Source organism: Salmo salar, chromosome 04, assembly GCF_965601325.2.
Source record: "Salmo salar chromosome 04, fSalSal1, whole genome shotgun sequence".
NCBI lineage: Eukaryota > Metazoa > Chordata > Actinopteri > Salmoniformes > Salmonidae > Salmo > Salmo salar.
The window spans coordinates 30,832,116-30,904,204 of record NC_138294.1 but is presented as its reverse complement, the minus strand read 5'-3'; the positions used below and the strand labels follow the sequence as shown (position 1 = coordinate 30,904,204).

General features: G+C 41.4%; 1 protein-coding gene across 6 annotated transcripts; it reads right to left on the bottom strand.

Moving 5' to 3' along the window:
* Positions 1-26,909: 26,909 nt before the first annotated feature.
* On the bottom strand, positions 26,910-57,206 carry LOC145878628 (SLAM family member 5). 6 transcript variants are annotated; one of them, XM_082974333.1, is made up of 6 exons: positions 57,012-57,206; positions 29,682-29,999; positions 29,311-29,592; positions 29,070-29,190; positions 28,394-28,464; positions 26,910-27,419 (listed from the first exon to the last, which is right to left on the bottom strand). In XM_082974333.1, exons 1-5 carry the CDS (start codon positions 57,079-57,081, stop codon positions 28,440-28,442), a joined length of 816 nt encoding a protein of 271 aa, XP_082830459.1. In that variant the 5' UTR covers positions 57,082-57,206; the 3' UTR covers positions 26,910-27,419; positions 28,394-28,439. The 6 variants fall into 6 exon arrangements, with proteins under 6 accessions (XP_082830459.1, XP_082830462.1, XP_082830457.1 ...); XM_082974336.1 differs by having other exon boundaries at positions 29,070-29,127; XM_082974331.1 differs by lacking the exon at positions 28,394-28,464.
* Between the last annotated feature and the right edge of the window lie 14,883 nt (positions 57,207-72,089).

The window sequence follows — 72,089 nt, the reverse complement described above, 5'->3', positions numbered from 1 at the left end:
TCGAGGGGTCACTCAGACTACCTCGCCTCTCACATTGAGAGTCATGCTGAAACTACACTTCCAGGACGTATCGCTCGTTCACCCTGTGTATGTTACCAGCCTCGAAACTGTAACCCTGCTACTTGGAGCAGACTTGATGGATCGGTTACTCCCATTGATGGATTGGAAAACCAACCAGGTATGGTCACAGGCCACAGTGCCTTCTCCACTGACCACACCGTCTCCCCCTAACGCTAGCTGCAACGCAGTCATTCTCGAGGGGTATCTGTCGAAAGCACCCCTTGGGAAAAAGACATTTAGAAACCTCTTGGTACAGAATCTGATCCATGGAGATAGTACGATATCTCGACACATTCCATCAGCCAACCTGATTGACCATTCTTTTCATGATTTCGAGCCAGCTGTCTCTGTGAATAAGCTACTTCCCTCCTCCTTTCAGTCGTGCAATACAATAGTTGAGATGAACTTCTCTTGCCCTTTGGACACTTCCGCAAGCACTGCGGCCGTCTCAGCAAGAAAAACAGTGATGCGCAGAGTATACTCTGTTTCCGATGAAACACCTTCCGCTTTGTTGGGGACTGTCACCCCTTACAATGACACTAATGGCGTCAATCCAGCAACTGACCCGATGACTCCCACTGGTGAAACACTTTGCGATATCACAGACCGATATCCTCGTCTCAGTTCGCAGGTAATGAAGAGGTTGCCACACGCGGACGCGGTGGTGACTGACATGCCTCGACAGCCACTGAGCGTTTTGAAGCACAAACACCAGGAGATTTGGTTGAAAGGTTACAGCCATTCTCATAACAACGCGGCCGCTGAAAACTCGTACGTAGGGTCCAATCTTCTCGTTTGCGCATCGGACACCAACACCACCCACTGGTGGGGGGGATCCCGAGGCACAAAGGTGGGGAATAGTAGCCCAGACCCATGATGAGCCTCATCGAGGCCGGTGGGGGGGTCAAGACTACGGACAACACCGTACAAGGCCGCCAGAGCATAAATCAAATCTAGTTGTAAACTAGTGAGGAGCAGACAGGCCCCTAGACGGGGATTATCTTAGAAGACATCTAAGATAGTACTGAGGTGTACCACACTGGTCGTAAAGGAAGTCCAGTGGACTTGTCCACCTCCAAAACAAATGGCATCAATAATCATTCTTTGCCATGTGTAGGTTCAACTACAATACAACTAGTAAAATGCTCCAATCATGTGTTCCGGTAGATAATATTTCAGAATAAATCGGTAGGATAACTGGTCCCCTTGAGTACCAGTACCAATACTAGCAACAGTCAGTCCAGCTACAATCAGTAAGAACGTTAGAGACTTAACCAATCAAATTACCATTGAAAACAGCGACATAGGAGTCACTCAGAGTGCAACACGTGGAGGGGAATCTCCAGTGCACTCTTCCAATGGTTAACACACATGTCACTAATAAATAGGACCCTCCATTCAGGAGTAAAATTATTAGAAGTCATGAACCATGATCACACCACGTATGACTGGTCCAATACTTAAAGAGTACTTCCGTCGTGAGGTTAGCTCCTCCGTGGATAACATAGCTATGAAATGGACTTCATACCTATCGCCACTACAAAAGTGGAAGAAACAGTGTCTTGTAGAAAAACTACTACAGACTCCCTTGACACCAATTCTGGCATTGACCTGAAAATTACCTGACTATGTCAGACTCATTCTGAACAAGTTGTAATCTGCCCGGATACTTGGTTTTCTTCCCTTGACATGAGCGCTTGTGTAAGCATAAACGCACATGCACAACGGAACATCCAATTAGGATTTATGCTAGGAGCACTTAAGGGCCCAAGCAATATACCAGCCTTAGTAAAGTTGAACATTTACTTCTAGGCCTTTGACTCTACAGCACTCACCAGTTTTCTTCCCAGAAGTCCGTAGGTCATACCTGTAGACTGCCCAAAACTAGTGCATTACAGCTGTAGACTTATCATATAGTTATCAACTTAGGATAGCGCCTAAGCAACACACCAAGTAGGAAAACCCTAGATATGGCATTAGAGACAATGCCATGATAATCATTTTGCCAGAACATTGGACGTATATAGAATACAGTCCAATTAGATGATTTTTTTTGTGTGAGAACTATATTTTGTATATTTTTGTTTTGTTTATGCTTTCATTCCTTTTCGGTTCAGTTCCTTTGACACTTAGGAAGTGATAGAGCCATAAACAAAGTCCCCATACAACCATCACTTAGTGCCACAACGCCGCTCATTGGGAAATGAATGTAATTATATATATTTCATGAGTGTGTGTGCGTTGTTAACATCTGCCTAAGTTACTGCCCAGATCTTCCAGTCTGGACGACGGGTCCGGAAAGGCGACCCCAAATCCGGACACCCACAGCCTATCCTTGTGGCGGCATGCCCGCTGTCAGAGAGACTACCAAGGTAAACCACCAGGGGGGGGGGAACTGCAACGGCGATCACCAACCAGGACATCCCCTGGCCCTTCCTGGGGTACTTTACAGCTTCCAGGGAACCTACCAAGGTACACCACTAGAGGAGACCACAACGGCGATCACCAACCGGACATCAACTGCCCATCCTTCTGGTGGATGGCTCCGCTTTCAGAGAGCCTACCAAGTTCAACCACCAGAGAAGACTGCAATGATGATCTACCAATGGGACATGACGTGGTCATGATTTTATGTTGATTTGTAACTTGCAGGATAAACAAGATCCAAACCACCAGGGGGGGTATGTCATGACGTTGGCCTCTTTTGGTACAGGGAGGACAGTTGACCCACTCCCTTTTGCACCACCACCCAACCTACCTTCCCCCCAATCCACCCTGTGTGTAAAGGGTTGTAAAAACTCTACAATTCCAGGAGAGTCTCTGGCCACATGGCCCATAGAGAGACACAGGAAATTCTTCCAACTCATAGAATTGGAGAGCCAAGCGACATTTTGTGTTCTGGAGAAGGTATGGAAGATTGGTGAAGAATCCAGCTACGAACTGATCCGCTTGGTACAATTTTGTGATACTCAGAAGAGACAATATAGTCATATTACCATAAAACTGTTTATATAATAGCCTCCGCTTGAGACTTGCAACATAATGGTTGTATAGAATGTATTAATAAGGATAAAGCTTTTATAATACACATGAGATGCTATTGTACTGATGTAATGTGATAGAATTGTATTTCTGTAACCAAATCTAACTCAGTCATAGGCACGCCCCCAGGGACCCATACAGGACCAGGCGTCATTTGACAAGCCTGTTCTATGGGCACTATAAAACACCCCCTGATTTACATTTAAACAGACCAGGCCTACACTCCGTGGCCTATAGGTTACCATCCAATTCCTCTACTGAAAGTGAACCATACCACGTGGTTAACTTTTAGACTATTGATACCGACAGAATAAGAACAAGTCTTTGATATTAATTATTAGTCTGCAGCTAAGTAAATTATATCATTGAACGCGAAGACCAACGAAACAACCATTCGATGACGACATTAATGAATGTCGCTTTGAAAGATCCATTCTAACCGAGAGAGAGACTCTCCATCAGAACTACTCTCCAACAAGAATCAGAACGACACACTGAGCGTAAATATATATTGATTGCAATTGTTCCCGAATGAGTGAGCCTTCAATTGTTAATATTAATGAACTCTGTGTGCCACAGCTGACCTTTTATGATCCATTGTTCAACAGGCCGACCTGCCTGTTTAGCCCACAAGGGCACATTCCTCTACCAATCCTTTGTGACGATAATCACTGTTTGTATGTTTTCTGTTAATTACTTAGTGTAGTAAATAAATGATTTTAAGACAATTGATGTATGGATGATTTTAGTAAAGACTGGGTTCGTGCAGATACAACAATTTACGACGTTTGGAATGAGACTGGACTCGAGGTAAAATACACCATTTAAACCAGAAGATAATCGGCCTATACTATAATAGGATATAATATTATAGTACAGGAAAGTTATATTAGGAAAATTATAGCTTTGTAATCTGAATATTCTCCTTGGTGCCCCGATCTCCTAGTTAATTACAATTAAACGATTAATCAGTTTAATCGCGTGATAATAATTACAGGGAGCTAATTGATAAACATATCTTCAGTTTAATGGTACCCCCAAAGACACGACACAATGAGGTAGGGTTAAATAGTGGAATGGGGGGTGTTTTTGTTAGAGTGCTAATAGTTGTCAGGGCAATTTCCTTTACTTTTTTCCAAATGTTGTATTATCGTATCAAATAACAGTATCAAGAATGCAATGTAGATAGGTGGTGAATGGCCTCACACACCAGTCCGGTGGCGCTGTATGCAACTAAAAGTTGGATGCGATCCACCAACCAAATCCCGAAGAAGAAATAGGATTTTCAATGAAAGAGGCAAGTGCAAAATCCTAAATTCTTTCAGGTCAATCTCCCAGTGGAGGCTCCTTAGAGGAGGAAGGGGAGAACCGTCCTCAGTGAATTTCATAAAAATAAAAATAGTGAAACATTAAAGTAATATTTTTTAAATAAAACTATACTCAAATATTCACGTCACCAAATAATTTATGAAAACACACTGTTTTGCAATTAAGGTCCACAGTGGCCTCAATTGCACTCCGTAGGGAAGCACCATGGTGTAGCCAGAGGACAGCTAGTTTCTGTCCTCTGGGTACAATGACTTCAATACAATACATAGGAGACTTGTGGTTCTCACCACCTTCCATAGACTTACAATAATTATGACAACTTCCGGAGGACTAACACTATGTTGACTTGACACTAGCTAATATGGTGACAACAATGAGGCTGTGTGTAGCGGTTATGATATGAAGGTTTGGCTTGGAAAGGTTTTTTCGCCTGGTCACAGACAGCTGATGCGTTGTGCACTCAAGTTCACAAGCCAGGGGAAAAGGAATTATCCAACGATCAAAGGGATCCTGTTGTTTATATATGGCTGTTATGAATGTGAACTGGGTTTGCGTGTGATCAGGGGTGTATTTATTCCTCCGATTCTGTTGAAAAAAAAATCTTAAATGGAAGCAAACGGAATGGAACAAAACTGAGATAAATATACCTAGATTTGTCCAATAGAAACTCTGGTTTGACAATGTTGGACTAATGACTACATTAGATCAGCTAGATGAAGGCAAGATTGTGCAAGGCATTATTGAACGTGTCAATGTCTGTCATGTCGATTACTCACATTTCTCTCGACCTGTGCACTTACGTTTGAATATGAATGACAGTCATCCAATATGCTGTAATAGAAATAAGGCCATGCTCATAAAAAAATGTAAAGTCTTAAACGGCACCGACCACCACTGAACACTGTGCTTGACAATGCCTAACAAAACGGTATAAATGGCAAAGGATTAAATACATAAAACAATGTTAAACATTGAGACACTTCAGACAAAGGGATGTAATTCTGCACTATACCGGTTTTAAAAAAATCTATTGTGTTTATAAGCTTAAGAGAGGGGAAACAACACTGAAACAGAAGAAGGTATCTAATTCTGCTCGAAACAGGCCTCAAAACAACAAAATTGTGTTTTCAATCTTGTCTGTTTGTGCTCCGAGTTTCTGGCAAGGTGTTGCACAACACTTGATTTAGTGGTGGTACAACACACCATGTAACGTTTCAAAACATTTCAGGATGATGTGTTTCAATACTCCCGCAAATTGAAGGTTTACTTTACGAAAATTGCATTGGCCAATATGGCCGTTTATGTAACAGACACTTTTATCCTAAGTGATAACAGTTCCCACATTTTGGTATGTGACCCTAATGGGAATCGAACCCACAACTCTGGTGTGGCTCTTATAAACTGAGCCACGTAAAGGATCACTACAGTACACAATTACAATACAGGTGGAAGATGTATGATTGCCATGCACATGCTTAACACCCTCCTTCAGGCCATGGATGAGGCAATCAAAGATTTCAATCAATACCTATCTGTGTGTCAGGCTAGGATTCGCCATGCCGAAAGGTTTTTCCCCAGGTGCATGAGGAATGAGGATATTTACTGCAATTTCAATAAGAACCTACGGCCAAATGCTCAAGACAGGCTTGATGCATACTAGTGCCTGCTAAACAGTATGTTTCTTTCCTTTCTTTCATTTGATTACTTTGTCAAATATGACTTCAATGATCACACCTTTGATCACACATAGGATAGAAATTATGGAAATTGGATGCTCAGTCAATTTTAAATGGGCAGTGCAAGTGTATTGCCTAATGTGAAAACAGTGTAATGTACTGGAATGTACACTACATTCAAAGGGCAATTTTGAAATGTGTATCTTACATGTTTTGCTATTAGATGAATTGCTAAAATAACTAAACACAATATCTGCCAATTCATTTCCAGCAATATTGTGCCTGTCTGTCTGTGTGATGCCCGCGTTTGTCTATCACTCCGTGTGTAGCCAGTTGATGTGCTAACCATCTTTTGGCTTGACAGAAAAACTTTATTTCCCCAAAACCTTCGCATGTTAAAGATGCTCCATTTCCTGGTTCCTTACATTCTAATTTTAGTTTGTGACAAAAACAACCAAGTATAATGTAGATAGATAATCATTGTACCATCTAAACCACTGTGGAATATCTTTTCCATAACCAAAAGTATTGTATTTTCAGCTGTTTGAAGCTGGTGTACAAAACCGAAAGTAAAATTTCAAATTGAAACCTAAACACGAGAAGCATAGAAATAGTGCACATAGAACAGATACCGCTTCTTAGACTTGCTTTCATTGAGAATGACAGATCTATAACTCAAATTTCTATGTGAATTTGGTGAAGTCATCCAAAAAGTTACATGTTTCAGCTTTAACTGCAAGGTAGGCTTACCTGGCAGAAGTACAGTATATCATGAGTACATGTATTTGTATCTATTATTTGTTATTGGCAAACTTTGCCATGAAATGAGCAGCAGCAGTATAGAACCATTGCTAGACTGGCACATAAACACGCACATTCCTCACTGGCTAGACAAGATGCACAATTAAAGGGCCAGATTCGCAATCATAGGGGAATTACACAAAACAATCGGCTCAATTCAGAATTTAATTGAGAATGCCTCAAAATGGAATTAAATTCTTCAATTTGAATTAAATTCAAAGTACTGTAGTAAAAAGGAAACAGAATGTAATTACAGGAAATAGATTTGACTTCAGGGAAATTCTATTAAATGAAAATGCCTCTTCTATATTAGATGTAGTAGTCTGTACAAATATAATTGTACATAAACATCAAAATGTCATTATATACATGCATATAAAATGTTGAAACAATAGATTTTCAGTACAAACTCTTAAAATGAATGGCCTTCAAAAAGAAGACAAACAATTGTGGTGGAAATATAATTGGCTATAGACCCCTTTCTGTGTTTGCAAACATTGCTTACTAATGAAGGCAAAGCACACAAGTTGGTGGCAGACCAAGGGGGAGTTCTTATAGAACACCAGCAAGAAAAGGCTTTATTTACATGTTGCTTATGTGTGCATTTCACACTACTTTTGGATTATAATAGGATTTTAATGCTGGTATGGATGTCCTGCTTAATATAATGTTTTTGTTTGTATATACACTACCATTCAAAAGTTTAGGGTCACTTAGAAATGTCTTTGTTTTTGAAAGAAAAGCACATTTTTTGTCCATGAAAATAACATCAAATTGATCAGAAATACAGTGTAGACATTGTTAATGTTGTAAATGACTATCAGCATTTGTGGGTTCGATTACAGGCTCAAAATGGCCAGAAACAAATAACTTTCTTCTGAAACTCGTCAGTCTATTCTTGTTCTGAGAAATGAAGGCTATTCCATGTGAGAAATTGCCAAGCGACTGAAGATCTAGTACAATGTTGAGTACTACTCCCTTCACAGAACAGCGCAAACTGGCTCTAACCAGAATAGAAAGAGGAGTGGGAGGCCCCGGTGCACAACTGAGCAAGAAGACAAGTACATTAGAGAGTCTAGTTGGAGAAACAGACGCTTCACAAGTCCCTAACTGCTAGCTTCATTAAAAGTACCAGCAAAACACCAGTCTCAACGTCAACAGTGAAGAGGCGACTCTTAGATGCTGGCCTTCTAGGCAGACTGTGTCATGCTCAGCGGGTTGGCGCGTTTTTTGAGGGTGACAGTACTTTCTCCCCGTCTTCTTTGGTTCGGGTGTAGCTGGTCTCCTGGGCGGTGGGGATTATCGGGGGTTCAACCTAGTTGTTGATCCGGGTGTAGCTCGTCTCCTGCGTGGTGGTGGTGGTGAGTGACGAGAGAGAGAGAGAGAGAGAGAGAGAGAGAGAGAGAGCGAGAGAGAGAAGAGACTAGAGAGAGAGAGACAGAGAGAGAGACGAGAGAGAGAGACGAGAGAGAGAGACGAGAGAGAGAGACAGTCAGAGAGAGACTAGAGAGAGACTAGAGAGTCAGAGACTAGAGAGAGAGAGTCAGAGAGAGTCAGAGAGAGAGTCAGAGAGAGAGTCAGAGAGAGACTAGAGTCAGAGAGAGACTAGAGTCAGAGAGAGACTAGAGAGACGAGAGAGAGAGTCAGGGAGAGACTAGAGAGAGAGAGTCAGAGAGAGACTAGAGAGAGAGTCAGAGAGAGACGAGAGAGAGAGAGTCAGAGAGAGACGAGAGAGAGAGTCAGAGAGAGACTAGAGAGAGACGAGAGAGAGAGAGTCCGAGAGAGAATCAGAGAGAGACGAGAGAGAGAGACGAGAGAGAGAGAGAGTCAGAGAGAGACGAGAGAGAGACAGAGAGAGAGACGAGAGAGAGAGACGAGAGAGAGAGACGAGAGAGAGACAGTCAGAGAGAGACTAGAGAGTCAGACTAGAGAGAGACTAGAGAGTCAGAGACTAGAGAGAGAGAGTCAGAGAGAGTCAGAGAGAGAGTCAGAGAGAGAGTCAGAGAGAGACTAGAGTCAGAGAGAGACTAGAGAGAGAGTCCGAGAGAGACGAGAGAAAGAGTCAGAGAGAGACTAGAGAGAGAGAGTCAGAGAGAGACTAGAGAGAGTCAGAGAGAGACGAGAGAGAGAGAGTCAGAGAGAGACGAGAGAGAGAGAGAGAGAGAGAGTCAGAGAGAGACTAGAGAGAGAGAGAGTCAGAGAGAGACGAGAGAGAGAGAGAGTCAGAGAGAGAGAGAGTCGGAGAGAGAGACTAGAGTCAGAGAGAGACTAGAGAGTCAGAGACTAGAGAGTCAGAGACTAGAGACTAGAGAGACTTGAGAGTCAGAGAGAGACTAGAGAGAGAGAGTCAGAGAGAGACTAGAGAGAGAGAGAGTCAGAGAGAGACTAGAGAGAGAGAGAGACTAGAGAGAGACGAGAGAGAGAGTCAGAGAGAGAGAGAGTCAGAGAGAGACGAGAGAGAGAGTTGGAGAGAGACTAGAAGAGACTAGAGAGAGTGAGAGTCAGAGAGAGACTAGAGAGAGAAAGAGTCAGAGAGAGACTAGAGAGAGAGAGTCAGAGAGAGTCAGAGAGAGAGAGTCAGAGAGAGACTAGAGAGTCAGAGAGAGACTAGAGAGTCAGAGACGAGAGAGACTAGAGAGTCAGAGAGAGACTAGAGAGAGAGTCAGAGAGAGAGACTAGAGAGAGACGAGAGAGAGAGAGTCAGAGAGAGATGAGAGAGATGAGAGAGAGAGAGTCAGAGAGAGATGAGAGAGAGAGAGAGTCAGAGAGAGAGAGAGAGTCAGAGAGAGACTAGAGAGTCAGAGAGAGACTAGAGAGAGAGAGTCAGAGAGAGACTAGAGAGTCAGAGAGAGACTAGAGAGAGAGAGTCAGAGAGAGACGAGAGAGAGAGAGTCAGAGAGAGACGAGAGAGAGAGTCGTAGAGAGACTAGAAGAGACTAGAGAGAGAGAGTCAGAGAGAGACTAGAGAGAGAGAGTCAGAGAGAGACTAGAGAGAGACTAGAGAGTCAGAGAGAGTAGAGAGAGAGAGTCAGAGAGAGACTATAGAGAGAGAGAGTCAGAGAGAGACTAGAGAGAGAGAGACTAGAGAGAGACGAGAGAGAGAGTCAGAGAGAGACGAGAGAGAGTCAGAGAGAGACGAGAGAGAGAGTCGTAGAGAGACTAGAAGAGACTAGAGAGAGAGATTCAGAGAGGAGAGTCAGAGAGAGACTAGAGAGAGACTAGAGAGAGAGAGTCAGAGAGAGACTAGAGAGAGAGAGTCAGAGAGAGACTAGAGAGAGAGTCAGAGAGAGACTAGAGAGAGAGAGTCAGAGAGAGACTAGAGAGAGAGAGTCAGAGAGAGACTAGAGAGAGAGAGAGACTAGAGAGAGACGAGAGAGAGAGAGAGTCAGAGAGAGACGAGAGAGAGAGACGAGAGAGAGAGAGTCAGAGAGAGACTAGAGAGAGAGTCAGAGAGAGACTAGAGAGAGAGAGTCAGAGAGAGACTAGAGAGAGAGAGTCAGAGAGAGACTAGAGTCAGAGAGAGACTAGAGTCAGAGAGAGACTAGAGAGAGTCCGAGAGAGACGAGAGAGAGAGTCAGAGAGAGACTAGAGAGAGAGAGTCAGAGAGAGACTAGAGAGAGAGTCAGAGAGAGACGAGAGAGAGAGAGTCAGAGAGAGACGAGAGAGAGAGAGAGAGAGAGAGAGAGAGTCAGAGAGAGACTAGAGAGAGAGAGTCAGAGAGAGACGAGAGAGAGAGAGAGTCAGAGAGAGAGAGAGTCAGAGAGAGAGAGAGAGACTAGAGTCAGAGAGAGACTAGAGAGTCAGAGAGAGACTAGAGAGTCAGAGACTAGAGAGTCAGAGACTAGAGACTAGAGAGACTTGAGAGTCAGAGAGAGACTAGAGAGAGAGAGTCAGAGAGAGACTAGAGAGAGTCAGAGAGAGACTAGAGAGAGAGAGAGAGACTAGAGAGAGACGAGAGAGAGAGTCAGAGAGAGAGAGAGTCAGAGAGAGAGAGTCAGAGAGAGACGAGAGAGAGAGTTGGAGAGAGACTAGAAGAGACTAGAGAGAGTGAGAGTCAGAGAGAGACTAGAGAGAGAAAGAGTCAGAGAGAGACTAGAGAGAGAGAGTCAGAGAGAGTCAGAGAGAGAGAGTCAGAGAGAGACTAGAGAGTCACGAGAGAGACTAGAGAGTCAGAGAGAGACTAGAGAGTCAGAGACGAGAGAGACTAGAGAGTCAGAGAGAGACAAGAGAGAGAGTCAGAGAGAGAGACTAGAGAGAGACGAGAGAGAGAGAGACTGAGAGAGATGAGAGAGACGAGAGAGAGACGAGAGTCAGAGAGAGACTAGAGAGTCAGAGAGAGACTAGAGAGAGACCGAGTCAGAGACGAGACTAGAGAGTCAGAGAGAGACTAGAGAGAGAGAGTCAGAGAGAGACGAGAGAGAGAGAGTCAGAGAGAGACGAGAGAGAGAGTCGTAGAGAGACTAGAAGAGACTAGAGAGAGAGAGTCGTAGAGAGACTAGAAGAGACTAGAGAGAGAGAGTCAGAGAGAGACTAGAGAGAGAGAGTCAGAGAGAGACTAGAGAGAGACTAGAGAGTCAGAGAGAGTAGAGAGAGAGAGTCAGAGAGAGACTATAGAGAGAGAGAGTCAGAGATAGACTAGAGAGAGAGAGAGACTAGAGAGAGACGAGAGAGAGAGTCAGAGAGAGACGAGAGAGAGAGAGAGTCAGAGAGAGACGAGAGAGAGAGTCGTAGAGAGACTAGAAGAGACTAGAGAGAGAGAGTCAGAGAGAGACTAGAGAGAGACTAGAGAGAGAGAGTCAGAGAGAGAGAGAGAGTCAGAGAGAGACTAGAGAGAGAGAGTCAGAGAGAGACTAGAGAGAGAGAGAGAGACTAGAGAGAGAGAGAGACTAGAGAGAGACGAGAGAGAGAGAGAGTCAGAGAGAGACGAGAGAGAGAGAGTCAGAGAGAGACTAGAGAGAGAGTCAGAGAGAGACTAGAGAGAGAGAGTCAGAGAGAGTCAGAGAGAGACTAGAGAGAGAGAGTCAGAGAGAGACTAGAGAGAGAGAGTCAGAGAGACTAGAGAGAGTGAGAGTCAGAGAGAGAATAGAGACTAGAGAGAGAGAGTCAGAGAGAGACTAGAGAGAGAGAGACAGAGTCAGAGAGAGACTAGAGAGTAGAGAGTCAGAGACTAGAGAGTAGAGAGTCAGAGAGAGACTAGAGAGTCAGAGACTAGAGAGTCAGAGAGAGACTAGAGAGAGAGAGTCAGAGAGAGACTAGAGAGAGAGACTAGAGAGACTAGAGAGTCAGAGAGAGAGACTAGAGAGTCAGAGAGAGAGAGACTAGAGAGTCAGAGAGAGAGACTAGAGAGTCAGAGAGAGAGACTAGAGAGAGACTAGAGAGAGAGAGAGTCAGAGAGACGAGAGAGAGAGGAGAGAGAGAGAGTTAGAGAGACTAGTGAGAGTCAGAGAGTCAGAGAGAGACTAGAGAGAGAAAGAGAGAGTCAGAGAGAGACTAGTGAGAGTCAGAGAGAAAGAGAGAGTCAGAGAGAGACTAGAGAGAGTCAGAGAGACTAGAGAGAGACTAGAGAGAGTCAGAGTCAGAGAGAGACTAGAGAGAGTGAGAGTCAGAGACTAGAGAGAGACTAGAGAGAGAGAGAGACTAGAGAGAGAGAGACCAGAGAGAGAGAGACTAGAGAGTCAGAGATCAGCCTTAGGCCTGAATAGAAGTGTCTTTATTTGGAGCGGCAAAGTAAACAGAACAAGTTCAGAATTGTATTTCACCGCCGTATATGTAGGATACTTATTTTAATAAACATTTTTAACTGAGCATTAAAGATGTACTTAATTTGTGGAGACAAAAACAAAAACTACAGGTGATGTATAAAAATGTAAAGAATGTGAATGATGGATAATAAGATGACCATTGGATAGAAACATATTCATTGTGGATTGGAGCATTGTTGTCTTGTTGTCCCAATTCATCCATTGTTTGCTCCACAAGATCTAAAACTGTTACGTACCTCCTAGTAGGAGGGAGGTGCAGGAATCAGGAGCAGGAGAGCAAGGAAGTCCCAGTGGCACAATCGTTTATTCAAGGAGTCCCAAACAAACAACAACATGTGGGAAAAACACGCTAAAACGAAGTCGTCACACACAGGGAAGAAACGCAACACACGGAGGAGAAATTTCTACTCCTAGACGAGTAAATCAAAACGGTAACATACCGTGAGCAAAGAAAACCCCATGGTGCATACACGCACCCCTAACAAAGTAACACTGAACAATCCCGCACAAAGACTAGCAGGCAGCGGGGTGTAAATAAACCCATCAAAATCAACAAAATGAACACAGGTGTGATAAAACAGACAGACACAAACGAAAAGGAAAAATGGATCGGTGGCAGGTAGTAGGCCGGCGACGACGACCGCTGAGCGCCGCCCGAACAGGGAGAGGAGCCACCTTCGGTGGAAGTCGTGACAAAAACTGTATATAGAAAGACTTGCAAAGACAAGTTGAACTAGCTCTATTAGGCAGGGGTGTCAAACTCATTCCACAGAGTGCCGAGTGTCTGCGGGTTTTTGGTTTTTCATTTCAATTAACACCTAGACAACCTAACCAGGTAAGGGGAGGTCCTTAGTAATTTGGGACCTTCATTTACAAATCAAGGGTGGAGCAAAAACCTGCAGACACTCAGATCTCCCATGGTAGGATTTTGACACATATGGATTAAAGTAATAACCACTCAAACTAGTTTAATCAGGTGTGTAGATGTTGCCCAGAACCAAACCCTGCGCCCACCAATGAAACTCCATAGACCGTAGCCTAGCTCTAGCTAGCTGAAACTGTTGAGTAGCCCTATAGCTAAGATTATCATTGAAAACCTTGATAGATCAGTGAAAATGCATAGTGGTTTGAGAAATGTCGTAAAAAGCTAGAAATCAATCTCCACAACATAACATACTAGCGATTACAACCACATTGTTTTATTGCATACTTCACTTACAGGGAAAGAGGATGATCGCATGGGAGGATCGGGTACGTTCCAAGTTCCCTTCTTTGTTCAAGTCATTATGCGCATTTGTGTTGTAGGTCAACATATACACATATTCTGCACAGAATAAGAATATACATTCAAACTGCCTGGAAAAGCGTTTCTTAGATTCATTTAATTTTATATTCATAAATAAACCGAACAACGCAGAAAGTAACCTCCCCTGCAGCCGATTGTGTTGACGAGCTGGAACTCGCTCCACATTACAGTACTGATCTTGGGTCAGTTTTCCGTTATTTTCTCATATGACTTCGGGAGAGAAAGCAACATCACCCGCAAGGGTTTTGATCGGCCAACATATGTTTCTGACTGCAATGAGCGCAACAACACCCAAAAATATTAAGTGAAATCAAGCATAGAAAACAGTATTTGCCATTGATAATGTATTTAAATGTTCCCTGGCAAAGAACCCAAAGACTGCCTTTTATTTTTTGCATTTATTTCATTATTACTTAATTTACATTAGTTTCTTAATTCTATAGTTATATTGTTTTTTGTAATAGCCCGTATCTCAGACGACCAGAACCTGAATAATAATCACCATACTTACTTCACAAACAATAATTATACTAGTACTGCACGGACACATAGTAGGATACTGACACTCACTCCGTTGGTTGTCGTGAATGGGTATGAGGGCTGAACACGCCACGACCCAGACCCTACTGTTGTCTATTACACATACCAATGCCTCATTCAGGTGCTATCGGAGTTCTCGGAAATTCCTGGTTCCAACTGGGAAGTTTCACTTGAATTACACAACATATCCAAGATGGCGTAGCAGTGCGGACGTGTTTGTCGTTGTCCCGTGTAAATTTAGCTTTTTGTCTTTTTTGTATATATTTCAATCTCTTTTTCCATTTTCCATTTTATTTGTTTATTTTATGAATGTGAAATGTCAGAATATTAGTAGAGAATGATTTATTTCAGCTTTTATTTCTTTCATCACATTCCCAGTGGGTCAGAAGTTTACATACACTCAATTATAATTTGATAGCATTGCCTTTAAATTGTTTATCTTGGGTCAAACGCTTCAGGTAGCTTTCCACAAGCTTCCCACAATAAGTTGGGTGAATTTTGGCCTATTTCTCCAGACAGAGCTGGTGTAACTGAATCAGGCTTGTAGGCCTCCTTGCTTGCAGATGCTTTTTCAGTTCTGCCTACACATTTTCTTTAGGATTGAGGTCAGAGCTTTGTGATGGCCACACCAATAGCTTGACTTTGTTGTCCTTAAGCCATTTTGCCACAACTTTGGAAGTATGCTTGGGGTCATTCTCCATTTGGAAGACCCATTTGTGACCAAGCTTTAACTTCCTGACTGATGTCTTGAGATGTTGCTTCAATATATCCACATCATTTTCCTGCCTCATGATGCCATCTATTTTGTGAAGTGCAACAATCCCTCCTGCAGCAAAGCACCCCCACAACATGATGCTGCCACCCCCGTGCTTCACAGTTGGGATTGTGTTCTTTAGCTTGCAAGCCTCCCCCTTTTTCCTCCAAACATAACGATGTTCATTATGGCCAAACAGTTCTATTTTTGTTGGAGCAGGATTGGAAAGGCTGCCTGCTGGTGTATGCTGACAGCGGGCGTGGGGACAACTTGCGAGGGGAGATGGGGGATCAGGTGCGCACCGGGCACTTTGTCCTGGCGTCCACGCGGCGGTACAGCTCCAGCTTTGATCTGACCAACCGGACGTGCCACAGGCACCTGCTGCCCTGCTCGCACTCGCGCCACTGCCGCTCCTCTTCAGTCCTTAATGTGCTGGTGCCACCCTACGAGCTGTTCAGAGTGGTGGCGGTAAAGAAGGTACCTAACAAATGGAGAGGTGCTCTGACATGGCACTTCTACCTGGAGTCTATCGGCACTATGACCAACCTCAACTGCGCTATGACTTCTGCCATGTAAACAGCAAGTCAGTTTGTATAAAGCTCTAAGCCAGGGCTGTCCAACCCTGTTCCTGGAGAGCTACCCTCCTGTAGGTTTTCACTCCAACCCCAGTTGTAACCAACCTGATTCAGCTTTTCAAGCAGCTAATTATTAGAATCAGGTGCACTAGATGAGGGTTGGAGTGAAAACCTACAGGATGGTAGCACTCCAGGAACAGGGTTGGACAGCCCTGCTCTAAGCAAATAAAGTTTGTTTGAGGAATCGATGAATTGATTGATTTTAAGATTTTTCAGTAGACGCTACTACCCACTACTCAGAGCCATAAACATGGATTGCAATCATCAGTCTTTCTCTCTCTATGTATAAAACACTCAAATCTACCTACCTAATGTACCTATACATCTCTCTAAACTCGAAATCCCTCAACAGTCTCTGCAGTGGCAATTTGGTAGATGTGGCAGTACAGTCTGTGGTGATGTCTCCCTAGTAGAACATTCATACAGCAATGATGTTTTTCTAGTAGACCTGCCAGTGTCTGTCTCCAATTACGGTCTGCATCCTCCAAAAGCCCCACATGCTCATTCGGTGCATCCAACTCAAATGTTCCTTCTCCATAAACACTTCCCTCTCCATCTCCCTGCCTGCCCAAAGCATGTCCGCCAGCTCCCAGCATTGGTCGGGCTCCAGCAGGAACCACCACTGGGAATCGGAGGTTAGGTAGCGTCGGACCTCCCTGCCCAGCGAGGCATCCCCTAGCTCTCGCAGACGGTGGAAAAGTGCCAGTGTGGTCTGAGGGTAAGGCTCAGCCTTGATCGCCTGCTTAATGTATTCTGCCGTGATCTCTGTGATCCCCTTCGAGCCTGTGACCTTTAAACCTTTCCCTAGACATACTAGATCTAAGAGAGTATGTTAGGGTGTTGTTGAGAGGCCAAAGAGGAAGCAGAGGAAGAGGTCATAAGTTCTGTGCATATTCCGTAAAACCCTGTCCACCGGGCATCAGTGGAGGTCTAAAAGAGTTGCTCTCCTGAACGTCCCTTTCAATTGATCAAAGAGTGTAGTAGGTTTCTCCTTTTATTTGTGTAGGTGAGAAACATGTGCAGAGCAGCTAGGTAGTCTTGAATGCCTGTGTACTAAACGCGGTACATTTCCTCCAGGTACATCTCACAACCTGCGATGAGCGGCCTACACAACCTGTGGAATGTGGAACTTTTGGAGACATCGATTCCGCGTTCCTTCACATCACTATCGCTGAATATGAGGCTTCCTCTTCCCAGTTGTAGAAAAGCCAGCTTCCCAAGCTTACGAACAACCTCTCTGGTTGATTCTGTGTTCACCATTTTGATCGTTCTTCAAACCGATCCAAACAAGCAAAAAGTGAGTGTATAGTTACGTCAGAGTGTCTATCTCGACACTCTCCCTCCTCAGCATTTTCTAAAATGGCCGCCAACATCTCCCAGCACAACGGTGTTTGACACAGGACGCAGTGGTTCCGTGATGACTCTAGGGCAATAGCTTTCATGACTATGGAGATAGCTTTGTGCACCAGACTCTGATCACCAAACCTCTTTCTAAAGAACTCCCTCTTCTGGGTGTCGTCAAAGCCCCGTATCTCCGTCAAGCACTGTTGTTGGGGGAGGAAGTCGATGGGGATCGTCAAGCTTGATCGTTGCTTCCTCATTAGCAGTGGGCATATCTGATGGTGGCCTTACGGTTCGCGTGGCAGCATGCCTATCGTTGTGCCATTGGACGTTGCCCTTGGTGATGAGGAGCTCCACATAGGAGTGTGTGAGGCAGTGGCTCCGCACCTCTTGTCCTGCTGGGGTTCCATCACACAATGATGCGCACCTCCCTCTCAGATCTGATTGGAGCTTCTCTCTGACTCCTCCTACTGCTGGGACACACAGAGAGAGAGAGATCGTGAATTGTTTAGATTGTTTAGGAATTTTTGCAGGTGAACAATTTATGTATGCATGCCTACAAGAGAGAAACATTCTGATTGAAACTAAATCTATTATTGTCTCTAGTGAACTTAGCTCTAAATGTTGTGTGCACAGTGAGATGAGCTACAGAAGAAATGTCAATAGGAAGTAGATTCAGTATATAATTCCAGGCTTATGAAAATCATGAAGAGATACAATACTTACACTTGCTCCTCTGAGTAAGGGCTGTTCGTTCTCCCTCGGTGTGTGGCAAGGTCACCCCCTGTTGGCCAGAATCCTCCATCGCAGTCTGATGTCACAATCTGTGGGGTTGGACTGGGATAGACTTGTGATTTCCTCCCGGAAGAGATTCACAGCAGGGTTGGGCTCAATTGAGCATGCTCTTGAATACAGGGTTTGAGTCAAGTTTTGTCTGTTAAATGTACTAAAATGAGAACACAATAGAAATGTCAACTTTCAAATGGTACATCAAAGAGGAGGGTCACATCAGAGAATGCTGACCCGAATGGGAATATCAGTTGTTTTAAATGGTACTGTCAATCTTCCATATGAAACAGGGTTGGGCTCAATTCAGAATTGAATTGAGAATGTCTGATAAATTCCAATTAAATTATTGAATTTGAATTGAATTCCAATCGAAGTAGTAAACAGGATATGGAATTGAATTAAAAGAAATGAAATTGAATTCAGTGAAATGAAAATGTCTCTTCTATTCTATATTACCTGTATACTTGTACACAAAACCTCAAACGTGTCATTATATACACGCACATAAAATATTGTTGAACCAATAAAATTAATGATCAAGGTTAACAAAACCTGCATGCGACTATTCCAAGTTATTATACTTAACTAATCACTTACATTTCGTTCACTATGGGGAAAATATTACATTTCCCAGAATACATTAGATTAACCCACAAGTTGATCCTGGCTTGAGGTCTTCAAAAAGAAGAGATCAAATTTGGTGGAAATATAATTGGCTATTCTAAGCACTAAGGTTAAAAGAGTATATGAACATTGTTTCCAGAGAAAAGTTACATTTTTTTTGGTATCTGGAAGTGTGGCCTGTCAGATTCAATGAAACTCATGTTTTAAAACTGAGTGGAATTTATTTTAATTCCACCAGAGGAAGAGGTTTTACTCCGCCCGCAAAATCTGTCCACAAAAATAAGCCCACGAAGTGAGAACATTTTGTATTGAGGTCCATGAGGGTGTCGAATTTGGTCAACAAAAAACGTAATTGCTTATTGGCTATGTGAGACTTATTTGATTGAACAGAAGTTTCGTAATGGTTAGGTTGTTATGAATGCACATAAGTGGACACACGTGGCATTTCGGCAACTTTGAAAAAAAATGCTTTATCTGAGTTGTGCCTGTTGTCATAGAGATAGATAGAGGACTCATCATTGTAACCTATTTTAGCATGGATATTGCCAATGATGGCTTCAAACACTTTAAAGTAGTCAACAGGGTGAGGATTCCTATGAGATGAAAGCACTCAGCCAATGAAGAAAAAAAGGGGTCATTTGACCATCTTGTCCATCAAATCAAATCAAATGTTATTGCTCACATACACATGGTTAGAAGATGTTAATGCGAGTGTAGCGAAATGCTTGTGCTTCTAGTTCCAACCGTGCAGTAATATCTAACAAGTAATTAACAATTTCACAACTACCTTATACATACATATGTAAAGGAATGAATAAGAATATGTACATATAAATATATGGATGAGCGATGGCCAAACGGCATAGGCAGTAGATGGTATAGAGTACAGTATGTACATATGAGATCAGTAATGTAGGGTATGTAAACATTATATAAAGTGGCATTGTTTAAAGTGACTAATGATACATTTATTACATCAAATTTTTTATTATTAAAGTGGTTAGAGATTTGAGTCAGTATGTTGGCAGCAGCCACTCAATACTAGTGATGGCTGTTTAACAGTCTGATGGCCTTGAGATAGAAGCTTTTTTTCAGTCTCTCGGTCCCAGCTTTGATGCACCTGTACTAACCTCGCCTTCTGGATGATAGCGGGGTGAACAGGCAGTGGCTCAGGTGGTTGTTGTCCTTGATGATCTTTTTGGCCTTCCTGTGACATCGGGTGGTGTAGGTGTCCTGGAGGGCAGGTAGTTTGCCCCTGGTGATGCGTTGTGCAGACCTCACTACCCTGTGGAGAGCCTTACAGTTGTGGGTGGAGCAGTTGCCATACCAGGCAGTGATACAGCCCGGCAGGATGCTCTCGATTATGCATCTGTAAAAGTTTGTGAGTGGTTTTGGTGACAAGCCAAAATTCTTCAGCCTCCTGAGGTTGAAGAGGTGCTGTTGCGCCTTCTTCACCACACTGTCTGTGTGGGTGGACCATTTCAGTTTGTCCGTGATGTGTATGCCGAGGAACTTAAAACTTTCCACCTTCTCCACTACTGTCCCGTCGATGTGGATAGGGGGTACTCCCTCTGCTGTTTCCTGAAGTCCACGATCATCTCCTTTGTTTTGTTGACGTTGAGTGTGAGGTTATTTTCCTGACACCACACTCCGAGGGCCCTCATCGTTGTTGGTAATCAAGCCTACCACTGTAGTGTTGTCTGCAAACTTGATGATTGAGTTGGAGGCCTGCATGGCCATGCAGTCATGGTGAACAAGGAGTACAGGAGAGGGCTCAGCTCTTGTCGGGCCCCAGTGTTGAGGATCAGCGGGGTGGGGATGTTGTTTCCTACCCTCACAACCTGTCAAAGTCCAGGACCCAGTTGCACAGGGCGGGGTCGAGACCCAGGGTCTCGAGCTTAATGACGAGTTTGGAGGGTATTATGTTGTTAAATGCTGAGCTGTAATCGATGAACAGCATTCTTAAATAGGTATTCCTCTTGTCCAGATGGGTTAGGGCAGGGCAGAGATTGCGAGCGTCGCGGGCCTCTGGGCGGAGCGGGTGGGTCAGGGGCAGTAGGGTGGAGGTAATATGATCCTTGACTAGTCTCTCAAAGCACTTCATGATGACGGAAGTGAGTGCTACGGGGTGATAGTTCTTTAGCTCAGTTACCTTCGCTTTCTTGGGAACAGGAACAATGGTGGCCCTCTTGAAGCATGTGGGAACAGCAGAATGGGATAGGGATTGATTGAATTGAATGTCCGGAAACACACCAGCCAGCTGGTCTGCGCATGCTCTGAGGATGCGGCTAGGGATGTCATCTGGGCCGGGAGCCTTGCGAGGGTTAACACGTTTAAATGTTTTACTCATGTTGGCTGCGGTGAAGGAGAGCCCGCAGGTTTTGGTAGTGGGCCGTGTCAGTGGCACTGTATTGTCCTCAAAGCGAGCAAAGAAGTTGTTTAGTTTTTCTGGGAGCAAGTGGTCGGTGTCCGTGACGGGGCTGGTTTTCTTTTTATATTTAGGGAGCCTTGTTTTCAGATTATCCTTGTTAAAATCCCCAGCTCCAATAAATGCAGCCTCAGGATATGTGGTTTCCAGTTTACACAGAGTCCAATGAAGTTCTTTCAGGGCCGTCGAGGTGTCTGCTTGGGGGGGATATACACGGCTGTGATTATAATTGAAGAGAATTCTCTTGGTAGATAATGCGGTCGGCATTTGATTGTGAGGAATTCTAGGTCAGGTGAACAAAAGGACTTGAGTTCCTGTATGTTGTTATGATCACACCATGACTCGTTAATCATAAGGCATACACCCCCACCCTTCTTAGGGATGTTTGTTTCTGTCGGCGCAATGCGTGAAGAAACCGGGTGGCTGTACCAACTCTGATAAGGTATCCCGAGTGAACCATGTTTCCGTAAAACAGAGACTGTTACAATCTCTGATGTCTCTCTGGAAGGCAACCATTGCTCGAATTTCGTCTACCTTGTTGTCAAGAGACTGGACATTGGCGAGTAGTATACTCAGGAGTGGTGAGCGATGTGCCCGTCTACGGAGCCTGACCAGAAGACCGCTCTGTCTGCCCCTTCTGCGGCACCGTTGTTTTGGGTTGCCTACTGGGATCTGCTCCATTGTCTTCGGTGGTGGTCCAAACAGTCGTATTCCTGGTCGTAATGTTGGTAGGTTGAAGTTGCTCTTACATCCAATAGTTCTTCCCGGCTGTATGTAATAATACTTATGATTTCCTGGGGTAACAGTGTAAGAAATAATACATAAAAAAACAAAATACTGCATAGTTTCCTAAGAACGCGAAGCGAGGCGACCATCTCTGTCGCGCCATCATCAATATAATAGACAATCTTCGATTGCAATGAATTAAATTATACTTCCTGTTACTCCAACTCATATTCAAATTCTACATCCTTTAGAGGTTGTAGGAGTGTGGTGAATTTCAACTTGAGTCAATTCCAAAAATCTTAATTGAGCCCAACCCTGATTCACAGCTAATAGGACAAACCTGAGAAACAGAGGATCAGATAAATTCCATGACCTTGTTTGCACCCTTTTCATTGTAAACCTGACTCTAAGACTTGGGGGGTAGTTTTCAGCTCAAATCGGTCAGACTAGACAGACGATTTCTTGAGAAGTAACTTGTCGGTATCCTCTCATGTCTGACAAATAAAGGCGCTGACAAGTGCCTATCCACCACATATGCGAATGGCCGATACAGGCGGATTCAGTGGAATGTGACGCAGCCCATGCAAATAAACAGAAAGTCTCTAGCGTAAACACAAGGGGGCCTTTTCTCAATTGGATTTGCTAAACTCCCGCGTCCTCTTTCCACAGTCATCTGTGGGCTTTTGAAAAAGGTCAAAGGTAATCAAGGAGTGGCGGCGAGGAGAGGGAAAGTGGACGAAAATGCGCTTGTATGAAATGAGACTTCTTCAATCACGCGTCATCACGTACATGGAATCCCAAAATAAATGTATAAAGTGATAAAAATGAATCTAGCATTTATACATAAAAGGATATGTAGCATATCGTTTTTAAATGTTTGCATGGTTTTCTCCTTTGAGAAAATAACAGCTGATTCAAATGGGGTGTGGCAGATTTCAAAACTCTTCAGAGAACTGGTAGGATTCTCTTGTGCATCCTCGCCAAAAGGAGGATATCAAGGAGGGGAGGACAGTGTTCCGTTTGCCTACTAACGAATTGAGACTCTCCTTGACCACTTACCGGTTTTCCGGGTCACGGAGGACAGATTTTTTACCAAATCAGAAAAGTCAGGGGTTTTATTTAATAAAACGTGGTGACATCACCAACGTCCGGGCCTCTGTTAGTTCCCCATGGAATAACGATTCACAGCAGCCACACCTCTCTACTGCGTTGCACACAGTCAAATTAGCTCCAAGATTAACTTGTTAAATCTTGTTCATGCTTTTAAATTAAATACCAGGACTGTTTTCTCATTAGCTGGGATTGTCGTTTGAAATGTCTGATAGAACATACTTTGGTGATATCGTTATCAACCTACCGCAGACCCCTTAAAAATAAATGTGAATGCAGGATGTGCTATTAGCTTGCTAACACTCTACAAGAGAGACTGGTAGAATAGCTAGCATAGCTAAACATCGCTAGCATTCACTGGTTGAAGTTGAAGTAACTTTTGAGTGTAATGGATGTCATTAGGGTGTCCAATCAAAAACACATATTTTGACCAATGGGTAAAATAGTATGTTAATTGTGCAGATACTCCTCTATGAAAACCAATGGTCCAAACCCATATCTCTATCATAATCTGTTGTAAAGTGTTTACCCTTAGGGATGGCCAAAATTAAGGCGACTAATTCAATGGAGGCCAGAGAATAAAACTGGTCAAAAATCTGGAAAATAGCATTGTGTCAGCTAGGCAGGATGCTGTGCGAGAATTAGGCTAATTGACAGACTCACTGTTAACATCATAATTTTTCTTCTCGAATCTGGAGGACATAAAATAGATATTGATTTTGAGACATGCCATGTAGTATTTTCATATTTTAGTATACTGTACGCTTTTCATATTAATACAAAGATTCCTGTTCTTTTTCAAAGATTTCTCACAAACAACTTTGCAGAGGACCAACACATGTAAAACCCTCAAATGTTACTGCGAGAAAGCGCCACCGCTCTGTCAACAGAGTTCGGTGCTTATTATCAGATGCATGAAGTTACGAAATCAGATTTTTTTTATATGTTAATGATATGTTAGAGAAAGACCCCACTGAATGACTCAGAACATGAAGAATCATATTTTACTTTTACTTTTTTTAAACTTTATTTTATAAGATAAGGAAGTTACATTTCATCACCAAAGCGCGTTTTCATCCATTTAGAGTTGGTGGATGGGAGCCATAATCCAGGTATAACTGGAGCTATAATCCAGTGACGTTATTGCTTGGATTAACTGCTTTCCACTGAGAAAGATTACTTCCGTACCCCACTTCCGTGATTGTAGTTGAAAACGTAACTTTGTGGAGTTATGCTATAGATCAGGAATCAAATTAAAAGTGTAAAGCTAGGTTACTCCCCAATTCATCCATGCTGCTACAGACAGAAAGATCATGTGTGTTTTATATACGAAGGTTACTCATTTCCTTTAACAAAACATGGGAGTTAAACAAATTACAACATTGCGCAATCTGATTTTCTTGGAAAATTACATAACATTTGTATTTATTCCAGACCGTCATTAGCTACTCTTCCTGGGGTCCAGTCACCATTACGCAATTACATACAAAATAAAACAGTACATAACACAACATATTATTACGCTCTACTCTACCACAACATATCTATAATACATAATCAATAACACAGCAATATAACAATATTAAAATGAACATAAATACACAAACTGATAAATGAGGCTCTCATGTTTTGCTACCAAATGGGATTTAAAAAATAAAAATAACATCAACATGGCATATTTCAAAAATGTTTTAATTGTTACTCACAATAATGTTATAATAATGGCACATTGGCACAAAAATGCGTGACCAAAGTCTAAAGCACAGAAAGGTTAGAGAACATTTTGGTTCCACATGATTTAAGATACACTTACACAATTTACAGTACACTGTCTCATAGCGAAACACTGTGCATTATGTACAGTATACAGTACACTGTCTCATAGCGAAACACTGTGCATTATGTACAGTATACAGTACACTGTCTCATAGCGAAACACTGTGCATTATGTACAGTATACAGTACACTGTCTCAGAGCGAAACACTGTGCATTATGTACAGTATACAGTACACTGTCTCAGAGCGAAACACTGTGCATTATGTACAGTATACAGTACACTGTCTCATAGCGAAACACTGTGCATTATGTACAGTATACAGTACACTGTCTCAGAGTGAAACACTGTGCATTATGTACAGTATACAGTACACTGTCTCAGAGTGAAACACTGTGCATTATGTACAGTATACAGTATACTGTCTCAGAGTGAAACACTGTGCATTATGTACAGTATACAGTACACTGTCTCAGAGTGAAACACTGCATTATGTACAGTATACTGTCTCAGAGTGAAACACTGCATTATGTACAGTATACAGTACACTGTCTCAGAGCAAAACACTGCATTATGTACAGTATACAGTACACTGTCTCAGAGTGAAACACTGCATTATGTACAGTATACTGTCTCAGAGTGAAACACTGCATTATGTACAGTATACAGTACACTGTCTCAGAGTGAAACACTGCATTATGTACAGTATACTGTCTCAGAGTGAAACACTGTGCATTATGTACAGTATACAGTACACCGTCTCAGAGCGAAACACTGCATTATGTACAGTATACTGTCTCAGAGTGAAACACTGCATTATGTACAGTATACAGTATACTGAAATATAAAAACATTAAACCACTAGATGGAGGAAATGGATTGGAAGAAAAGGCCAACGTTTTCTCTAAACAATGCTGGAAATTTATAGGATTTTTAAATAAAAAGTTAGTAATTCACTATTTGCAGTCATTATTGTAAATATATATTCTTTAAATGTACAGCTGCCTGGCATGCAAAGTGACAGGAAAAAAGGTCACACAAACTCACAAAATGGAGAATCCACCAACCAATTACAGTGGTCCCTCCTATTGACCCTAGAAGTAGGTTACATTAAAACTACAATCTGGAGTTGTGTTTCTCGAGAAATGTCTCTGGAGAAATGTTTCCACTCGTAAACTTATAGAAGCAGCCATGGATTCAAGGAGTGACAGTTTACCCAGGTATTCTGAAGCAATACATTATTTGTTTACAAAGATTTAAATGACAACAAAAACAAACAGGGAATGGAGTAATCTACCATAATATTTTGGGTTGTGATATGGTATGTAAAACATTAATATATTTCAAGCATGGGTATTTATATATTGATGATCAGGAAATATACACATTTTATGACTTTAAATTAAATGTATGGGTAAGTCTTTGATTTAATATATTGAAGCTCAGTACAAAATGTTTATTTTTATCAGTTTGAATAAGTCAAGAGATTATTTTAAAATAGTGAAAAGTGAGTTATATCTTCATATTCAGTCTCAGTAACTACTCTAGAGTAGTATAATATGAAATAGCCTACAGTGCAACAACTCACTATGGTATCAACTGTGCTAGCACAGATATATACAAAGGCTGCACTAATGTAGGTGGAGCACAACATGCTCTGATAGAAGGAGAGTGTACAGTGTCGGCAGGAGTCTGCAGGAAAAAGTGATTGTATTCTTAAGGGAGGATGTGCTACATAGATAAGGACAACCAATAAATGGTCCGTCATAATAAACAATACAAGCTAATTAAGAGCTACAATTTAGCCCAGACCTACATTTTGCGAAAAGCGTTAAGAGGAAAATGTCACTCAAGATTAAATGGCAAATCAAGATCTATCCCTCAGAAATGTTTCAATACAACATACATGGTGAAAGGAAAACATTTATTTATGGACCTTTTGTTTCTAAAGGAGCCTAACAGCCATTGGTTCTAAGGAGTAGGAGGCTTTATCTCAAACGCCTGTTTTTTTTATATTATGTACACAGCTGTTATCCACTGGCAAGCTAAACAATGAGCAGCTATAAAACGATACAGGGGAGGCACCTACATTTAAACAACAGAACAGACAATACTGAAAGAGCCGAAGGGGCCCTGGTTGGGGCACCGAGCGCCGGAGGCGTCGCAGCATGAGCAAACGAGGCGGCCCAGCGTAGCTAGAACCTGTGGATTAAAAGATATGTTCCATTTGTTTTAACCTATACATTGGGATTTGGGGTAAAAGGCACTTGAACAGAGAGATGATCATTATCCTGCTATTTACTCAATGCATAGTTATCGCATTGGTCCGTATCAGTGGATGTCATTCGAGTCCTCTATTTGACAGGAATGTGAGAATGACCTACAAAGAATGCCTGAAACTATAACATCAGCGCAACAGTTCCAGGGAATTTTTCTCCCATAACAACTGTGCCTCTAAAAGGTTTCCTGGGTGAATATTTTTTTTACTATAATTTGGTTTCAATGTCCTCTTTATGATATACTGTCATCTACATGATGTGAGTTATCCTATTGACTTTCCGTTTTTCTCTTTCATGCTGTGTCAACATCCCCGCTGGCAGCCATGCGATGTAACAGGAGTGTATCATAAACTGATGTCAGGTTAGGGTTTTCTCTACGGGACTCCAATTCTGGTATATCTGTTCTGTGTGACTCCAATTCCGGTATATCTGTTCGCTCCTCCTAGGCAGGGAGAAGGAGGTAGGGGAGGGAAGGACAGAGAGGGACAGGGAAAGAAGGGGCAGAGAGAGGGGAGATAAGAGGTTAGGAAAGTAACACAATTAAAAAAGGATCTTATGCTTCTTTATTAGAAACTTTGTGCCAGAGGAAGGAAACAGGACACGCCTGACGCTCTCTTGTCTACGCTCATTGTTCTGCAGTAAGGAACTCAACAGTCAACACAACACATCTAGAACCTTTCCTAAAGCTTTTGGGAGGAATCATGAAGCCTAACTTTAAAAGTCCACAGACTTTGCAAATACTGTAAAAGACTGTATAAAAATCAAAGGAATTACTAATCTAATCAAATCAAATGTTATTTGTCACATGCGTCGAATACGGCAGGTGTAGACCTTAGAGTGAAATGCTTACTTACTGTACAAGCCCTTAACACTTATTTTTCTTCAAACTGCATTGTTGGTTAAGTAAAAAATAAATAATAATTAATGAGCAGCAGTAAAATAACAATAGCGAGGCTATATACAGGGGGTACCGGTACAGAGTGAATGTGCGGGGGCACCAGTTAGTCGAGGATTGAGGTAGTATGTACATGTAGGTAGAGTTAAAGTGACTATGCATAGATAATAAAGAGGGAGTAGGAGCAGCGTAAAAGAGTGGAGGAGGGGGCAATGCAAATAGTCTGGGTAGCCATTTGATTAGCTGTTCAGGAGTCTTATGGCTTGGGGGAAGCTGTTAAAAGAAGTCTTTTGGACCTAGACTTGGTGCTCCGGTACACCATATGTGCTGTGTGGATTCTCATTGTGCAACCAAATGGGCAAAACTGGTTGCAATGACATCTGGCCGTGTATCAAACTCAGGTGGTCTGTGCTACTCAAGACCACATTAACCCACTGGCACAGAGCTAAAGCCTACAGTTGTAGCCATGAGGGCTGCTAAAGCTGCTGTATTGTCAATCAGCCTGTAACATTTTTACTAACCTGATTATCTGTTCGTTTTTTAGGAGTTATCTCTGTATACTCAATGTCAACTTGCACTCTTTCGGATGAATCTAAGAAGACAAATAAAGTAAAGTAAATATAGGCCTACGGTGAAGTGTGACTAACTGACAGAGACATACAAACGCTCACCGTTCCAGGACAGGTTCTGTAAAAACCCAGGACTCATTTGTTACTATGAGTACTGGTCTCTGTGCTTGCAGCCATTTTGGTGTCAGATAAGCCAAGCTATTCAAGTGATCATTGTCAGAGAGCGTGTGTGTGCCTTCTGCTTTTTCAACATTTGAGAAGTTGTCTGGGAAACCGACACTGTCTGACCAAGCAGAGGAAGTGTGGAAGATATGACACTTTATTTGACCTGCATGCTGTGTTTAAGCAAACATTTCCTACCTTTTCCAAAACCCTACCCTTGATTGTAAAAAAAAAGGCTAAGCATGTTTTGACTTAGGGGAGTGACCTCACACCTCTCAAAGATAACTGTCTCGTGTGGCTCAGTTGGTAGAGCATGGTGTTTGCAACGCCAGGGTTGTGGGTTTGATTCCCACGGGGGACCAGTACGGAAAACATTTTTTTTATGAAATGTATGCATTCACTACTGTAAGTCGCTCTGGATAAGAGCGTCTGCTAAATGACTAAAATGTAAATGTTAAATAAATACCTGCCTTGTGAGTGTCCATTTCTACTCTTCTTTAGATAGATTGCAAGTCCAACCAGCCCTGAGGCAACCAAAACGCAGATTACAGCAATAATCAACAAACCCAGAGTCATCTCATCACTGTCTGAAATAAAACACAAGGAAATTATTTTTGTAAAGTATGTTTTGAATGAGCTCAACTACACTTCAGTTTGACTTGGTAATTGCTATTTTCTGGATGGATTTAATTAAAAATGTCTCTTACCTGCATCATTAGGATGACCATCTTCGCTGCAACATTTTGGGACATGAACTGTCTCATTGCTGACAGGGTTAGCAGCCACACAGCTGTAGGTGGAGTTGTAGTCCTTTCCCTCTACCTCCAAACGGAGAGATAGATCGGTGGTGAGATCAGGACTGCTGGTCTGGTTTAATATTTCTTCTCCCCTGTACAAGGTTAAGGTCACCTCTTTTTCGTTGTCCACAGAACACACCACACTACAGGAGCTGCTGTCACAGTCTCTCAACTGAGGTTTGGAAACAACATCTGGAAGAAAAAATATGAATAAATTGGAATTGGATCCTATATTAAATATTTTTGTAACGTACAACACACACACACACAAACACACTTACTGTATACAGTGAGCTCAAATGTTATAATTTTTTTTTCTTCATCTGTATTCTCCACAGTATAAACCCCAGCATCGTCTATCTGAAGGTCTGACAGAGTGAAATATCTTGTAACATTGTTCAAGTGGAGGCGGTTTTCAAATCTCTTCTCAAGGGTGATTTTGCCTTCTTTACCAGGGTACACATTTGCAATACTGTCAAGGTCTCCATAAAGTAAATTGCCAGACTTGATCACCCTCTCTGGAAAAGAGAAAGACTGTCCCACGATGCCTTTCACCCGCTGACTCTCAGACTGGTCTGTTTGCTGAGAAGCACAGAGTACTGTGGAAAGAGAGAGAGACTCAATATTAACACAATGACTGCAGTCACACACTAAATCTCACAATACCTGGATAAGTGTTTAACATGTCAGTAACCACATCATATGATATTGTGATCTGATGTCAGACTGCACTGAAGATGACAATGAAATTCAATCATTGTGCAGCAAAATCATAATTTTTGCTGCACGTCTGCAATGTAGTCGTCTGGAATGACACTACTGACTTGAGTATCACAGTCCTTCTTAGTTATCTACAGGCCTAACGTGATGGTTGGGGACAGGAAAAAATTGTTAGGACTAGTATTTGTTCTTCCCCAATTGACTGTTTTTCCCCCCAAATAAAAGTCAAGGATATCACCGAAAAAGCACATGACTTTACAGAGATATTTCATTACCACTGAACATAATTAAATAGCCTAGATCTTATCCTTTGAATTTCAGGGTCAGAGGAACATTTCAGCATGATAGAGGACTATTGTAGGCATTAGCCTATGTGTAATTTGTTGAAACAAGGTTTTGTGTTGAGAACACAGAAACAGGGATCAGGGGCATGATGTTTGTCCTACTAGCAGTAGGAAAGAGACAGGAATTATGTACAAATGGACACTGCAAAAATATTCTGATTATAAGCAGCTGTAGCCTGTAGAAAGGTGTCTGCTAAACTACTCAAATGTAATTATCTGGACAGGCGTAATGTATATCAATAATCAGTGGTGGAAAAAGTATCTAATTGTCATACTTGAATAAAAGATACCTTAATAAAAAATAAAAATGAGTCACCCATTAAAATACTACTTCTGTAAAAGTGTAAATGTGTTTGGTTTTAAATCTACTTAAGTATCAAAAGTAAATGTAATTGTAAAACATACTTAAGTAAAAGTATGAATCATTTCAAATTCCTTATATCAAACAAATCAGAGAGCATTATTAATTATTTATTTTTATTTATGCATAGCCAGGGGCACACTCCAACACTCACACATAATTTACAAACTAAGCAGTTGTGGTTAATGAGTCTGCCAGATCAGAGGCAGTAGGGATGACTAGTCATGTTCTCTTGATAAGTGCGTGCATTTGACTTTGTTTTGTCCTGCTAAGCATTCAAAATGTAATGAGTACTTTTGGGTGTCAGGGAAAATGTATGGAGTAAAACATATATTGTATTCTTTAGGAATTGTTGTCAAAAATATAAATGGTAAAGTACAGATACTCCCAAAAACTACTTAAGTAGTACTTTAAATTATTTGTTTTTTTCCCCCTAAATAGTATCTTTCTTTTTTTTCCTAAATAAAAATGTCCTAACTGCAAAATATTTGAAGGTTTTAGGCATAGCCGCAGGAAGTAGTTTGGGGGTGGGGGTGCTGCTATTTATTTCATTGACGGAGGGTGGATGTTTTTTTTGCCCGCACTACAGACGGCTATATCCGCTAATACAGGACTATTAAAGGCCCAGTGCACTACTTTTGTGAAAAAACAAATAAAACAATTAGCTTCTGATTTTTTTAGGGGGTGCAGCAGCACCCTCAGCATCCCTACTTCCCGTGGCTATGGTTTTAGTTGTTGAGTAAGGTAGAACAAATGTTTCAGTGTCACATCCTCTGAGGAGACATAGGCTTAATGTATGCGGCAGGTTGGCTCAATTAGGCATTAGGTTACCCAGGTCATTAGCTCAATAATCTGGTTATTGGCTCATAGGCCCAACAGCATATTATTGGGCTTGTTCAATAACAACTTTTCAGTATTAGTTCTACAGGTGGATAGAAGAGAACTCATCCACACCCTACCAACATAATGTATTTGTCCTCCAATAGCGAACTGTATACATTGTCTATCTGAATATGTGACTGTGTCTCTGCTTGTGAACACAGACTGGTTTCCTTTCCCATCAGTCTGTCACATCGTGTGGTCGGCATTTTTCTGTCACATTAGTGGTTTGACCACACTGAGAAGCAGCCCCACACAGTCTTCCCTGCGTACAGAGTCCCGTCTCACACACAGGCCTATGTGGTGAAATATGTTTCCACTGCAATGAATATGTTCCACTGCAGCGAACAGAATAGTTCTCAGTAATGCTAAAGGTCTACCCGTGACTCTTATAATTCTTTCAGTTGTCTGATCAATGTAGACCTGCTAGGGGTCTTTGGATTTCTAAAAATAAAAGTGAAATTGCACTGGGAAAAGGAAGGCTATTTTGCATGGGTGGGTAGGCCTAGGAGTGTAACTACATTACTTTTATACAACACTGTTTTCACATTCTGTAAGCAAATTAACTATGCAAATTGGTGATGAGACAATGAATATTGTGGTGATAGCCTCCCTAATGTTGCATGTTCTTCAGCACAAGGAAGCTAGCCTCCAGCTTACATACTCCAGACACTTGATAATAAAGTATGCATACGGTATAAGCCTAATATCTTTCTGAGTTTGTCTCACCCACACATACTCACATACCAAAGTCTTGTTCGTTTAGGATAAACATACTTCCATAGGGATTGTAACAAAGGATAGACAACACACAGACAGCGACTTGTTATAAGAAAAACAGTAAATAAAAATGTGTGCAACAGTTGAGGGGCTATTTCTGCAGCTGGCTACTGTAACAGTAAAACTGACAACAATTAACAACAAAGCATTGGCTATGCCATCAACTTGTAATTCATTTGCAGTATAAATGGTTATTTTGAATACAGCAATTGCAGTATAACTGCAAAATAAACAGAGTTAGGACATAACCACTATACCAGGGAACCATGGTCCTGGAGTGATGCAGGCAATTGATGTTTTTCATTTAACCAACCTGGAAGGACAGGTGTGTTGAATTTAGGTAATAACTGAACTGATCAATTAGCTCAGCTGGTCAGGTGTGGTGCCTAGTTGGAACAAAATCCTGTAGTACCTGCGACACTCCAGGAACAGGGTTTCCTACCCCTGTACTACACAATTACTGAATTGTACAGGATAATATAACATTAACCCTGCAGTTACAAAAGTCACTGTAACTGTGTTATTTTGGACGCAGCTATTGCAGTAGCAATATAATAAAACAACATGTGCAACTGCACAACTGCAATGATTTTTGTAGGGAAATATATTTCTCAATGGAAAATGACAGATAATTTCAAAACATCAGTTATGAGTTACTGAGTTATTGTTCCAAGTTCCAAGAGCACCTGGAAAAATGATATCTAGTATTAGATATCATATTTCAAATGATTTCGAGGAAGAGTACATTTGAGAAAAACAAGTGAGTGAAAGATTAAGAAGGACTAAGAATACAACATCAGAAGACTTTTATCCAGATAACTCAACTGGATAGCTAACAAGCTAACAGTTGATTACAGGTTGGTATGGAGTTGCTAAGAGTTTCTAGCTACTGGTTACCTGGTGTTAGCTAAAAAACCTAGCTAGCTAACAAATAACAAAAAGGACAATCAAAAAGGACAAAGGACAGGACAAAGGACAGGAAAACTAGTACCTAAACTTACACAAGCAAGAGAAAACAATTCAGACAAAACAATCGAGGTAGGCTTTGTTTATATTCAAAAACATATAGCTACAACTAGCCAAGTGCAAACCAGCTGTAACATATACTGTATCCAACTGTAATAAACAAAGACGGATACATTTAAAAGCCCCAAACTCAGCAACCTTGCAATCCAAAATGCAGGTATTGGTATTGCCAGTGAAGCAAGAGAGCACACAGAGGTCCTAAGTGCAGACTTTATGCAACAAAAATACAAATAAATCAAGGTGGATCTTCTCATTTTCAACGAACGTCCAAATTCTTGGCATGCATCCCTGCGCAAGGCAAACAAACATCTTAAAATGTGTGGAAACAAGACCATGAGACAATTGTATGTGGACACAAACCCAACATGTAATATTAATATATATAATAACAGAACAGAAATGATCCAAGGCTCTGAGGTCTTATAGGCAGAAACTCAAACAGGATGTACCAGGGACGAGAAACATTCAACGCTGGTCCAAACAATCGGAAGCCACGCTTCAATATTGTTTTGAACGCACAGACTGGAATATGTTCCTTTCAGCCTTAGAGAACAACATCGACCTATACGCTGACTCGGTGGATGCGTTTATAAAGAAGTGCATTGGAGATGTCGTACCCAATGTGACCATTAAAACCTATCCTAACCAGAAACCGTGGATGGATGGCGGTATTCGATCAAAACTGAAAGTGTGATCCACTGCATTTAACCATGGAAAGAGGTCTGGGTATATGACTGAATATAAACAGTGTAGTTATTCCTTCCGCAAGGCAATCAAACAAGCGAAATGCCGGTACAGGGACAAGGTGGAGTCACAATTCAATGGCTCAGACATGAGACTTATGTGGCAGAGTCTACAGGAAATCACGGACTACAAATAGAAACCAGCCACGTCACAGATACCGAAGTCACGCTTCCAGACAAACTAAACACCTTTTTTGCCCGCTTTGAGGATAATACAGTACCAACGTCGTGGGTCCCTCTAACAAGGACTGAGCCCCCTCTCTCCTTCTCCGTGCCTGACGTGAGTAAAACGTTTAAACATGTTAACCCTCGCAAGGCTGCTGGCCCAGACGGCATCCCTAGCCGTGTCCTTAGAGCATGCACAGACCATCTTGCTGGTGTTTTTACGGACATATTCAATCGCTCCCTATCCCAGTCTGTTGTCCCCACATGCCTCAAGATAGCTACCATTGTTCCTGTACCCAAGAAGGAAAAAAATAACTGAACTAAATGACTACCGCCTCGTAGCACTCACTTCTGTCATCATGAAGTGCTTTGAGAGACTAGTCAAGGATCATATCACCTCCACCTTAGAAGCCACCCTGGTCCCACTTCACTTTGCCAAAAAAAACAAGTCAAATCAAATCGTATTAGTCACATGCGCCGAATACAACAGGTGTAGACCTTACAGTGAAATGCTTACGAGGCCCTAACCAACAATGCATTTTCAAAAAATAAGGATAAGAATTAGAGATACATGTAACAAGTAATTAAAGGGGGTACTATACAGGGGGGTACTGATACAAAGTCAATGTGTAGGGGCACCGGTTAGTTGAGGTAGTATGTACAGGTAGGTAGAGGTATTAAAGTGACCATGCATAGATGATAACAACAGAGAGTAGCAGTGGTGTAAAGAGGCGGAAAGGGATGGGGGGCAATGCAAATAGTCTGGGTAACCATTTAATTAGATGTTCCGGAGTCTTACGACTTGGGGTTTGAAGCTGTTTAGAAGCCTCTTGGACCTAGACTTGATGCTCCGGTTCCACTTGCCGTGTGGTAGCAGAGAGAACAGTCTATGACTAGGGTGGCTGGAGTCTTTGACCATTTTTAGGGCCTTCCTCTGACATCGCCTGGTATTGATGTCCTGGATGGCAGGAAGCTTGGCCTCAGTGATGTACTGGGCCATTCGCACTACCCTCTGTAGTGCCTTGTGGTTGGAGGCAGAGCAGTTGCCATACCAGGCAGTGATGCAACCAGTCAGGATGCTCTCGATGGTGCAGCTGTAGAACCTTTTGAGAATCTGAGGACCCATGCCAAATCTTTTCAGTCTCCTGAATGGGAATAGGTTTTGTCGTGCCTTCTTCACGACTGCTTTGGTGTGCTTGGACCATGTTAGTTTGTTGGTGATTTGGACACCAAAGAACTTGAAGCTCTCAACCTGCTCCACTGCAGCCCCATCGATGAGAATGAGGGCGTGCTCGGTCCTCGTTTTCCTGTAGTCCACAATCATCTCCTTTGTCTTCATCACTTTGAGGGAGAGGTTGTTGTCCTGGCACCACACGGCCAGGTCTCTGACCTCCTCCCTATAGGCTGTCGGTGATCAGGCCTACCACTGTTGTCAAATTTAATGATGGTGTTGGAGTCGTGCCTGGCCGTACAGTCATGAGTGAACAGGGAGTACAAGAAGGGACTGAGCACGCACCCCTGAGGGGGCCCTGTGTTGAGGATCAGCGTGGCGAATGTGTTGTTACCTACCCTTACCACCTGGGTGCGGCCCGTCAGGAAGTCCAGGATCCAGTTGCAGAGGGAGGTGTTTAGTTCCAGGGTCCTTAGCTTATCGATGAGATTTGAGGGCACTATGGTGTTGAATGCTGAGCTGTAGTCAAGGAATAGCATTCTAACATAGGTGTTCCTTTTGTCCAGGTGGAAAAGGGCAGTGTGGAGTGCAGTACTGATTGCATCATCTGTGGCTCTGTTTTGGCGGTATGCAAATTGGAGTGGGTTTAGGGTTTCTGGGATGATGGTGTTGATGTGAGCTATGACCAGCCTTTCAAAGCACTTCAAGGCTACAGATGTGAGTGCTACAGGTTGGTAGTCATTTAGGCAGGTTACCTTCATGTTCTTTGGCACAGGCACTATAGTGGTCTGCTTAAAACATGTTGGTATTACAGACTCGGACAGGGAGAGGTTGAAAATGTCAGTGAAGACACTTGCCAGTTGGTCAGAGCATGCTCGCAGTACACATCCTGGTAATCCATCTGGCCCTGCGGCCTTGTGATTGTAAACCTGTTTAAAGGTCTTACTCACATCGGATGCGGAGAGTGTGATCACACAGTCTTCCGGAACAGCTGGTGCTCTCATACATGTTTCAGTGTTATTTGCCTCGAAGCGATTATAGAAGTAGTTTAGCTCATCAGGTAGGCTCATGTCACTGGGCAGCTCTCAGCTGTGCTTCCCTTTCTAGTCTGTAATGGTTTGCAAGCCCTGCCACATCCGACGAGCGTCAGAGCCGGTGTAGTACAATACGATCATAGACTTGTTTTGATTATTTGCCTGTTTGATGGTTCGTCGGAGGGCATAGCGGGATTTCTTATAAGCTTCCGAGTTAGAGTCCTGCTCCAGGTCCACAGACGACGCAATCGCCATCACACTGCACACTGCCCTATCCCATCTGGACAAAAGGAATACCCATGTAAGAATGCTGTTCATTAACTACAGCTCAGCATTCAACACCATAGTACCCTCCAAGCTCATCATCAAGCTGGAGGCCCTGGGTCTCAACCCTGCCCTGTGCAATTGGGTCCTGGACTTTCTGACGGGCCACCCACAGGTGGTGAAGGTAGGAAACAACATCTCCACTTTGCTGACCCTCAACACTGGGGCCCCACAAGAGTGCGGCTCAGCCCCCTCCTGTACTCCCTGTTCACCCACGACCACGTGGCCATGCAAGCCTCCAACTAAATCATCAAGTTTGCAGATGACAACAGTAGTGGGCTTGATTACCAACAACAACGAGACAGCCTACAGGGAGGAGGTGAGTGCACTCGGAATGTTGTGTCAGTAAAATAACCTCTCACTCAACGTCAGCAAAACAAGGGAGATGATCGTGGACTTCAGGAAACAGCAGAGGGAGCCCCCCTTCCCCTATCGACATCGAATTGACAGCAGTGGAGAAGGTGGAAAGTTCTTCGGCGTACACATCATAGACAAACTGAAATGGTCCACTCAGACAGCGTGGTGAAGAAGGCGCAACAGCGCCTCTTCAACCTCAGGAGGCTGAAGAAATTTGGCTTGTCACCCTAAACCCTGACAAACTTTTACAGATGCACAATCGAGAGCATCCTGTCGGGCTGAATCACAGCCTGGTATGGCAACTGCACCACCCTCAACCGCAAGGCTCTCCAGAGGGTGGTGCGGTCTGCACAACGCATCACCGGTGGCTAACTACCTGCCCTCCATGACACCTACAGCACCTGATGTCACAGGAAGGCCAAAAAGATCATCAAGGACGTCAACCCCCTGAGCCACTGCCTGTTCACACCGCTACCATCCAGGAGGCGAGGTCCGTACAGGTGCATCAAAGCTGGGACCGAGAGACTGAAAAACAGCTTTTATCTCAAGGCCATCAGACTGCTAAACAGCAATCACTAACTCAGAGAGTCTGCTGCCTACATTGAGACCCAATAACTGGCTACTTTAATAAATGGATCACTAGTCACCTTATAAAATGCCACTCTAAGTAATGCCGTTTACCTATCTTACATTACTCATATCACTTGAATAAACTGCATTTTATACCATCTATTGCACCTTGCCTATGCCGCTCATCCATATACTTATATGTACATATTCTCATTCACCCCTATAGATTTGTGTGTATTAGTTAGTTGTTGGCGAATTGTTAGATTACTTGTTAGATATTGCTGCACTGTCGGAACTAGAAGCACAAGCATTTCGCTACACTCGCATTAACATCTGCTAATCATGTGTATGTGCGACAAATACAATTTGATTTGAATACTATTTAAGTGGCTAACGTTAGCTATCTGGATAACATTAGCTAGGCCAGGGGTTAAGGGTTAAGGTTAGGGTTAAGTTTAGGAGTTAGGTTAAAGGGTTAAAGTTAGGGTTAACTAAAAGGGTTGAGGTTAGGGTTATGGGAAGGGTTAGCTAGCATGCTAAGTAGTTGCAAACTAGCTAAAAAGTAGTAAGTCGTTGAAATGTTGCTAATTAGCTAAAATGCTACATTTGTCCGTGATGAGATTGAACTTTTGAACATTGAATTTAAGAATTAATAGTTTGGGGGGGCTTCAGTTTCGAACGATATTGTGTGTATCACTCTCACAGCCATCAAACAACGGTCCGTGCTATACATAATCCTTGGGACGTCCCTATCCCATTGAAGTTGACATTGAAAAATGGTTAAGGTATGGGTTAAGGCAGGGGTGTCAAACTCATTCCATGGAGGGCCTGTCTGCAGGTTTTGTGTTTTTCCTTTCAATTAAGCCCAAGACAACCAGGTGTGTGGACTTCCTTACTAATTAGTGACCTTAATTCATCAATGAAGTACAAGGGAGGAGTGAAAACCCGCAGCCACTCGATCCTCCGTGGATTGAGTTTGGCACCTTTGGGTTAAGGGTAGGGGTTACAGTTTAGGGTATGGAATGTTCCAAGGATCTTAAATAACACGTAATGAACATCACGCAATGCATTCCGCCAAGAGTCGCAATGCATTCCGCCAAGACTCAATCACATCTACACCGGCAAGGCTGCGGGGGGGGGTTACGAGCTCTGGGGGCCCATGCGCCTGTCATCGATGTCTATTTACATTTTTGATATAAATCATTTTGACAGTAACCTTTCAAAAGGTTATTCATAAACCGTTTTATTTTCCATATGTACTAGGAAGCTAAGCGTTTGTGTCTTGGGCTTCAGGAATGTGACTGAAAAAGCGAAAACTAAACTGAATGAAAGTATAAGGGGATTTCAGTGAACAAATGCCATGGTCAAGGCTATGATGGTGACAGTACAATGAGTGGAGCTTACTGACTGTGGTGGTAAAAGTACCCAATATCATACTTGAGTAAAAGTAAAGATACCTAAATAGAAAATTACTAAAGTAAAAGTGAAAGTCACTCAGTAAAATACTACTTGAGGAAAAGTCTAAAAGTATTTGTTTTTAAATATACTTAAGTATCAAAAGGAAATGTAATTGCTAAAATATACATAAGTATCAAAAGTAAATGTATAAATATGGGCTCCTGAGTGGCGAAGCGGTCTAAGGCACTGCATCTCAGTGCTTGAGGTGTCACTACAGACACCCTGGTTTGATTCCAGGCTGTATCATAAACGGCAGTGATTTGGAGTCACATAGGGCGTTGCACAATTGGCCCAGCGTGTCCGAGTTTGGCCGATGTAGGCCGTCATTGTAAATAAGAATTTGTTCTTAACTGACTTGCCTAGTTAAATATATAAAATAATCCTTATATTAAGCAAACCAGACGGCACCATTTCGTTTTTTTATTGACGGATAGCCAGGGGCACACTCCCACACTCAGACATCTTTACAAACTAAGCTTTTGTGTTTAGCGAGTACGCCAGATCAGAAGCAGTAGGGATGACCAGGGATGTTCTCTTGATAAGTGCGTGAATTTGAAAATGTTGCTGTCCTGCGAAGCTCTCAAAATGTAATGAGCACTTTGGGTGTCAAGGAAAATGTATGGAATATAAATAGTAAAGTAAAGTACAGATTCCCCAAAAACTACTTAAGTAGTACTTTAAAGTATTTTTACTTATTACTTTAAGCTACTGCTTACTCGGGTGTTCAAAAGCGCATATCAGACCGAAAGCCTAATGCTTCATACACAAAATAAAAATGCTGCGGTAGGTCACTATAGTACATACCCAGCACTGTTGGGTTATGAGAATGACCCAACGGGTTACTTTACCCCCAAAATTCTGTTATTTTGACCCAGCAGCGGGTTGCTTTTTACGATGTTATTGTTATTCATGTATTTGACCCGGCAGTTCTTACCTTATTGCGCGATTATTTTCTTCTACCTTCTCTATTACAGAAGGTGTTGTTTTTACAAATATTTCGAACAATAAAAATCTGTTACAACGTTATTACACATGTCATTCTTAAAATGACATAAGGCCAATCATGACAAATTGTAGACAAAATACAAACTGTTTAAGATATACATTTTAGCTACAAAATGAAGTAATGCAAAATATAACCAACAAAAAAACAGCACACAAATAAACAACTTTAGAAGCACAATCCATACTTTCAAAAATCACAGCGGCCCTACCATTAAAGCTGAGTAATGGGGCTAAAGAAAAGTAACCACTTTACGCTCTACTCCCCAACAGTTCATTTTCAACATTAATTTATGTAAAACAACAAAACATGATGTCGCCTGCTCATTCATGATGAATTCCAGGGAGTAGAGGTGATTGTCCCCAGAGTCAGAACAAAGCGTTAGGTATCTTGTTCTTTTGGTTGCTTGGCGGAATTATTCAGCCATATTGGTTCCAGCCTGGGAATTTTAGAATAGGATTATAAAATGTTGAACAATAATCAAGACACTCATCACACTCTTGCACAAGCCTGTGTGAAGGATGTTAATCTGCAATGAGTTGAGTCCATCCACTTTGTGCATGGTTTACAGCAGGTGTGGGTACTGTATAAGTACTGTTACTTCAATTAAATTTGACTCAAGTAAAAGTAAAACTACTTGTGTAAAACAAATATTCAAGTAAAAGTCCAAAGTAGCTCACTGAAAATGTACTCAGAGTAAAAAAAGTTGTAACTTTTAAAATATAAACACTGACCTTGACAATTAGCTAATGTTGCTAAGGTTACCTAAACATTGTTACGCATCTTGTTACAGATCATTCCATGCATGAAATTGAAAAAGTATGAGGAAATTAATGTACAGTAGGATCTAGGTTCATTTATTTTGAGTTGCAACAAGGCAGATCTGTATGTAAAATATACTACTAATGTTTGAAAAGAAATGAATCATTCTAAGACATTTTAATCAGTGGTGGAAAGGCTACTGAAATATCTTAATCAAGTAGAAGTATTGTTACTTTAATTACATTTTCCTCAATTATAAGTAAAATTACTGAATGAAAAATACTGAAAAAAAATACTGAAAAATACTAGAAATACTATATGGTAGCCTAGAATATTGTAGCCTATTTGTGTAAGGTATTATCCAGACAATAACTGCTAAGTTCAACAATAAATAGTGGGTGAATTTATCCTCAAGCTGACTACTTTTTCCCCCCCTCATTTCCTATTTGATGTTTAAAGTTGATAAAAAGTTAGCAGCTAAACACAGTACATAGCTATAGATAATACACTGCATAATGAAACAATAACTAGTAAGCTAGTGTGTTGAGGGTGGACTGACCGTATTATTTGGCAATACTAGACTGGTTTTCCGCTCAACTTTCTATCCAAGCTGGGAGAGAGCATGAGGACGGCTCATGTCATGCAGGTTCAGGTAGCTTATACAGGATAGCAGTAGGGGTGCATGGGTAAAAAAGCGGGGAAGCCAACCAAGGATAAAAAAACATATTACAACTTATGTGTTGGGATAATTGCATTGTTTGCTCTATAACCTGTTAGTTCATATGCCTTGACACCGTGATATGTGACCCGTTTCAAGAAGCTAGGCATAGCTCTTCGATGAGGTTTAACAGCGTTTGGCATCCAATAAAAGTTGCATTACCACCACCAACTAGACTGGACAATAACTCCCTTATACTTTGCTTGAAAATAAATCAACAAATACCATACCATCTAACCCCACTCAACACACCCTGTAACTCTTCTAACTTCAAATCCGTACACCCAAATATTTCTCTGCAGCTGCCACAACAACCTCTATTTTGTGCGACTTACGTTCCATCCCTGCAGGACAGATGATTACCATTGCTATGAATGCTAAAAGTCAATCTTACTGAAGCATATATCGTACTCACACGACTACTCTCAGTATCCCGCCCCCATGACCCATCTTCCAAAACTTTCTTTACTGCCTCAGCATACAACACCCTCTGCTCTACCCTAACCCTGGTAACCTCAACCTTCCTCTCTCGCACCGGACACTTCTGATGCCCAGACTCATTTTATTTTTATTTTTTTATTTTTTTATTTCACCTTTATTTAATCAGGTAGGCAAATTGAGAACAAGTTCTCATTTACAATTGCGACCTGGCCAAGATAAAGCAAAGCAGTTCGACAACATACAAAAACACAGAGTTACACATGGAGTAAAACAACATACAATCAATGATGCAGTAGGAAAAAAATGAAAAAAAATGAAAAAAAATGGAAAAAAATGAAAAAAAATAAGACTATATACAATGTGAGCAAATGATGTGAGATAAGGGAGGTAAAGGCAAAAAAATGCCATGGTGGCAAAGTAAATAAAGTATAGCAAGAAAAACACTGGAATGGTAGATTTGTAGTTTGAAGAAAGTTCAAAGATAAAATATAAATAATATGGTGCAAAGGAGCAAAATAAATAAAATAAATAAATACAGTAGGGGAAGAGGTAGTAGTTTGGGCTAAATTATAGATGGGCTATGTACAGGTGCAGTGATCTGTGAGCTGCTCTGACAGCTGGTGCTTAAAGCTAGTGAGGGAGATAAGTGTTTCCAGTTTCAGAGATTTTTGTAGTTCGTTCCAGTCATTGGCAGCAGAGAACTGGAAGGAGAGACGACCAAAGGAGGAGTTGGCTTTAGGGGTGACCAGAGAGATATACCTGCTGGAGCGCGTGCTACAGGTGGGTGCTGCTATGGTGACCAGTGAGTGGAGATAAGGGGGGACTTTACCTAGCAGAGTCTTGTAGATGACCTGGAGCCAATGTGTTTGGCGACGATTATGAAGCGAAGGCCAGCCAACGAGAGCGTACAGGTTGCAGTGGTGGGTAGTATATGGGGCTTTGGTGACAAAACGGATGGCACTGTGATAGACTGCATCCAGCTTGTTGAGTAGGGTAATGGAAGCTATTTTGTAAATGACATCGCCGAAGTCGAGGATTGGTAGGATGGTCAGTTTTACGAGGGTATGTTTGGCAGCATGAGTGAAGGATGCTTTGTTGCGAAATAGGAAGCCAATTCGAGATTTCACTTTGGATTGGAGATGATTGATGTGAGTCTGGAAGGAGAGTTTACAGTCTAACCAGACACCTAGGTATTTGTAGTTGTCCACAAATTCTAAGTTAGAACCGTCCAGAGAAGTGATGCTGGACAGGCGGGCAGGTGCAGGCAGCGATCGGTTGAAGAGCATGCATTTAGTTTTACTTGTGTTTAGGAGCAGTTGGAGACCACGGAAGGAGAGTTGAATGGCATTGAAGCTCGTCTGGAGGGTTGTTAACACAGTGTCCAAAGAAGGGCCAGAAGTGTACAGAATGGTGTCGTCTGCGTAGAGGTGGATCAGAGATTCACCAGCAGCAAGAGCGACATCATTTATGTATACAGAGAAAAGAGTTGGCCCAAGAATTGAACCCTGTGGTACCCCCATAGAGACTGCCAGAGGTCCAGACAGTAGGCCCTCCGATTTGACACACTGAACTCTGTCAGAGAAGTAATTGGTGAACCAGGCGACGCAATCGTTTGAGAAACCAAGGCTACTGAGTCTGCCGATGAGGATGTGGTGATTAACAGAGTCAAAAGCTTTGGCCAGGTCAATGAATACGGCAGCACAGTATTGTTTCTTATCGATGGCGGTTACGATGTCGTTTAGGACCTTGAGCGTGGCTGAGGTGCACCCATGACCAGCTCTGAAACCAGATTGCATAGCGGAGAGGGTGCGGTGGGATTCGAAATGGTCGGTAATCTGTTTGTTGACTTGGCTTTCGAAGACCTTAGAAAGGCAGGGTAGGATGGATATAGGTCTGTAGCAATTAGGGTCAAGAGTGTCACCTGCTTTGAAGAGGGGGATGACAGCAGCTGCTTTCCAATCTATGGGAATCTCAGATGACACGAAAGAGAGGTTGAACAGGCTAGTAATAGGGGTTGCAATAATTTCGGCAGATCATTTTAGAAAGAAAGGGTCCAGATTGTCACGCCCAGCTGATTTGTAGGGGTCCAGATTTTGCAGCTCTTTCAGAACATCAGCTGAATGGATTTGGGAGAAGGAGAAATGGGGGAGGCTTGGGCGAGTAGCTGTGGGGGGTGCAGTGCTGTTGAATGCAGTAGGGGTAGTTAGGTGGAAAGCATGGCCAGCCGTAGAAAAATGCTTATTGAAATTCTCAATTATAGTGGGCTTATCGGTGGTGACAGAGTTTCCTATCCTCAGTGCAGTGGGCAGTTGGGAGGAGGTGTTCTTATTCTCCATGGACTTTACAATGTCCCAGAACTTTTTAGAGTTGGAGTTGCACGAAGCGAATTTCTGTTTGAAAAAGCTAGCCTTGGCGTTTCTAACTGCCTGTGTGTATTGGTTTCTAACTTCCCTAAAAAGTTGCATATCGCGGGGGCAGTTCGATGCTAATGCAGAACGCCACAGGATATTTTTGTGTTGGTTAAGTGCAGTCAGGTCTGGGGAGAACCAAGGGCTATATCTGTTCCTGGTTCTAAATTTCTTGAAAGGGGCATGCTTATTTAAGATGGAGAGGAAGGCATTTAAAAAAAATAACCAGGCATCCTCTACTGACGGGATGAGGTCAATATCCTTCCAGGATACCAGGGCCAGGTCGATTAGAAAGGCTTGCTCGTTGAAATGTTTCAGGGAGCGTTTGACAGTGATGAGTGGAGGTCGTTTGACCGCTGACCCATTACGGGTGCAGGCAATGAGGAAGTGATCGCTGAGATCTTGGTTGAAAACAGCAGAGGTGTATTTAGAGGGCACGTTGGTTAGGATGATATGAGGGTGCCAGTGTTTGCGGCTTTGGGGTTGTACCTGGTGGGTTCATTAATAATTTGTGTGAGATTGAGGGCATCAAGCTTGGATTGTAGGATGGCTGGGGTGTTAAGCATGTCCCAGTTTAGGTCACCTAGTAGCACGAGCTCTGAAGATAGATGGGGGGCAATCAGTTCACATATGGTGTCCAGAGCACAACTAGGGGCCGAGGGGGGTCTATAGCAGGCGGCAACGGTGAGAGACTTGTTTTTGGAGAGGTGGATTTTTAAAAGTAGAAGTTCAAATTGTTTGGGTACAGACCTGGATAGCAGGACAGAACTCTGCAGGCTATCTCTGCAGTAGATTGCAACACCGCCCCCTTTGGTTGTTCTATCTTGTCTGAAAACGTTGTAGTTAGGGATGAAGATTTCAGAGTTTTTGGTGGACTTCCTAAGCCAAGATTCAGACACATCAGGGTTGGCGGAGTGTGCTAAAGCAGTGAATAAAACAAACTTAGGGAGGAGGCTTCTAATGTTAACATGCATGAAACCAAGGTTATTACGGTTACAGAAGTCATCAAAAGAGAGCGCCTGGGGAGTAGGAGTGGAGCCAGGCCCTGCAGGGCCTGGATTCACCTCTACATCCCCAGAGGAGCAGAGAAGAATAAGTATGAGGGGTACGGCTAAAAGCTATAAGAATTGGTCGTCTGTGACGTCCAGAATAGAGAGAAAAAGGAGCAGGTTTCTGGGGGCGATAAAATAGCTTCAAGGTATAATGTACAGACAAAGGTATGGTGGGATGTGAGTACAGAGGAGGTAAACCTAGGCATTTAGTGATAGTGAGAGAGATATTGTCTCTAGAAACATCATTGAAACCAGAAGATGTCATAGCATGTGTGGGTGGAGGAACTGAGAGGTTGGATAAGGTATAATGAGCAGGGCTAGAGGCTCTACAGTGAAATAAGCCAATAAACACTAACCAGAACAGCAATGGAGAAGGCATATTGACATTAAGGAGAGGCATGCTTAGCCGAGTGATCAAAGGGTCCAGTGAGATTCAGACAGCTAGCCGGGCCATAGGTAGCAAGCTGGTGGAAGATGGGAGGGAGGTCTGTTTTTAGCCAGATCGTGCGTTTCCGTCTGTGGGTTAGTGGGGTTCCGTGTGGAAGGGGGGACCTGTCCAAGTTGGCAAAATAGTTAGTTATAGTGGCCCAAGAAAAGTGTCCGATAGACCTATTCAGATCGCAGCCGAAAAGACAGCTAACGATTAGCGGGCCGCAGATGGGCGATCAGGTTACGTCGCGACGGAGGGGCCAGTTGGATAACTCCCTCGGGCAGATAACGTCGGTGGTCCAGTCGTGAAGACCCGATGGGGCTCCGGATCGGCAGTAAAACGGGTCAGGATAGGTGAGTTGTAGCCCAGGAGACACTTCAGCTGGCTAGCTCAGGAATAGCCCAGGAGTGGCTGACGGAACTCTTCAGCTGGCTAGCTGGCTAGCTCCGTAATAATGTGTGTTAATTCCGTGACCGACGTTGCCAATAGTCACTCAGGTAGCAGCTAGTTAGCTGCAAGATCCAGGTGTAAATGTCCAGAGCCTGCGGTAGAAATCGGGGAAAGGAGAGAGAATAGGTCCGGTATGCTCTGGTCTGAGTCGCGCTGTACAAAAACTGGCGATAGCTTTTCGAGCTAATGGATAGCTGAGGACAGCTAACCGTGGCTAGCTGAACTTCAACGTTAGCCAGTGAAAATGGCTAACCTCTTGCTAGCTTCTGTTGTGGAATTCAGATGAGGTAAATAATACTTTCTTTTTTAAATTGGTGAGGCGGGTTGCAGGAGAGTGCTTTGAGGTTGAGTTTTTAGAATTAAAAAAGAATATATATATACAAAAAGATAAATGAAGAAAAAAAAATATGTAAATATATATATACACAGGACACGACAAGAGGAGGGTAGAGGACGTCTGAACTGCTACGCCATCTTGGGAAAAAAAAAAGACACGGACACCCCTACAATTAAAACATACCGCTTTTTTCCCCAATGCTACACATTCCTTTGTCTCATGCGCTTCTGCACACTTCTCATACCTAGGAACCTCCCTCCTACACACTGCTGCCACATGCCCATAAGTTTGACACCTGTAACAGCATAATGTATTCGGCACATAAGCTTCTGCATGATAAATGAAATATCCTAACATCACTTTGTCGGGCAGAGACTTATCATCAAAATTCAAAAGAACAGACAATGACTCTGTTTCGCCACTCACGCCACCCTGTCTGTGTAACGGGGTGCGTACTGGCGGCAGAGAAGTCAGGCGCAGGAGAGCGAAAACTGATTACAACAGTGCCGTTTAATAAACATGAAAACCACCGTAAAGAGAACAATCAAAGAATGGGTCAAACAAAACCCGGTATCCACCAGCATAACGTATACAAGCACTACAAGAAACAATTCCGGACAAGGACATGGGGGGAACAGAGGGTTAAATACACAACATGTAATTGATGGAATTGAAACCAGGTGTGAGGGAAGACAAGACAAAACCAATGGAAAATGAAAGGTGGATCGGCGATGGCTAGAAGGCCGGTGACGTCGACCGCCGAACGCCGCCCGAACTAGGAGAGGGACCGACTTCGGCGGAAGTCGTGACAGTCTGCATCGCACCAAATGACGAGTATCACAAACACTGAGAATCTTTCACTTCAGTTGGTCAACTTTCACATTCAGTGCTACCAGAATTTTTTTTAACTATCCAGACTTTCCGCATTTCTGAGTTGTCTCCTTTTGAAAGATGTTGCTAATGCTACAGCTTAGCTCATTAGCTACATACATAAACAACAACACTGAATGGCTCAGAGTGGGAGTGAGAGGTTACGTGATTGACTGCCTGCATGTGCCATTTGTATCAATAAATCACTATCAGAAAATGTTTTGTGTGGTATTATTGATATATTTAGTATTTTATTCACGTTTTTCAATTACTGGTGATAAATCATGCATTTCGATTTTTGCATAGATTGTAATGGGCACATAGTATGTGTGTAATTTGTTTAAGGTTGTACTGATTATGATGAGCTAAGCTAATTCCAGCTGTGTGTGTGGAGCCATGTTTGTTGACATACAATGCATTCTGGGTTTCACTTGATCGTCTGTCGGACCAAAGATGCTATAACAAAATTAGGTGAGTAAGGGTTCACTCATTTTTTGAGAACTTCAGGAAGTGACTGTGGGATGTGAATGACGGTAGACAACACACCCCTTCAAAATGCATACTATAAACAGACCAAACTCATCTTTGGTTTCTGTGAGGGAAAAAAAGCCTGGCTGCGCGCTGAAACTAATCGTCGGATTACTTTCGATTTCTAGAAAGTGTTTTACTCAATAATTTTGATCAACGGTGAGCTCACCCGTGATGTGATTAATTATACATAGTAATTGCTATTTGCTAATTCATATTGTAGTTTATGTCAGCCGAGAGTTAGAAAATATGACTGCTTGTGTTGCGTCAGTCTTTCCTCAGTTAGCGCTAGGACAAATGTAGCCTACATTTTTCCGGTTAGGATGATTGTGTTATGCTATAGATACTTCTGTGAATATCTGAACATTGCATCCAAAAATAAACTGCTCACATTCTGGACATTAACTTTGTAAGGACTGTATTTGTGTAAATAGTTTCTGAAAAAAGTGTGGTCAGCTCAAATGCTGATTGTTGCGTCATTCAAAACTGGCCGTTCTAAATGAGCATTCTAAATGAGTGATCTAATCACACGGGTGTGATCGTACGCTTCAGGGATCACTGTTACTGACAACTTTTACTACTTCACTACATTCCTAAAGAAAATATTGTACTTTTTACTCCGTACATTTTCCCTGACAACCAAAAGCACCCATTACATTTTTAATGCTTAACAGGACAGGAAAATTGTCAAATTCATACACTTATCAAGAAAAAACTTGGTCATCAAATCAAGTTATATTGGTCACATGCACGTTTAGCAGATGTTTTTGCAGGTGTAGCGAAATGCTTGTGCTTCTAGTTCCCGACAGTGCAGCAATATCTAACAAGTAATATCCAACAACTTCACAACAAATAACTAATATACACAAATCTAAGTAAAGGAATGGAAATATATGGATAAGCAATGTCAGAGCAATGTCAAAGCGGCATAGGCTACAATACAGTAGATAGTATAGAATACAGTATATACATATGAGATGAGTAATGCAAGATATGTAAACACTAAAGTGACATTATTAAAGTGACCAATGATTTCAAATATGTGTATGTATGCAGCAGCCTATCTGTGCTAGTGATGGCTATTTAACAGTCAGATGGCCTTGAAATAGAAGGGGTTTTTCAGTCTCTTGATCCCAGCTTTGATGCATCTGTACTGACCTCGTCTTCTGGGTGATAGTGGGGTGAAGTAGTGGGGTCAGTGGCTTGGGTGGTTGTTGTCCTACTGACTCTGGGCTGGTGGACTCACTATTGTTGGAGTGTGCCCCTGGCTATCCGTACATTTTTAAAACAAGAAAATTGGGCTGTCTGCTTTGCTTAATATAAGGAATTTTAAATTATTTATACTTTTACATTTGATACTTAAGTATATTTTAGCAATTACATTTACTTTTGATACTTAAGTATATTTAAAACCAAATACTTTAACATTTTTACTCAAGTAGTTTTTTACTGGCTGACTTTCACTTTTACTTGAGTAACTTTCTATTAAGGTATCTATACTTTTACTCAAGTATGAGAATTGGGCACTTTTTCCACCATTGACCTCTCCTTCTTTACAACCATTGAATCTATATGCTTTGTCCATGACAGTTTACAATCTAAGGTAACACCAAGTAATTTAGTCTCCTCAACTTGTTCAACTGCCACACCATCATTACCAGATTCAGTTGATGTCTAGAACTTATGGAATTATTTGTACCAAATACAATGCTCTTAGTTTTAGAGATGGTCAGGACTAAAAAAGACTGCAACTCTTTGTTAAGGGTTTCAGTGACTTCATTAGCTATGGTTGCTGATGTGTATATGGTTGAATCATAGGATACATGGACACACATGCTTTGTTTAATGCCAATGGCAGGTCATTGGTAAACCAAAAAAAATAGTAGAGGGCCATGTTTGACATTAAAGAAATGTCCATGAAAGAAAACCCTCTTGAGTTCTATTAGAAATATAGCTCTGAATCCTAGATATGGCTGAGGTTGCTACTGCTCTCAAAGATTGGGGCGGCAGGTAGCCTAGTGGTTAGAGCTTTGGACTTGTAACTGAAAGGTTGCAAGGTCAAATCCCTGAGCTGACAAGGTAAAAAATATGTTGTTCTGCCCCTGAACAAGGCAGTTAAGGCACTGTTCCTAGGCTGTTGTTAACTGACTTGCCTGGTTAAAAAAAAAAAAAAAAAAACATCAGTGTGAACAAGTTGTGATGGACTAACATTACTTTCACACGGTTGACCGGAGTGACTTGACACAACAACGGGCCAAAGAAGGTGTAGCTAGCTACAATGCCGTGAAGAGTACATCCATGCATATGATGTTATGCGTTTCAAATTTTCTCAGAAAGTCATTTTCATTGCAAGTTAACGTGTACTGTCAGCTAGTAAGCAAATATTAGCTTGCTGGCTCGCTAGCTAGTGTTACGTGGATGGATGATCTGTGTAGTAATATTATTAGTATCTCAGAAAGCCATTTGCATTGCTAGTTATAGCCATACGTTGGCTAGGTAGCTAACATTGAACCTAGTTGGTTAGCTTTAGCTACCTGCAGAATCAAACTTCATGGATGGTGGCTAGCTATGCCAATCTCTATGTACTGTAGCTATGGGTTGGTGTTATGGTTCATTGTTTAGCTAGCTAGCTATTTCATGAACATGTCTAGACAATAGTGACCCAACCACAGCCAGCATAGTTATAGCATTGATTTCCCCATCAATTTAGACAAGTGTCTGGGTAAGCATCATCTAATAATTATTACATATTTTTATCTGGACACTTTCAAAGTCAGATTAAGATATAGACCAAGGAGTATATGAAGTATATTTTGACGTGGAGTTTTTCCTTATTGTAGGCTACTACTTTCACCAGTTTTAGTCTTGAAATCATTGGTTGGGTGTGGCTAAGGCTTAAGAGTGTGTGCACGATGCTGAATAGGTGTACAAAGAAGAGCTAGTAGGTGTACCAAAACATTCAATGGCCATTTTCTCAAAAGTGGGGTCACAAGTTTATCAACTTTCAAAGCAGAATTACCTTCACATTGTTCCTCAATTGCAGTGTATGATACTTTTGTCCAATGTAAAAACACAATTTAAAATGTTGCTATATCAGACCGAATCCAGGCCTATAGGCCTAGGGCTGAGACATTAAGAAGACAATGAAAGAATAAATTCAACCACAACTTTAATAAAAAATCGGAGAGCAACATCTGTCAGGTGAAGTTCACAAAACATATTGCATGTAACAAACAGGTACATGACCTACAGCATGGTCAAGCAAGTTAATGTTTCCGACATTGTCGGACTACTAAACAACTATTGATTTAGAACCACCAAGTCACAAAGAAAACAGGCACTGCCTCCACTATTTCAGCACCATTTCAACTTCAGCATTCCAACATCTAATCCCCTATACTTAGACTCAAACAGTGACAACTAAAATATATAAAAAACAATTTAGTCCAATCAATGTAAGCTAAATATAATGTGGTTGTCCATGGTACTGATTTCTGTGTGTGTGCGTGCTTGCATGCATGTAGAAAAAACATGTTGACACCAATGGCATCCTCCTCTTTTATGTTGGAAATGGTCATACAGTATGCTACACACTTTTAGTTTTTGTTGTTCTAGGCTGCCTGGATAAAATGCTTGCTAGCTAGCCTAACTTCCTTTCATTGGCAATGATGTGCCAGGCCAGCTAGTTGACGTTAGCCTATAGTAGGCCTATAGCGTGTAAAAATTGTCTGTCCTTGGTTGCAACACTCACTTCCGAGTTCCAAACTGCCTCTGGAAGCAACGTCAGCGCAAGAACTGTTCGTCAGGAGCTTCATGAAATGGGATTCCATGGCCGAGCAGCCACACATAAGCCTAAAATCACCATGCGCAATGCGAAGCGTCAGCTGGATTAATGTAAAGCTCGCCGCCATTGGACTCTTGAGCATTGGATATCACGCTTCACCATCTGGCAGTCTGATGAATGAGTCTGGGTTTGGCGGATGCCAGCAGAACGCTACCTGCTCTAATTAATAAGGCCAACGGTAAAGTTTGTTGGAGGAGGAATAATGGTCTGGGGTTGTTTTTCATGGTTCGATCTAGACCCCTTAGTTTCAGTGAAGGGAAATCTTAAACTCCAGTATACAATGACTTTCTAGACGATTCTGTGCTTCCAACTTTGTGGCAAAGTTTGGGGGCAGCCCTTTCTTGTTTCAGCATGACAATTCCCCCATGCACAAAAGGGGGTCCATGCTGAAATGGTTTGACGAGATCGGTGTGGAAGAACTTGCACAGAGTCTGCACAGAGCCCTGACCTCAACCCCATCAAACACGGGGCGGCAGCGTAGCCTAGTGGTTAGAGCGTTGGACTAGTAACCGAAAGGTTGCAAGATCAAATCCCTGAGCTGACAAGGTACAAATCTGTTGTTCTGCCCCTGAACAGTTAACCCACTGTTCCTAGGCTGTCATTGAAAATAAGAATTTGTTCTTAACTGACTTGCCTAGTTAAATAAAGGTTTAAAAAAAATGTAAAACACCTTTGGGATGAATTGGAATGCTGACTGCAAGCCAGGCCTCATTGACCAACATCAGTGCCCAACCTCACTAATGTGCTTGTGACTGAATGGAAGTAAGTCCCCTCAGCAATGTTCCTGAAATCTGGTGGAAAGCCTTCCCAGTAGAAGGGAGGCTGTTATAGCAGCATATGAATGTCCATGATCTTGGAATGAGTTGTTCGATGAGCAGCTGACCACCAGTGGTGGAAAAGGTACCCAAGATACCATAATGGAAAATGTCTCAAGTAAAAGTGGAAGTCACCCAGTAAAATACTACTTGAATAAAAGTCCAAAAGTATTTGAGTTTAAATATACTTAAGTATTAAAAGTAAAAATAAGTATAAATAATTTCAAACTCCTTGTATGTGGCAAACCATGCGGCCCGATTTTTTATTTATTTTTATTTATTTACGATAGTCAGAGGCAGACTCCAACACTCAGACTTAATTTACAAATGAAGCATTTGTGTTTATTGAGTCTTCCAAATCAGAGGCAGTAGGGATGAGCAGGGATGTTCTCTTGATAAGTCTGTGAATTAGACCATTTTCAGTCCTGTTAAGCCTTCAAAATGTAATACTTTTGGGTACTTTTGGGTGTCAAGGAAAATGTATGGAGTAAAAAGTTATCATTTTCTTCAGGAATGTCGTGGAGTAAAAGTAAAAGTTGTCAAAAATATAAATAGTAAAGCACAGATACCCCCAAAATTTGTATTTTTGTATTTTTTATATCACCTTTATTTAACCAGGTAAGCTAGTTGAGAACAAGTTCTCATTTACAACTGTGACCTGGCCAAGATGAAGCAAAGCAGTGTGACACAAACAACAACACAGAGTTACACATGGAATAAACAAGCGTACAGTCAATAACACAATAGGAAAAAAATAAAGTCTATATACAGTGTGTGCAAATGGCGTGAGGAGGTAAGGCAATAAATAGGCCAAAGTAGCGAAGTAATTGCAATTTATCAAATGAACACTGGAGTGATAGATGAGCAGATGGTGATGTGCAAGTAGAAATACTGGTGTGCAAAAGAGCACAAAAGTAAATATAAACAATATGGGGATGAGGTAGGTAGATTGGGTGGGCTATTTACAGATGGGCTATGTACAGCTGCAGCAATCGGTTAGCTGCTCAGATAGCTGATGTTTAAAGTTAGGGAGGGAAATATAAGTCTCCAGCTTCAATGATTTTTGCAATTCGTTCCAGTCATTGGCAGCAGAGAACTTGGAAGGAAATTACGGCCAAAGAGGTGTTGGCTTTGGGGATGACCAATGAGATATACCTGCTGGAGCGCGTGCTGTTATCGTGACCAGTGAGCTGAGATAAGGTGGAGCTTTGCCTAGCATAGACTTATAGATGACCTGGAGCCAGTGGGTCTGGCAACGAATATGTAGCGAGGGCCAGCCGACTAGAGCATACGAAGTCGAAGTCGAGGATCGGTAGGATAGTCAGTTTTACGAGGGTATGTTTGGCGGCGTGAGTGAAGGATGCTTTGTTGCGAAATAGGAAGCCGATTCTAGATTTCATTTTGATTTGGAGAAGTTTAATATGAGTCTGGAAGGATAGTTTACAGTCTAGCCAGACACCTAGGTATTTGTAGTTGTCCACATATTCTAAGTCAGAACCGTCCAGAGTAGTGATGCTAGCGGGCGGGTGTGGGCAACGAACAGTTGAAAAGCATGCATTTGGTTTTACTAGCGTTTAAGAGCAGTTGGAGGACATGGAAGGAGTGTTGTATGGCATTGAAGCTCGTCTAGAGGTTAGTTAACACAGTGTCCAAAGAAGGGCCAGAGGTATACAGAATGGTGTCGTCTGCGTAGAGGTGGATCAGGGAATCACCCGCAGCAAGAGCGACATCATTGATATATACAGAGAAAAGAGTCAGCCCGAGAATTGAACCCTGTGGTACCCCATAGAGACTGCCAGAGGTCCGGACAACAGGACCACCAATTTGACACACTGAACTCTGTCTGAGAAGTAGTTAGTAACCAGGCGAGGCAGTCATTTGAGAAACCAAGGCTGTTGAGTCTGCCGTTAAGAATACGGTGACTGACAGAGTCGAAAGCCTTGGCCTGGTCAATGAAGACGGCTGCACAGTACTGTCTTTTATCGATGGCGGTTATGATATCGTTTAGTACCTTGAGCTTGGCTGAGGTGCACCCGTGACCAGCTCGGAAACCGGATTGTACAGCGGAGAAGGTACGGTGGGATTCAAAATGGTCAGTGATCTGTTTATTAACTTGGCAGCTTTCCAATCTTTAGGGATCTCGGACGATACGAAAGAGAGGTTGAACAGACTGGTAATAGGGGTTGCAACAATGACGGCAGATCATTTTAGAAAGAGAGGGTCCAGATTGTCTAGCCCAGCTGATTTGTACGGGTCCAGGTTTTGCAGCTCTTTCAGAACATCTGCTATCTGGATTTGGGTGAAGGAGAAGATGGGGAGGCTTGGGCAAGTAGCTGCGGGGGTGCGGAGCTGTTGGCCGGGGTTGGGGTAGCCAGGAAGAAAGCATGGCCAGCCATAGAGAAATGCTTATTGAAATTCTCGATTATCATGGATATATCGGTGGTGACAGTGTTACCTAGCCTCAGTGCAGTGGGCAGCTGGGAGGAGGTGCTCTTATTCTCCATGGACTTTACAGTGTCCCAAAACATTTTGGAGTTAGAGCTACAGGATGCAAATTTCTGTTTGCGAAAGATAGTCTTTGCTTTCCTGACTGACTGCATGTATTGGTTCCTTCATTGACTGCATGTATTGGTTCCTTCATTCTCAGTTTTAAGACTTTCAAGCGAGACACTTACACCCTAAAAAATACCGCTTTTTTGTCCCACGCTATGACCAGAAGAACATCACATTTGTGGTGAGCTGACAAGTGACCAGACCATGACCTTTTTAAAAAAGTACATCGTCTGTTCCAACGACCTGCCTCTCGCTCTTCCATCCGTCTATGTGACAGACAGCCTCTGACCACATAATGACAGAAACCACAAACATTTCCTGTTTAATGTCCCACTCGAAAGTAGCTTAAATGCCACTGAGTTTTAATGTAAATTTTAGCTGATGACTTTTAGATATTGATATCCATGAAAGAATTTCATCATTTTGGGATGAAGCCATGTCCATTGTCCTTCAATGATTCATCATGGTTGACGGAATTCCCAAGTCCCAACACAATAAAGGTGAATGCTTTATTATTCCAACCATAGTCATTAGTATTTTCAAACATCAATGGGCAGGCACTGTGAGCCTAAACACAGTGAACATGTGACTTCTGTCATTTGGCCAAAATTCTAATAGAACACAAATTAGTTTCAAATGACAAGCTAAAGTCTCAGTCTCAGAGAACTATAAAAGGTTATCAGCCTGTTGTTTCCAAAATATTATTAATCTCTCATCTAAATTGGTCTATGAATCAATAAAGTATTGGCATACTCTGTAGTTGGTGTATAGATCACAAACTTTTATATCCTACAACTCTTTCTTCCCATTAAAGAGCTCTGTTTTTAGAAACTAGTCTCTGTCTGTATCTATCCCGTACTGTAAATATTTGTCTAATGCTCTGTAACGCCCTGGCCATAGAGAGGGGTTTTTGTTCTTTATTTTGGTTAGGCCAGGGTGTTACATTGGGTGGGCGTTCTATGTGCATTTTTCTATGTTGGTTTGTTTCATTGATTTTGGCCGTGTGGCTTCCAATCAGGCACAGCTGTAGAGTGTTGTTGCTGATTGGGAGTCACACATAAGGAGCATGTTTTTCCTTTGGGTTTTGTGGGTAATTGTTTCTGTTAGTGTTTTGCACCTGACAGGACTGTTTGGCTGTCGGTTTTCTTGTTTTGTTTGTATAGTGTTCTTTCGTTATTAAATATTCAATGATGAACACTAACTCCGCTGCACCTTGGTCTACTCTCTCTCACGACAGCCGTTATATGCTCGGACATTATACGGGAGGATGTCTCCGGAAAGGGAGGAATGTTATTTTGGAATGAGTCTTAGTGATAGGCTACACACAGTGTAAATGTTGCACTGTTTAAAATATTTAGCATTTTTTATGTTACTAATTAAAACATAGAACATTTAGGCTACTTAAATATCATCTCCCACATAAAATTTTAATTAGTGCAGCAAATCAGTAACAACAAAAGAAACATACCATCAATGAGAAAATATAGCAGCATGAACGTCAGTCTGGCAAGCCTTCTCCATCCGAACAAATGGTTCATTCCTCTAAATCTTCAGCTGTTCAGTGGTGTGTGTTGTGAAGAACTGGAAAGATGTGATCTTGTCCTGGTACAGAGGAGAGAATAGACTCAACCAGACCAGCAGTCCTCTGGTGTGTATTCATTACGCAGATTCCTCTGCAAAAAGTTTCTTAAACAGAAGGAAACAGAACGGGGAGGGACCTACCTGAATTTATCCAATAGAAACGGTTGATTTAGTTGCAACTCTTTGGACCAATGTTTACACCCCTGATCTCATCACCAGCCTGTCTCACCCTCTGGAGGTAGAGAGATAACATTACAACTCCATCTACAGTGGTGTAGTTGCAAACCCTGTCAGTAATCCCAACATCAACATCACAACACCCTGTGGAGATGGAGGCTTAGGAGAAGAAGTATGCGTGAGAAATCAAATTATCCATTACTGCCATCAGCTCTGAGCTCATTACACTATAATACCTATCCCTATTGAGATAAATAGAGCAGTTAGTAGACTTGATATGTAGTGACAAACCAAAGTGTAGGTTGTTAAAAACCTCTTAAGGATCCGCCCCTTTTTTTCCAATTTTCGCCTAAAATGACATACCCAAATCTAACTGCCTGTTGCTCAGGCCCTGAAGAAAGGATATCCATATGCTTGGTACCATTTGAAAGGAAACACTTTGCAGTTTGTGGAAATGTGAAAGGAATGTAGGAGAATATAACACAATAGATCTGGTAAAAGATAATATAAAGAAAAACAACCATTCTTTTGTATTTTTTTTGTACCATCATCTTTGAAATGCAAGAGAAAGGCCATAATGTACTGTTCCAGGTGCAATTTAGATTTTGGCCACCAGATGGCAGCAGAGTATGTGCAAAGTTTTAGACTGATCCAATGAACCATCGCATTTCTGTATCAAGACTGCCCAAATGTGCCTAATTTGTTTATTAACCTGTTGAGGGTAGGGGGCAGTATTGACACGGCTGGATAAAAAATGTACCCGATTTAATCTGGTTACTACTCCTGCCCAGTAACTAGAATATGCATATAATTATTGGCTTTGGATAGAAAACACTCCAAAGTTTCTAAAACTGTTTGAATGGTGTCTGTGAGTATAACAGAACTCAAATGGCAGGTCAAAACCTGAGAGATTCCTTTACAGGAAGTGGCCTGTCTGACCATTTATTGTCTTTCTTTGACATCTCATTCAATTACAAAGGATCTCTGCGGTAACGTGACACTTCCCACGCCTCCAATAGGCTCTCAGAGCCCGGGAAAAACCTGAATGTCGTCATTCCAGCCCCAGGCTGAAACACATTATCGCCTTTCTCAAGTGGCCGATCAAGGGACTGTGGGCTTAGGCGCGTGCAATGGCCGCCCGCGTCTTTGTGTTTTTTCCTCTGTTTGCCGAAAAGGAGATTCCCGGTCAGAATATTATCGCTTTTTTACGAGATAAATTGCATAAAAATTTATTTTAAACAGCGGTTGACTTGCTTCGAGGTACGGTATTGGAATATTTAGAATTTTTTTGTCACGAATTGCGCCATGCGCACGACCCTGATTTACCATTTCGGATAGTGTCTGGGACGCACGAACAAAACGCCGCTATTCGGATATAACGATGGATTATTTTGGACCAAACCAACATTTGTTATTGAAGTAGCAGTCCTGGGAATGCATTCTGACGAAGACAACAAAAGGTAATCAAACTTTTATAATAGTAAATCTGATTTTGGTGAAGGCTAAACTTGCCGGGTGTCTAAATTGCTAGCCCGTGATGGCTGGGCTATGTACTTAGAATATTGCAAAATGTGCTTTCACCAAAAAGCTATTTTAAAATCCGACATATCGAGTGCATAGAGGAGTTCTGTATCTATAATTCTTAAAATAATTGTTATGCTTTTTGTGAACGTTTATCGTGAGTAATTTAGTAAATTGTTAGTAAATTCCCCGGAAGTTTGCGGGGGGTATGCTAGTTCTGAACGTCACATGCTAATGTAAAAAGCTGGTTTTTGATATAAATATGAACTTGATTGAACAAAACATGCATGTATTGTATAACATAATGTCCTAGGGTTGTCATCTGATGAAGATCATCAAAGGTTAGTGCTGCATTTAGCTGTCTTCTGGGTTTTTGTGACATTATATGCTAGCTTGAAAAATGGGTGTCTGATTATTTCTGGCTGGGTACTCTGCTGACATAATCTAATGTTTTGCTTTCATTGTAAAGTCTTTTTGAAATCGGACAGTGTGGTTAGATTAACGAGAGTCTTGTCTTTAAATAGCTGTAAAATAGTAATATGTTTGAGAAATTGAAGTAATAGGATTTTTAAGGTATTTGAAAATCGCGCCACTGGATTACACTGGCTGTTGCGTAGGTGGGACGAATTCGTCCCGCCTAGCCCAGAGAGGTTAATAACTTTTCCTGTTCAAAATTGTGCACTCTCCTCAAACAACAGCATGGTATTATTTCACTGTAATAGCTACTGTAAATTGGACAGTGCAGTAAGATTAAGAAGAATGTAATCTTTCTGCCAATATCAGGTATGTTTATGTCCTGGGAAATTTTCCTGTTACTTACGACCTCATGCTTATCGCATTAGCCTACGTTAGCTCAACCGTCCCGTAGAAGGGACACCGATCCCAAATAAGTTTTTAAAGAGCACGTTCTAGTGGAGAAAAAGAGAATTTCACTATTAACTGTTTGCATGACAGGTGAATCCAGGTAAAAGCTATGATCCCTCACCTGTTAAATCCACTTCAATCAGTGTTGATGAAGGGGAGGAGACGTGTTAAATAAGGATTTTTAAGCCTTGAGACAATTGAGACATGGATTGTGTATGGATTGTGTATGAGTGCCATTCAAGGGGTGAATGGGTAAGACTAAAGATTTACGTGCCTTTGAACAGGGTATGGCAGTAGGTGCCAGGCGCAACGGGTAGAGTGTGTCCAGAACTGCAATGCTGCTAGGTTTTTCACACTCAACTGTTTCCCAGTGTGTATCAAGAATGGTCCACCACCCAAAGGACATCCAGCCAACTTCACACAACTGTGGGAAGAATGGGTGCTGACATGGGCCAGCATCCCTGTGGAACACTTTAAACACCTTGTAGAGTCCATGCCCCGGCGAACTGAGGCTGTTCTGAGAGCAAAAGCGTGTGCAACTCAATATTAGGAAGGTGTTCTTTAATGTTTGTACACTCAGTGCCTTCAGAAAGTATTCACACCCATTGACGTATTCCAAATTTCGTTGTGTTACAGACTAAATTCAAAATGGATTAAACAGATTTTTTTCTCCTCACCCATCTACACACAATAACCCAATAGCACATTTATTGAAAATTAAATACAGAAATACCTAATTTACATAAGTATTCACACCCCTGAGTCAATAACTTGTAGAAGCATCTTTGGCAGCTATCTTTGGCAGCTGTGTCTTTCTGGGTAAGTCTCTAAGAGCTTCTCACAATGTTTGCACATTATTCTTATTCTTCAAGCTCTGTCAGGTTAGTTGTTGTTTATTGCTAGACAGACTTTTTCAAGTCTTGCCATAGATTTTCAAGCTGTTTTAAGTGAAACTGTTATTAGGCCACTAGGGAACATTCAATGTAGTCTTCGTAAGCAACTCCAGTGTATATTTGGCCTTTTGTTTTAGGTTATTGTCCTGCTTAAAGGTAAATTTGTCTCCCAGTCTGTTGGAAATCAGACTGAACCATGTTTTCCTCTAGGATTTTGCCTATTCCATTTGCCTACTCCCAACTCCCAAGTCCTTCCCGATGACAAGCATACCCATAACATGATGTAGCCACCACCATGCTTGAAAATATGAAGAGTGATGTATTATGTTGGATTTGCCCCAAACATAACACTTTGTACGCAGGACATAAATGTCATAGGCGTCGTAAGGATAGGACCAAGGCGCAGCGGGTAAAGTGCTCATACTTAATTTATTTAAAGATAACACTTAAACAAAATAAACGTACGACGAAAAACAGTTTGATAAGGCACACAGGCTATACAGAAAATAACCACCCACAAAACACAAGTGAAACAAACCTCAACTAAATATGGCCTCCAATTAGAGACAACGACAACCAGCTGCCTCTAATTGGAGGTCCTACCAAAAACACAACATAGAAATAGAAAACTAGATTTAAACATAGAAATAGAAAACATAGAACCTAAACCAAAAAACACCAAAACACACAAAACAAACACCCCCTGCCACGCCCTGACCAAACTACAATGACAAATAACCCCTTTTACTGGTCAGGACGTGACAATAAAGTACATTTCTTTGCCTTATTGCAAACAGGATGTATGTTTTGGAATATTTTTATTCTGTACTGGCATAATATTAGTATTGTGGATTAACTACAATGTCGCTGGTCCATCTCCAGTTTTCTCCTATCAAAGCCATTAATGGCTCTGTAACTGTTTTAAAGTCACCATTGGCCTGATGGTGAAATCCCTGAGCGGTTTCCTTCCTCTCCGTCAACTGAGTTAGGAAGGACGTCTATATCTTTGTAGTGACTGGGTGTATAGATACACCATCCAAAGTGAAATTAATAACTTCACCATGCTCAAAGGGATATAATTCAATGTTTGTTTTTTATTTTTTATCTATCTACCAATAGGGTGCCTTTTTTGCAAGGCATTTGTCTTTGTGTTTGAATCTGTGTTTGAAATTCACTGCTCGACTGTGGGACCTCACAGATAATGTGGGGGTACAGAGATGAGGTAGTCATTCAAAAAGCATGTGAAACAATATTATTGCACACAAGACCATGCAACTCATGCTGTGACTTATTTAGCTAATTATTTTCTCCTGAACATATTTAGGCTTGCCATAACAAAGGGGCTAGAAATGCTAGAAAAAGTGCAGCTGCTACATCTTTTCAATACTGTATTTGAAAGTTGTTACACATGTTGCCTCTATCAGATCAGAGTGGCATGTCTCTTTCTATGAGCATGGTGTGGTCTAATAGAAATGTGCTGTATAGAACATACTGTACAGCCACTTATTCTGTACATCACTCTGCAAGGTTCTTTGAATAAGGCCCTGATGTTAGTCTCAAAACAACACCCACAAATGGAGAGAGAGTGGGAGCCTTGTGGTTGCTATATCTCAAGTAAAGCCACACAAATACATGTATCAAAATGAACGAGTGTCAATGTATATGGATTCCATCAACGCCCAAAACACCCCCATTTTGTCTGTGTGTGTCTTAGTGTCCTCTTCTCTATCGCCATCTATTACAGAGTGTGGTTATTGCTTATTTGTTCTTTCTGAGGTCAGTAACCTATATGGGTCAGTCTCTGTCATTCTCACTTGCTTATAGGGGAGATGTGGTACCGCCCTCTATCTCTGCACAGCGTCTCTCAAGCAAGAGAGCTGACACCACAAACCATGCTCACAGTCCCCTGCACCCACATTTAGCAGGCACTCTCATAAAGAGATCTTCTTTTTGCTGTGAAGTACACTACCACAAGCTCACCAAAATCATCTTAACTGGATTAAATACTCATAAAATAGTTTTAAGATACAAGGGTATGATGAATGATGTTTATTTCTCTTTATGGAGAGGTGTACATAATGTCTCTGTCTCTAAGCTAGACAGGATGTGGTGGAGCTGCAGAGAAACAGAGATGACAAAAAACGGTGGCTTGGAGAAATACACCATCTCTGACTGATATCATCGACCACACTCCCAAGGTGACAAGCACCAAAAACTTGTTCAAACTAGATTCGTTGAAAGTGTCAACATTTCGTGTTCAGAGTAGGGCTAATGCCAAATAAAGTAGTATTAGTTGTATATAAGTTGACCTTTTGAGGATATGGTAAGTGCTTTATTTGTCTCTTTCCCATGCTGGTGTCTTAGCAAAGATAAGGGATGGCTGCTGTGTGAAACTACACTGTAAAAGTAGAAAGCCTCAAAACAGCATGGTTGTGTAATGAATCCATGAAAAGTAGTGCTCCTAATCAATCATCTAATCAAATACTATTGACAGCATACACATATTTTGCAGATGTTTTAGCTGGTGCAGTGAAATGCTTATGTTTCTTGCACCAACAGAGCAACACTGAAGGTAGCATGGCGGTTTGGAGCGTTGGGCCATTAACCAAAAGGTAAAAATCTGTCGTTCTGCCCTTGAGCAAAGGAATTAACCCTAATTGCTCCAGGGTCGCTGTCAATATTGGCTGATCCCTGGCTGTGACCCCCCACTCTCTGAGGGTGTCTCAGGGGGAGTGGGATCTGCAACAAAAAAAAACACATTTCCATTTCACACCTCACACTTGTACAGGTTGTACATGCAGTGTAACATGACTATATAATTGCCCTGTAATTATAACAATACACACAAATCCAAAAAAGAAAATAATTAAGAAATATCATGTGTCTGCCTTCTAAATGGTAGCAGGGTGAACATGCCGTGGCTCGGGTGATGGAGGTCGATGATGATATTCTTGTGGCCTTCCTGTGATACCGGGTGCTGTAGAGGTCCTGGAAAGCAGGCAGTAAACTGAGATCTGGTGTTTGGAGGGCTTATTGTACGTGTTATAATACACAGAAATTAAGTGTTAAATCTAAATATTGGAGTTTTTAAGAGAATGTTGTGAAAACACTTTTTGGGGGTTTCAGTGCAGGTAAAAGGCAGCATCAAAACACAATAACTCTGTTTCTCAAGTAATCAATGGTTTAGAAATGAAAATGGTTTAAAGCCTAAATATTTATTGATATTAAGGGCCAATTGAGAATATTTTTTGTGGAATTCCACCCTTATTTTTTCTATGCTTTATTAAGACAGATTGGAAACAGGAGGGGCAGTAAGATGGTACATTTCTTTGGAATTTTACCCTCTCAACCACATAGCTATGTTGTAAGAATTTATTCTGATGTGAATAAAAAATGAAAATAGAAAACATATACCATGCATTCTGAAAGTATTCAGACCCATTCCCTTTTTCCACATCTTGTTTCGTTACAGCCTACACACAATACCCCATAATGACAATGTGAAAACAGGTTTTTAGATTTTTTTGCAAATGTATTAAAAATAAAAAACTGAAATACCTTATTTACATAAGTAATCAGACCCTTTGCTATGAGACTCGAAATTGAGCTCATGTGCATCCTGTTTCCATTGATCATCCTTGACATGTTTGGACAACTTGATTGGAGTTGTAGGAGTTGTCCGTAGAGCTCCGATACAGAATTGTGTCAAAGCACAGATCTGGGAAAAGGTACTCTCAGACCATGAGAAACAAGATTCTCTGGTCTGATGAAACCAAGATTGAACTCTTTGGCCTGAATTATGGAAATTGGATGTTCAGTAAATTTTAATGGGTAATGCAATTGTATTGCCTAACGTGAAAACATTGTAATGTACTGGAATTTACAGTACTATAGCATACTAGATTCAAAGGGCAATTTTGAAACATGCGTCATATTTTTTTTGCTATTGGATTAATTGGTTGTTAAAATAACTTAAACACAATATCTGCTAATATTGCCTGTCTGTCTGTGTGATGCCCGAGTTTGTCTATCACTCCATGTGTAGCCAGTTGATGTGATAACCATCTATTGGGTTGACAGAAATACTTTCTTTCTGCAAAACCTTCTCATGTTATAGATGCTCTATGCAGAAATCTCTCTCTCCATTTCCTGGTTGTTTATGTGATAAAACAAGCAACTATAGTGTAGAGAATCATTGTACCATCTAAACCGCTGTGGAATATCTTTTCCATAATGAAAAATATTGTATTTTCAGCTGTTTGAAGCTGTTGTACAAAAACAAAAGTAAAATACACAAAAACAAAACTCAAGCACGGCAAGCATACCTCTTGGGGCTAGGTGGGACGCTAGCGTGCCACCCGTGGTGCACTCCATCAACAGCAGGTGCATTTCAAGAGCGGCAAATTTGAATCCAAATAAATGTCAAAATTCAAATTTTTCAAAAATACAACTATGTTACACCATTTGAAAGATAAACATCTCCTTAATCTAACCACGTTTTACGATTTCAAAAAGGTTTTACGGCGAAAGCATAAATTTAGAGTATGTTAGGACAGTACATTTACAAGAGTTGTGTGTAATGTTTTGTCAAGTCAAAGACAGGGTCACCAAAACCATAAAACCAGCTAAAATGATGCACTAACCTTTTACAATCTCCATCAGATGACACTCCTAGGACATTGTTAGACAATGCATGCATTTTTAGTTCTATCAAGTTGATATTTATATCCAAAAACAGCGTTTTACTATGGCATTGATGTTGAGGAAATCGTTTCCCTCCAATAACCGGCAGTCAAGTCAGCGTCACAAATTAAATAATTAAAATTAGAAAACATTGGTAAAATATTATATTGTCATTTAAAGAATTATAGATTTACATCTTTTGAACGCAATCAACTTGCCAGATTTAAAAATAACCTTACTGGGAAATCACACTTTGCAATAATCTGAGCACTGCGCCCGGAAAAATACGCGTTGCGATACAGACTAGACGTCATGTTGGGGAGATCTAAAATCGAAAATACTATGTAAATAATCCATTACCTTTGATTCTCTTCATCAGATGTCACTTCCAGGTATCACAGGTCCATAACGAATGTAGTTTTGTTCAAAAAAGCTCATCATTTATGTCCAAAAATCTCCGTCTCGTTAGCACATGATGTAAGCCAGCCGGACTTCTCGTCATGAACGAGGGGAAAAAATATATTTCCGTTCGTTCAAACATGTCAAACGTTGTATAGCATAAATCATTAGGGCCTTTTTTAACCAGAACATGAATAATATTCAAGGTGGACGAATGCATACTCTTTTATAACGTATTGGAACGAGGGTACCCAACATGAACTAGCGCGCCAGGTGTCTAATGGGACATCAACGTTCCATGGCTCTTGTTCGGTCAGATCTCCCTCCAGAAGACTCAAAACACTTTGTAAAGGCTGGTGACATCTAGTGGAAGCAATAGGAAGTGCCAAAATATTCCTAAACCCCTGTGTTTTTCAATGGGATAGGTTTAAAGTCAATACAACACATCAGGTATCCACTTCCTGTCAGAAAATGTCTCAGGGTTTTGCCTGCCAAATGAGTTCTGTTATACTCACAGACACCATTCAAACAGTTTTGGAAACTTTAGAGTGTTTTCTATCCATATATAATAAGTATATGCATATTCTAGTTACTGGGTAGGATTAGTAACCAGATTAAATCGGGTACATTTTTTTTATCCAGACGTGCAAATGCTGCCCCCTAGACCCAACAGGTTAATAGTGCACACAAAACATATCTACCGCTTCTTAGACTTGCTTTCAATAAGAATTACAGATCTATAGCTCAAATGTCTATGTGAATTTCTTCGGGTCACCCAAAAAGTTACAAATTGCAGCTTTAACTGCAAAGTAGGCTCACCTGATGGAAGTATATCATGAGTAAGTATATCATTTGTATATATTAAACTAGTATCTCTTTGAACAATTGTAATTTTATGAGTGGAAAACTAAAAACATCTAAAACCATGAAAAATTCAGAGAATATCATTTGTGAAAATAATAAACACAGTTTGGGGGAAGAAATCACAGATTTTATAGGGCCCTCTTAGAGTTATTAACCATTATTTTACCAGGTATATTGACAGAAATCTGTGTGCTACTTTCTCTTGTACACTAAGGACCTGGGGAAGAGTTGCAGGGGAGAGGAGAAGACAAGAATGTAACTATTTGAAAGCTAGAAAAAAATGTGTAGCTCGCGACATGTTTTTAAATGTTTTAAGTAACTCTCATGCTAGAAAAGGTTGGAGAATTGAATTCGAATCGAACTAGTAAACAGGACACAAAATTTAATTAAAGGAAATAGAATTGAAATCAGTGAAATTCTATGAAATTAAAATGCCTCTTCTATTCTATATTAGGTGTAGTAGTCTATACAAATACACAAACATCAAACATGTCATTATATACATTCATATAAAATATTTTTGAAACAATAGATTTTCAGGACAAACTCATAAAATGAATGATCAAGGAACACAACACCTGCATGCAAATATTCTAAGTTATTATATTTCATGAATCACTTACGTTTCATTCAATATGGGGAAAATACTACATTTCCCAGAATGCATTAGTCTAACATAAGTTTACTCTGGCCTGAAAAGAAGCTAAACAAATTTGGTGGAAATATAATTGGCTATTCTATGCACTAAGGTTAAAAGAGTATATGAACATTGTTTCCAGAGAAAAGTTACATATTTTTTGGTATCTGGAAGTGTGACCTGTCAGATTCAATGAAACTCTCACGTTCTATGACTGAATGGAATATCTTTGAATTGCACCAGAGGAAGAGGCGAAGTGAACGGTTTTGCTCTGCCAAAAATCAGTCCACGAAAATAAGCCCACGAAGTGAGGAATTTTTATTATGGAGGTCAAAAGACAATGTCGAATTTGGTAAAAAAAAAATGTAATTGCTAGTTTGCTATGTGAGGCTTATTTGATCTAATATACAATCTAATATATAAGAAAACCGACTACTTTAAAATGGAGGCTGCCTCAATGGCGCTGCCCATGCTGTCAAGTAACTTGTCGGTATCCTCTCATGTCTGACAAACACAGGCTTTCATCTTTCCTCAAAAATCCTCAAAAGTTACTGCGAGAAAGCATCCCTGCTCTGTCAAAAGAGTTCAGTGCTTATTATCGGATGCATGAAGTTACGAAATCCAACTTTTTTATATAATGTTAATGATATGTTAGAGCAAGATCCCACTGAACATAAATAACCATATCTGTCTTGGTAAAATGTATTGTATAACATAAGGAAGTGAAATTTCATCACCAAAGCACACTCACACTCTCAGAGTGGGTGGACAGGAGCTATAATCCAGTGTCATTATTGCTTAATTATTTTTATTTTTTTTTACCTATTTAACTAGGCAAGTAAACTGCCTGTTACTCAGGCCCAGAAGCTAGGATATGCATATAATAGTATAAATAATAGTAGTAATGGTAGCATTGGATAGAAAAAACACTCTGAAGTTTCTAACAATGTTAAAAGAATGTCTGTGAGTATAACAGAACTGATATATATGGCAGGCGAAAGCCCGAGGAAAATCCATCTGGAAATGTTGTTTTTGAGGTCACAGGCCATTTCAATGCTAGCCTATGGGATATACAAATAGAAAGGACCCAGATTGCAGTTCCTATGGCTTCCACTAGATGTCAACAGTCTTTAGAAAGGGTTTCAGGCTTGTTTTTTGAAAAATGAGCAAGTAGTTGTAGTTTTTCCAAGGTGTCTCTCATTAGACAATTAGTCTTGTTGGCGAGTGAATGAGGTGCACGCTCTTCGTTATTTATCTTCCCTATTGAACATACTATTCTCCGTCTTAAATATGATCATTTATTTAGATAGTAGAGTACCTGAGGAATAATTAGAAACATCGTTTGACTTGTTTGGATAAACTTTACCGGTAACTTTTTGGATTAGTTTGTATGCATGTTGAACGAGTGGATTACTGAGATCATTGGCGCCAACTAAACTGACTTTTTTGGATATAAAGGACTTCATCGAACAAAATTACCATTCATTGTGTAGCTGGGACCCTTGGGATTGCAAACGGAGGAAGATCTTCAAAGGTAAGTGATTTATTTAATCGCTATTTGTGATTTTGTGACGCCTGTGCTGGTTGAAAAAGTATTTTGATGTGGGGCGCTGTCCTCAGATAATCGCATGGTATGCTTTCTCCGTAAAGCCTTTTTGAAATTGGATTAACAAGAAGGTAAGCTTAAAAATGATGTATGACACTTGTATTTTCATGAATGTTTAATATTACGATTTTTGAATTTCGCAATTTCAATGGATGTTGTCGTACGTGTCCCGCTAGTGGTTCATGCGCCCTAACAGGTTTTATGAACAAATTCTTATTTACAATGATAGCCTAGGAACACTGCCTTGTTCAGTTACTGTTTGGTTACTGGCCCAACGCTCTAAAACTAGGCTACCTGTCTTGATGCTGACAGGGTTAGCAGCCACACAACTGTAGGTGGAGTTGTAGTTCTTTCCCTCTACCTCCAAACGGAGAGATAGATCAGTGGTGAGGTCAGAACTGCTCGTCTGGTTTAGTTTTTCTTCTCCCTGAACAAGGTCAAAATCACCTCTCTCTCATGTTTTACTGAACACACCACACTCCAGGAGCTGTTGTCACACTCTGTCACCTGCTGTATGGAAACAACATTTGGAAGACAAATAGTAAATACATTGGAATGGAACTTATATTTAATGTTTTTGCAATATACCACACACACACTTACAGTAAAGAGTGAGGTTAAATTTAGGTGTTCTCGTCTCTCAAACTTTATTCTCCACAGAATAAACCCCAGCGTCTTCTATCTGTAGGTCTTGTCACATCCTCTAAAGAGACATAGGCTTACCGCATGTGGCTAGGTTAGGTTACCCAGGTTATTAGCTCAATGCACATAACGTATTTGTCCTTCTATAATGAAGTGTATAAATTGTATATACAGTGTGGTCAGGAATTATTGGATCCCTTGATAAAGATGAGCAAAAAATACTATATACTGAACTATATTGTATACTCAAAACATTTAAAATATAGTATTTCATACTAATACAATCGTTCAGAGTAAGACATTTTGTTTAACAACTAATACAAAGAAATCTCAAAAAGATGGGGTCACGATAATTGTATCTCCTGTTTTCAATACTCCAGCACCCTCCCCTTGCAAGGATAACGACACTGAGCCTTTTTATAAAATGTTTTATGAGATTGGAGAACACATTGGGAGGGATCTTAGACCATTCCTCCATACAGAATCTTTCCAGATCCTTGATATCCTTTGTCTGCGCTTATGGACTGCCCTTTTCAATTCAAACCATAGGTTTTCAATGGGGTTCAATGGGGTTCAAGTCCGGAGACTGGCCATTGCAAAATGTGGATTTTGTGGACAATTAACCATTTCTTTGAGGATTTTGATGTGTGCTTGTGGTTACTGCCTTGCTGGAAGATTCACTTGGGGCCAAGTTCCAGCCAGGTCCTGGCAGAGGCAATCAGGTTTTTGGCTAAAACGTCCTTGTACTTGGTAAAGTTTGCGATTCCGTTGACCTTAATAAGGGCCCCAGGACCAGTGGAAGCAAAATAACCACATAACATCAAAGATCCACAACCATATTTTAAAGTAGGGATGAGGTATTTTCTACATATGCATTGTTCTTTTAAACAATGCATATGATGGGACTCCTGAGTGGTGCAGCGGTCTAGGGCACTGCATCTCAGTACTAGAAGCATCACTACAGACACCCTGGTTTGAATCCAGGATGTATCACAGCTGGCTGTGATTGGGAGTCCCATAGGGCGGCGCACAATTGGCCCAGCTTTGTCTGGGTTTGGCCAGTGAAGAATTTGAATTTGTTCTTAACTCACTTGCCTAGTTAAATAATGGTTAAATAAAAAATATAAAAACCCAGCACTGGTGTGCATGGCCAAGGGGATCTATTTTCATGGCATATGAACATAGCCCTGGTTCCAATCCAAGTGCCAATGACATTTAGCAAAACTCCAGGCAGTGCTATGGTCAGATGTCATGAAAATAGAGGTCTTTGGCCACTCACACCAATGGTGTGTATTATTTATTTTATACAGTATTTTTTGCTCATCTTTATCAAGGAATCCAAGAATTCTGGACCCCAATGTACACATGTGACTGTGTCTCTGCTTGTGATCACAGACTCATTTCCTTTCCCATCAGTCTGTCACATTGTGTGGTCAGTGCTTTTCTGTCACATGTTACTAGTGGTTTGACCCCACTGAGAAGCAGCCCCACAGTCTTTTCTGTGTACAGGAGATCCCATTTCACATGCAGGCCTATGTGGTGAAATACCACTGCAATGAATATGTTCCACTACAGCGAACAGTATAGTTCTCAATAATACTAAAGGTCAGTTTTACAATGGTCGGATCCATGTAGGCCTGTAGGGGTCTTTGGATTTCTAAAAGGGAAAGTGTTAAACTAGAAAAAGAAGGCTATTCTGCATGGGTGGGTAGGTCTGGGAGTATAACTTTACAGTGCTTTTATAAAACATTGTTTTGAAATTTTCAAAGTGAATGAGGTATGCAAATTGGTAAAGATGAACATAATCTTCATCATCACCGATTTGCATACTAATTTGCTTAGAAAACATTTTCTGCCTGTTCTTCAACAGAAGGGAGCCTCCAGCGTACAGACTCCAGGCACTTGATAATATAGCATGCATACGGTATAAGCCTAACATCTTTCTGTGTTTATGTCTCACCCACACAAACTCACTAACTCATGTTCATCTAAAATGGTTTAGTATCCTATTTTCTAGATTTTGACTTGCATTTTCCACTATCATTTAATTGACTTTAAATTATTAATACTTACCTAAAACTTCAATAGTTTCCACTCCATTTGACTTGCATGAGAGAAAACAACAATTTCTCAAATTCTAAACATTTTATTTGAACATTCTCATTATGGTTAATGTTTTTGATGCCCAAAGACTATTTTAAATGGAAAACAACATGACTTAACAGGACCTTTAAATAATCCTGAAATGGGCACAGGTCAACAAAGCCCCTAGCCCTGCAGTCACACACTGAAAGACTATACCAAATAGGTGATCTCACGTTTCCTACAATTGTTAAAAATCTTCCTATATTAAATCACAGTCCATAGAAACGCCACAATCATTACCATCGCTATGGGTACGTTTACACAGGCAGCCCAAATCTGATATTTTTTTCCTCTAATTGGACTTTGGACCAATCAGATCTACTCTGAAAAATATATGATGTGAAAAGGTCTAATGTGATTGGTCAAAATACCAATTAGTGGAAGAAATATCAGAATTGGGATGCCTCTGTAAACAAAGTCTATGAAGGGCAGAACCACGGTCTACCGCAAAAAAAATAAAATAAAACAATTTCCATGGATTGGGCAGCCGAAGTCCATGGACCAATAATAGTTGGTTTTATTCATGCACGTGAT

Excerpts from the sequence above, each read along its gene's own strand:
- LOC145878628 (XM_082974331.1), bottom strand. The coding sequence starts at position 57,081 with ATGAACCATTTGTTCGGATGGAGAAGGCTTGCCAGACTGACGTTCATG. Across the intron at positions 30,000-57,011 it reads GCTATATTTTCTCATTGATG|TACTCTGTGCTTCTCAGCAA; the intron begins GTATGTTTCTTT and ends CTCTTTCCACAG. Across the intron at positions 29,593-29,681 it reads ATTTGAGCTCACTGTATACA|ATGTTGTTTCCAAACCTCAG; the intron begins GTAAGTGTGTTT and ends TTTTTCTTCCAG.